Raw genomic sequence first — 60,948 nt, 5'->3', positions numbered from 1 at the left:
TTACGTGTTTTTGGAGTTTTTACGTGTTTTGGAGTTTGTACGTGTTTTTACGTGTTTTGGAGTTTGTACATGCTTCAGAGTTCGTACGTGATTTGAAGTTTGTATGTGCTTTGTCTCTAGGGGCCACCGTAAATATACTTTTATTTATTCACTCCACATAAAATGTAATAAATAAATCATATAATACAAAAATCAACTATTCACATTTCAAGTTTTAACTATTTAAAATTTCAACTTTTTCCTTTCACAAATTTAAAGTGAAAAGAACACAAAACACTGCAAACCACAACACAATTAAATATAAATTATAATATGAAAACTAAAAGAACATGCATATTCTCTGTCATATGGACCTGCATGAATAAACTTTCTCAATCCTTTATCATCTGCAACCGAAAATAGTTGTGGATGATTACTATACCTTTCTAATGTTGTTGTCCCTGCCTCTCTTTCTCTCTCTCTGGCTCTGTTCCTGTGCTACTGAGTGTAACTACCGCCCCTCCCCCCTCTGCCCAGCGTAAAGCACAAGGCTCGCGTGCAGAGTGAAGCGGAAAAAAAGTGCGAGAGAGAGGCTGAGAGAAAGAAAAAAAAAAACAACCCACGTGACGGCTCGCGACGTTCACGTCAAAGAGCCGGCTCTAAGAGCCATTTCGTTCGCGAACGACCCATCACTATTGGTCACATGCTGCGATGGTTTGAAGTGGCGGCTTCATGTCACACATGCGTACCGACAAAGTGAATGGCACACGGGCGCAGAAGTGACACCGAGGCGACCAAAGAGAGGGGGAGGCTGCCAGAGCTGATCCGCGGTAGTTGGGCAGAGCTCACTTTGGCGGAGAGGAGAAAGAAGAAGAGCAAGAAGAAGGAGCAGCAGCGGCGCGTGGAGGGGATGAAGATGAACCCCGCGGGAGGTTATAGGATCCCACCAGCAGCAGCAACGACTCCGAGACCCGGGCTCTAGGAGTGCAGGGTGAATTTGGCTCAGTTGAGAAAGTTCGGCGACTGTAGCTGTACAATGGTTATGAATGGGTCTCACCTGAACAGCTCCTTACCAGACCCCGCTGACACCGTCCTGAACCGCCCGCCGTGGGTTGCCACAACTTTGGGGTGTTTCCTCATCTTCACTACGGTCGTTGACATCCTGGGCAACCTCCTGGTCATCTTCTCCGTTTATCGGAACAAAAAGCTCAGGAACGCAGGTGAGCCCGGGGAAAGTATGCGCGCGAGGCGCCAGAGCGGCGCGCGCCTGATTACTCAGCTAGGTTTGGGGAGAAAATAAAATAAAGCGAAACAAAAACTCTGGTTGACTCTAATTTGCAAAGTGACAACGATAACAGTTTTAGCTGAAAATACGTGCTTATTAATTACAGCTCGTTTCCAAGTGTGTTATTGTTTTGTTTATAGCCACTAAATTATTTTAAGTGACAGAAACGTGTCGTTTTGTTTTGCGATTTTAACGGTTGTCATTTTCTTTTTTTGGTTTTGTTTGTTTTACCAGCGAGCTGATAATTAGAAATCCGAGCAAGCGTAAAGATGCTTCCGCTCGCGACAAGCTTGTCGCACAGTAGGCTAAAGACACAATCCATGTTTTTCTTCTTTACCCCCACTTGTATTACTGACATCAGTATTTTTGCTTTGATATTTATTCATTACAGAGGCCAGTTGTACCAAATAGTCACACACATCAACTCGCCATAGCCTACTTTTGGAGCTGATATGATTTATGATTTATGATTTACTGTCAAGTACGCGTCAGCTAAGCAGCCTCTGAGGAGAGCGAAGCGGAGAGAAACATTATAGCGATTATTGACAGTGTGAAGCGACGGGGAATGCCCATCACCCAGAACTGCTCGCACTAATGCTTCCCAGGCTTCTCCTTTATCGCCGTTATTCCAGCCATATTTAACTCAGTTTAATAAACGATACTATCAGCCAAAATGTTATGATATTACCAGTCCGATGATGGAACTTTTGTCATATATGCGTGGGCTTTTTATATACACGATCGACCAGTAATACAATTATGATTTCGGCTGAGGATTAAATTGTGCGCCCCCGAGTTTGAAGGAGATTGACACAGCGGTGTTTGCCTTGCTCAGCGGAGGTGGTAAAACGCTCATAATTTAATAGTCGGAGGACAGAGCGCTGCTGAGAAAACCCAAGAGGCTCCTGTCATGCTCAGGTCTGCGCGCATTAGCTGGCAGCTACGCGTACCAAGGTTGTCATCATTTGGAGGCTGTAGTTGGGTGATTTGCTAAACACACCCCTGACATTACAATTCCGCGTACTGCAGAAATGTTAGGGTCAGAATAGATTTCCATCATGTGGATCGAGACCGCCGGGAAGACCCTATGGGATGTACAAGGATATACAGGCTCTCCTTACTTTGAGAAAGCGCACAGAACCCTCTGCTACAGCTGGATTAGAGCTGCTCACAACACAGTCGTTCTGAGGTGGATTTAGTCTCTCAGGCTGAAAATACATCTGTGCGATTTTGTAAGCCTCTCTGCTGCATGATATGTGGGACAAAGTGCGAGACAAGAGAGGAGATAAATTTAGGAAACAGCATCTTTTGAAGTTGCTCCATTAATTACAGCTAATTGCATGTAAGGAGGTCATAATGAACTTGCAGGAATTCGACCAAGCATGCGGCTGATTTATGTCGCTTCAAAGCTTTAATGTTGCACACCAGCTTGAATGATCCATATGTTTCAGCTATGTTTTCCGTTTTCCATCCGTCGTCCCTCCTCTAAGAAAAGTCTGACACGTGAATCTCCAGAGGAAGTTAGAGGAAGGATCATCAGCTTAATTGCGCTTCGCAAATCCTTCCCATGAATGCAAACAAGGCCTCTGGAAGCTAGTGACGTGGTTCCCCAAAGTTCATGCCTCCGAAGCCCCTTTGCTACTTTTCCATTCAACTTTCAAAGACGTGCATGACTAACTTAAGCTGCTTTCAATTTTATGTTCAAAGCCCATTGGCAAATTGTGTGCAAATTGGCAGACATATTGATTCAGACAAAAGCTTTTGCAGTCATACTTTAATCAGCATTTTTGTTATCGGACCTTATCTGTGGGAATTTGAATCAGAAATGATTGTATGACCACATATTCTACTGACCATCCCCTCTTAGGAAAGTGCTTTAATATCTCTCTCTCTCTCTCTCTCTCTCTCTCTCTCTATATATATATATATATATATATATATATATATATATATATATATATATATAGATAGATAGATAGATAGATAGATAGATAGATAAGTGGGAATTATTTTTTCTATGGCACAAACTAAATGTTGTTAGAAACTGCGCATCAGGGGGATAAATTAAATAACAAGTAATGAAATATACTCAGTGGAGAACCTGGCAGGCAATGCTGTCACATATTGCAGGCAGCAGCAGGACTGCTGCCTCTGCATGGCCAAACCCTCTGTCAGCGCATGAAATGGCCAGAGCGTGAGCGAACGTGAAGCCAGCAACACATGGTGAGCGCTTTGAGCTGCGTGGCTGGATGCAGAATCAATGCTGTGAGCTCTACTCAATGCCAATAAATCATCTTAACTGTACCTGTTTTCCAGTAGATGAAGGAAATTCTGAACAGGAAAATAAATAATGGCAACAAGGAAGGGTCTCAAATGACATTTTTGGCAGATTCTCACAAAAGTGGAACATTAGCTCATGGAATATAATCTGTGATGGTTTTTATGTTGCTTTTTCTTTATAAGAACAAAAACAAAAACTTGACGCTGTGCCATGCAGTTCCTTTCCTTCCTAAATAATGTGGCACAAGACTCAGGGCTTCTCCTCAGTTTTTGAAGACGAGCCATGTACATTTTTTTATTTTTACAAAAGACAATGAGCTGGTTTGGCATTCTGTGAAAATGGGTTCATACCCAAAGTTTTAAGCATAATGGAACAGTGGAAATAGAGCAGACCTCGTTGCCTCAGAGCGGCATCATGTGTTTTTAGTAAGCAGCTTCTTGAGTTTGTGAATGAAATAAAAGATAAGTGTAGGGTTAGTTCTCAAAGGTGTCATTTATGTCCCAGTGTTTTCATACTGATCTCAAGACAACAACAAGCTCAGCAAAACAGGCAAGTTAAGACGGTGATTTACTACTGTACCGTTCACAGTCTGAAGTGAGAAGTGTACAGATATCTTGGTGTGCTGGGATGTGCTGCTGCATAATAAACCAAAGAGCTCCACATTGGAGCAGGGCTGTCTGTGTTGGAGTGTGACGTAGTGTTTATCCTTTTTCAGCGTTGCGTGACTTGGCCGCGTGCCCGCAGAATGTTATTTCTGATCGTTTATTACCCCTTGAGTATCTGTTACAGTGTTATTGGTCTCAGTGTAATGAATATTTCCAGGAATTATGCAGAATTAGGGGTATTTGCAATTTCCTCAAATGAAAATGAATGTTTTAGGTTTCTAAATATCCGTGGGCTTTGTCGGGAGATTCTAAATTGGCTCATCACTGTGGAGCTTAATAAAGAGATCATCCCCTTCTGTAGATGGTATACAGTAGATGTTGATTTTGCAGCTTCCTGTTTTGCTTTCATCAGAGCTAAAGCCATTTGAAACACTTGTTTTATGAGAAGCTGAAGTCTTTTATGCCTAGCTTTACTGGGGCTGCACAAATCTCTGTACGATTACACTGAGGAATAACAACTGTCTTCTGTTTAACTTGATATTTAAGAAGAAAGTTAATGAAATCATTTGCACATTCCTTTTGTATATTGTTGGTCCGAAAAGTCCAAAAAGTTGTTTCATATTTAATATCTCTTTTTCTGATACACAGTAAGGATGTCAGATAACCTGGCATCATTTTCGACAGTATCTCTCGTAAAAACCACGTAAACAATCTATAAAAAGTTTGAAAATTCTTATCTCAAACTGAAAAATTGGTCTATGCCTTCAAGGGTGATTAGACTACTGCAACACTCTATTTGTTGGATTGTCCACCTCATCAGTGGGACAACTTCGGCTTTGAAGATATTCCACTTGAACATACTTTCTTAGTACTGAAGTCAGTTTGGCTCACACTGGCTCTCCCCCCCCCCCAACACATCTCTGACTTGCTCTGTGTCTATAATCCAACTAGACTTCTCAGGTCATCAGGTGCAGCTCTTTTAACAGTTCTCAGAATTAAATCTAAGTGTGCTGAGGGGGCTTTCACTCACTATGGTCCTGTTCCTTGGAACAAACTGCCTGCTGACTTAAGGTTAGTTACATCCGTGCATACATTTATAAACAGGCTCAAAAGGTTTCTGTTCACACAGGTGTACACTCAACAGCTGATTATGTATGTGTGTGTGTGTTAACTTATATTTTAATTCTTTGTAAAGTTTTAATTTCCTATCTTAAGATTTTCTTTCCATAAAGTTCAGACATCCTCAGCATGACTCATCTTCTCATTTCATGCTGTGCTTTGGAACCATCTGCACCACCTCCTGCTTGAATAGCTGTGGTTATTATTTACTGTACATTCTGTAGCTACTAGAGGTGGGAATCACCAAACATGCCATGATACGATATTATCACAATACTTAACGCACGATACGATATTATTGCAATTTTTTAAAAATATTTTGCGATATTCAGATTCTGTACATAAAGGTAAACTTTATCAATATTCATTTTATCTAATATCAAAGTCTCACACTCAGTCTTTCTCTCATTTCAGTCAGTTTTATTGTTGACAAACTTGAACGGTTTGTATTACAGTCTAGTCCAACTTAACTGAATTCAACCATCTGGTACAATTATAGCTATTCTGAACTAAGCAATTTATGAAAACTATGCAGCCCCTTCAGCAACTGAAGAATTTGAAAGTAAATTAAAACAAAATATAATTTTACATTAAATATAAAAGTTTTAAACTTAATTAAAATAAAACATGTCTTAAATTAAAATAAGTAAACTGTCATGTTTATTGCTGCCAAAAAAAAGTTAAACACATTTGGACAGTGAAGGAATGTCAGGATTCTTGCTCAGAAAAAGGATCAGCATGCTCTGAAGTCAGAGCACAAAAACCTTTTTTGTAACAAAATATCGATTTCTGCTGTCCCTGTATCGATACATTATTAGCAAACAAAATATCACGATACTACACAGTATCGATTTTTTCCCCCACCCCTAGTAGCTAGCTACACATTCTCTGCATGACCAAACACAGCCAGGCTAAAAAAAACCTTGATGTGTAAAAATCTAGATGTTGAGTTCAAAAAACTGAAAAGATGTGCCTGCAAAGAGTCCAGGCATTGTACAGCCACACTGCATAATGCATCCACTCCCAGCAGCAGTAGACTATCGATATCGGTTGCTTGTATCATGTGTTCCCACCTCTGATGACAAGGCTGCCTCTTTGCAAACCCTGCTCAGCCCCTTTTGGCTTACACAGTTTCAGTTTCACCCACAGTCACTGAGGGACAGAATCTAGGAAAACGTTCAACTGTGGCTAGGAAGTTAAGCCGTTCATATGCTGCTGGGTCCACACATTGTTTTGCTCCCTACTAACTCATCATCTAATGTTTTATCATAGAAACTGTATGTTCAAATAGGAAACATTTTCAAGCAAAGTACTGTGAACTCCTTGTTTCAGTAATAAAAGTTTTTAGTTCACATTACTAAAAGACTAAAGATTATCTCACCAGAAAGTTGGTTTATGAAAGCTTTTAATGTGAAGTAGTTGCCTTAGGATATTGTGCTTGTAATAGCATTAGTGTAACGTATTACTGCTCTGTAAGAACACTAAACAGGGTGGCTGATCATCAAGATAAAATTAAAAAGCATTGCTGCTGGATAGATGGAAAAACAAACTAAACCACACAAGCAGTAAACCACCACATCGCTTCTTGTTTAGTGACTACTTACCTACAGGGTAGTGATTACTTACCTGAACAGTAAGGTAAACACAATTATTGAACATTCAGTATGCTTACCATTAAAAGTGTCTGATTTTTGTGAAAATGTACTTTAAATCCCAAACATGTATGGAGGGAATCTCTGAAGTTTAACTTTTATCTGTCAGAGATTTCATGGTCTTTGAAGAGCAAAGCAGATGTCAAGTGGGCTTCTTAGTTTTAGTTATTAAAAGAGCCATAATAACTTGAAAGATCAGAGACTACGTGTGCTCCCAAGTCCTTGACGTAAGAGGTATTTTATATCTTTTGCCAAGATGTAATCAGATTATATCTTATGAAAATAAACATGTTAGTCATTCACATCCTCCATGCTGCTCATATTAAATTAAATATTTGTCGTGAATTTAATACCTTCTCGCATGTTCATTTCACAGATCGTTATCATTTGAAGAAAACCATGAACTAATGCAAATACTGCCTGTTTAGTTAAGGCCCATATTTGGCTGATAATCGGCTGATGGTGTAGAAGCCAGAGCTGCTTGCTGGGTTTGTTAGTTTCTGTGGTGATGGCTGTGATAAGCATCGGCACGGCACGCTACGGCGGAAAGTTTCAGCAGGTAAAAAACGCAGATAAACTAGAGACACGTAACAGAGGGCAGGCTGCGACTTTGCAGTTAATTTATAGTTTTCCCAAGCTGAATAAGTGAACATTGAGTGGGAGAGGATAAAGATCTGCTCCTTTTACTCACCAGGCACTTAACTTGCAGGTATAGATTAGTTAATGTCCCTCCTGTCGGCCAAGACACAGAAATAAAGGAGCGCCTGCCAGCGCGCCCTGGGGCTGCTTTACACTTGATGACTTCAGAACTGACTGCTCCTTTTAATCCTCCCGCGTGTCCTGAAACATGTAAAATACTTTATATGTTTTTTACTAATTAAGCAGATCTACTTCGTACAGATTTCACACCAGAGAGCTTTTGCGCCTCTCATAAGGATTTAAACTCAAACATTAGATCACACGCAGATCTAATTAGGCAGCAGATATGTGCATGGGCTCTGGTTCCAGTGCTGGGATTGTGGGGATGATGCTATCATTGTTTGTGTTGCCAACCTTGTCTGGCTTGTTTGCTGCAGCTTTTTGTTGTTAGTGAGTGAGAGAGGAGTTCAACAGTGCATGATGGTAGAGTTAATGATGAGGAGTAAGGGCTGGTGCGAGGCTTTTGCGCAAACTGGACGTGCGGTGAAAGAGAAGGAGGTAGATGTTAGTTTGCTGCTGGTGTGGGTTGGTTAATGCTCTCGTAACATTATTAGCAACAATCATGGGAAAATTGCTCTGTGACTCCTTTTTTTCTGTTTCAGTGTGACTGGATTATTTCAGTCTTAGTAGGTGCCACATTGTCCTGCTGGGCTTAAGCCTCCTTCCAGGCTCTGAGAAAGAAAACTTGACCCAGCAAGAACTCATATGACTTAGTCTGCTTTTTACGGGGGCCAGCATCTGCATGATTTAATCATTTTCTAATATGTCCTGGATTGCCTGACTGCACAAGCCCTGCCAGGAGAAATCCATTCGGAACATACAAGAAATGCATTTGCTGCGTGATCAGGACATCAGCTTTTGTCCCCCCGCCCCCTTATTTTTCTTTAAGAAAGCTGTGGGGGTTTTTTTTCTCTCTTTACTGGTTTACATTCTGCACAGCATTTCACATTCTCCTCACCAGGTTTTTGTGCCTGAGTCTCATCTGAGTCTCCCATCACTGTCTTTGTACTCCACCGCCACGTCCTCCTCCTCCCATGCGTACTCACCCTCAAACACGCACAGTACACTCATTTTTTTTCTTTTCACTTAAATTTCACCTTCCAGGCTTCATATTCCATGACACCCTGTCTGTTTGCATCACTTTGATCCAACACCCCCACCGTTCTCTAAGGACGCTATGTTGTCAGACCCCGTACCTGTAGAGGAATTCTGCCAATAGCGCTTTGCATCAAGCCAGTCAGGCAACAAGACGGTTATCACACAAACCCTGCAGATACCAGATTATGTAATGGCCAATGTTGTTATTGACGCGGTCGAATTTAACAAAAAATGGGCGTGTGATCTCCTCTGTCGCACTCTGTATGCATATACTCACAGGGGAAAGCACGTTTAGCTTCAAAAGCAACAAATAATGAGTCTATAAATACATATAGAAGAGAGCTTATTCTCAGTCATCCACTCCACCCACCATTCACTGTTCCAGCTCTCCCTCTCTCCCTCTTTCCATGCTTCCCTGTGCTATTTTTAATCATTTACAATATTATACAGTGAAAAACGTCTCTCTGCTTGATAGAAGCCCAGCATGACACACATGGGAAGCTCGGGGCAGTGAGAAAGAAGTAAAATCTAATGCTCATCCAACGGGAACTCTGCATAACACATGCCATACTGTAGAGTGCCTACAGTAGAGCCTTAACTGTTTGATTACACACACACATTTGAGGTCCAGCAGGTTAGAAATGCAAGCTGGTATCAGGAAGGGTGCCAGTTTGAATCCCAGCTGAGAGAATCAGCAGAGGCGGAACAGGGAAACGAGAGGCACTCTTATCTGTGCTCAAGGTGCCCTTGAATGAAGCACTTGGTCGAACGTTACTAGTCAGTGGACAACAGTGGAGGACTGTGGTTGAACTCAGCAGCTTCCAGCTGTGAATGCGTCAGACTGTATGACCATTAAAATAGAAAAAAAAGGAAATCTGCAAGCTCAGCTTTTCTCGCATAAAATGTTTTTTAAAAAAAGGACAAATGCAGAAACTGACCCCATTATCAACGCCACGCTCTCGTCTTGCTCCCTTTTATCATTAAGGGCGCAGTTTACCCACTGGAGTAACAAGCAAAACAGCTCAATCAAAACGCCTCATCAGTCTCTGTGAGCCAACAGAGTGATTCACTTGAATGACATGTTATGATGATTATTATGGCAGACACATGAATGCCATTTGATGCAGCCCTGTGAACACTGTCCCATTCAGATGTAGCAGAACAGTGTCTCGGTTCAGCAGCCTGGTTTATCACTCAGATGATAGCATCTTCTTGCATGCACACTGCAGATAAAGAGTTCAACAGTGCACACACACCTACACACACACACACACACACACACACACCTACACATATAATTTTAGTAACATCAAAACAAAGAAGTGACAGAGTTAATTCTAAAAATAATCCTGAGGTTAGCGGGTAGATGCTGTCAGATTAAATTAGTAACACCGTTCAAACAAAGCCTCGTCTAAAATAGAAAAAAAACCCAAAAAACAGGTTTGATATTTTCACTTAATTTTAAAGTAGAAGTGCCACCATTTACAGAGCACGTAGAAACTGGCGGAAAGTGTGTGCTACTTGGAAGACAGTTCAAGAAGATTTTCTTGTAAGCCACACAGAAACAGAGTCGCTTTTATGACCACTGGAATCTGTGTTTTCTAAGACATTCATGAAGACGGCCGTTTGTTCCTTTTTATTCTGAAGCAGTGGAGATTCATCCTGACTGTTCTCACAAGCACTCTGAGAACATTTGCTTTTGCCTGACAGACACAAACATAGTGGAAGTATTAATGTTTCCAAGAAAGGGACTCTTTCGCAATCCTAAAAAAACAAAACAAAGAATGAGATGTGACTGATATAGATGTAGGTCACTGTAAAGTCCCTTGAAGCTCACAGCCCATCAGATACTGGATGCTATGAACTTACAGGAATCTCATAAATGAAGTTATTAAAGCTGTAGCAATGCACCAGTGTATCGATGGCCCTGCTCATGTGTCATATTAGTTTTTGACAACATAAATATTTAGAGATACCGGCATAAAGAGCTTAATGATTGTAATCACTGCGCTTTTCAACATGAGTATTGGTATTTAGACTGAGAAACCATAATTTTTGACTACCTGCTGATCATTATCTTAATAATGGGTCAAATGACTGTGTGTAAAAAGTGAAAAACTAGCCACAGAGATTCATAACCCAAATCAGCAGATCACCCCAGCTGTACTGAGCAGCTGAAACCACTTTGTTCTGTTTTAAACCAGTTTGTTTGGTTTAGTTCACTCTTTTTTTTTTTGGTTTTTTTACACATTAACATACATAGAGCTAGAAGACTTTGAAAATGCCAAGTTCTTTCACATTTGGATTTCTTTGCTGCAGTTTGTCATGACCTGTCAGCCATCATGTAGCGCATGGTCAAACAGCTCCATAGGTTTTTGCACAGTGACATAATCTTTGTACTTTTGCTTCTGTACACCACCACAGTGGATTTGAAATCAAACAGTCAAGATGTGATTGGGTTTCTGACTTTCAGTTTTAAATGAAGTGGTTTAACAAAAGTTGTGCATCAACTCTTCAGCAATTACAGCCATTTTATACATCGTTGCCCATTTTCAGAGGCTCAGGAGGAATTAGGCAACTGAATGACAAGCCGTTTAATTGCAGAGTGAGTCCTGTTACCTTGTTATTTCATGACAAATGAAGCTTATAAAAGGCTGGGAGTTGATTCTGAGTGTTGAAGCTTGTCACCGGAACTCTCAATATAAGGTCCGGAAAACACGAAGGAAGGAAAAATTGAAGGAGGCCATCATTTGGCTGAAAAACCAACATTAACCTACCAGAGACACAGCAAAAATAATTAGGAATGGCCAAACAACAATCTGGTCCAGTCTTTAAAAAATAAATACACTGACCAGGTCAGCAACACCAAAACGCATGAAAGACCATAGAAGTGGTCTCTGCTCAGATTCAGCCAAATGCTGCAAAACCGATCAGACAGTGCAAAAGGATAATGGCCCAAAGCAAACTGCAAAAGCAACCCATGAGTTTTTTAAGGCAAAGAAAAGAGATATTCTGCAATGAGGAAGTCAGTCACCTGATTTCAACTCAACAGATCATGCTTTTCAGTTTCTGAACAATAAACTGAAGGCAGAAAGACTCAAAAACAAGCAGGAAATTGGCTGCAAGTAATGGCCTTGCAAAAATATCTCAAGGCAGGAAACAATATTTGGTAGTTAAATATATGTCCTCTTCCAAAGTCTTATGGAGCTAACTATATATGAGCATAAGCTAAGACTGTCTGTTCATATATCCATTAAGGTTACCAGAAACACATGCTCTGTTAGCTCAATGATCCACTTATTTAATACTTGAGGTTGCGTAATCATATTTTGCTATCCAAATACCACTGCTGTCATTGTCTGAGTAAGCACCCACTCAAGGGATTTAATTAATTATATTCACCAATGAATATTACTGTTTTTAGATCTCTAGCACTATAATGGATCTTTGTAATGAAACCAGAGTTGAACTTAGTTTCTCTTTTCTCTTTATATAACTGACACGAGGACTTGAATCCATCTCAGTGACACCTATACCTTGTTTTGCCTACAGAATTACGAGTGATTTTGGAATGGCCCTGTTCCCATAATTATAGCAGTGCAGAGGTGGACGCTAATTCTCAAGAGACAGATTATGACACATTCTTTGTGGCCCGTCACGTTCACAGAGTAATTAGTTGAGTCGTCCGCTTCCCTCTAATGAGCAGGAGCTTAGTGTGTGAGATTTCTTGGTCACAGTATGCTTTCCTTTAATGACCCATAAACATGCTCTCTGTGATTATTATCTAAATTAGTGTATTTTGTCACACGTTCACACATTGCTTGGGTTCATTCCAGCGTACTTTGGGCGTTGTCCAAAAGCAATAGGGAATTACGCAGTAGGAAGTTGGATGTTCACACTGCTAGTGCACGCTGACCCAATCTAAGCCTCACTTTCTCTGGGAATATGAGAATGAACTCATATGGCCTGTTGAGGTATGAAGAAATGATCTAATACATTTTATGGAAAAACGTTGTGCAGCAATGAAATTGAGAATGCAAATAGATGTGTGCGATATAATAGCGGGTTATGTTTATTAAGGGAGCATTTGCTGGCTTTGCAGTCAACATAATATCTTATGAGTTGTAATTTCATGTAGAAGCAATTCAGTGCCAGATTAGAAAGTTTACTTTTGCTGTGGAAGCTGTTCACCAATTATGGCTGAATGAGATGGGGAAGGTAGAACGGAGACGCAAAAATGGCACGTAGGAAGTGTATTACAGATTTGATTTTCTCTGTTTGTGTGTAGGTGTTAATAACGAATGACATTCGGACAGTTATAGAGATTAACCTGTGGTCCTCCCATTATCCTGTGCAGCCAGGATCACCCTGTTTATCTGGACTAAGTGCTAATGAGGGGATGGTGTTTTTGCAGCTACTATAGCTGTGCACAGCGAGAGCATGTTAATGATGAGGTCAGTAAGGTTGTGATTTGAGAATTTGGTTCCATTTAGAGCTAGTGCCAAGTTGCCTTGTTCATGAGAATCGTTTAGCATTGAGTGTTATCGGCTCCTCTGTCAAGGCCTGTGCGAAATGAGGGATTTTGGTTCACTTGTGGGGGAGACTTCAAAACAGGAGAAGCATAAACACGGTCCCAAAGATAAGTGTGTTGGAAAACAATGTCTCACTTAAGCATGCAGCAGGCAAAAAGCAATATCCAATCCAAAATCCTATTTCCGGACACCCAGTGAATTGAGATTCAAAGATCACTTGTCTGTTAGGTTGTTAGTTTCTTGACTTTATACCAGCGGTCCCCAACCCCCAGGCCACGGACCGGTCCATGAGTCGTTTGGAACCCGGCCGTGAGAGTTGAGGCTCAGGTGTGAAATTTATGGTTTTCAGGGTTTTTATTCGTTAACTTTGTCTTTTCCTGTGATGTATTTGTGTTTTTTTTAAATAAGTATTTACGCATAACCATAGTGACCAGAGAGCATTAAGTGGCAGACAGGAGGATGTTTGTCTCTGTCGTATCATTTTATTTTGTTGTATTTATCCGCGACACCTTAAAGGCCGGTCCGTGAAAGTATTGCCTGATTTAAACCGGTTGAGTACCGCTGCTTTATACAGCAGCCAGTTGATTTGAGTTTTTGTTTGTTTGTTTTTTTGCCATGTGTCACTGGAAGGCAGCCTAGCAACAGACCAGACCCAAAAACCAAAGATGATAAAATTTATCTTACTATTTATCTGACTATGACTCTGTTAAGTCATAGTGGACTTGCAAGAACTAACATCTTTTTTTCACATTACTCAGGAGTAGTTTGTCTCTTGATTATTGTGAGAAATATAAGGTATATATTGGAAGGTAGAGAGCTTGTAAGACAGAGAAAACCCTAACAATTAAGACGACGCCCTATGAGCAATCACTTGTTGACAGTGGGAAGGAAAAACTCTCTTTTAAGAAAGCTCCAGGCTCAGGGAGTGGCAGCCATCTCTTGAGACTGGACTAAAGAAACACTGTGGAACTATAGTCATGTATCACTGTAGCTGGCATAACAGATTCATTCTTTTTAATTGATTGTAGATTAGTCTTATGCACCACACGTGTACTTTGCAGTATTTTCATTAACTATTCAGCACTGAGACAGAGAGCAGAGGAAGAGATACTCTCACACTGAGCTGAAATTAAGAGTTCACAAACTTATAGTAAACAACAAAATTTGCAATCCTTTGTATTTGTTAAGCAACTTTATTTTGCTGTCTTTATATGGCAGCAAATCACAATATGAGTCATCACTTTGTTCCAGTTACTGGAGACCGAAAAATAATTCATACAGTGATACCACACAGAAGGGAAGCAGAGGTAGATTCTTGTCTTACTAACAGATTCATTATTTGAACTGTGGAACATAAAAATAAGTAATGATTCTTTTTGTTTTATATGTTTTATATATACGATATAAAACATCCAATTTAATTAGAGTTTTGTCTCAGCTCAGCTCTCTCGTGTCGAACTAAGTGCATGTGGACGACTTAACAATAGACCATGAAATTATTCCTGATTTTAGGGTCATTTAGGAAATGTTTAAAAAAAAAAACCTGGACTACATTTGATGGAAAAGAGATTTTTGCCATGTAAATTTTGGCACATACTTTTCGTCTCTGATGGGAAAGTTACACAAACTTGAGATGTGTAGTTGGTAAACATCCGTAAAGGGAGGGTGATAATGTTGCCAGAGATGATGAGCTGCTTTTCTGCTGAGGGTGAAAAAAATATGTAGAGTTGTCCATCAAATTGTTGTAAAAGCAGAATATGAGACTCAGTTATCCTCATCTTTTCTTATCAGCTTTCACGTGCAGGAGTCAGTTATCCTGTGCTTAGTGTCGACCCTAAATGAGTAACTGATCATTCATTTATTATCTTTGTTGATTAATTCCACGTATACGTTTGCTGATGTGGTTCAAACCGTAGTCATGAAAGTTGAGGTGAACATTAGGAATTAAACATCTGTGTCTATGCATAGATTTCTCACTTGCTGAGGTCTGATCTGCATGTGTTCATTATTGAGGGGCTGAAATGTTGTGTAGTCAACACACATATTGTCCAGGCTGCCGAGGTGAGCCGTGTGGTGTTGGAGGAAAGGAGGACCCAAAATGCAGGCGATGACTGATGATTCGAGTGATGTTTATTTACAGGGTGGTGTAGTGGCAAGCAGGCAGTGAGGGATGACAGGGAATTAAAGAAACCTAAACTGGAAAAACGAAATAACAAACCTGAGAACATACGAACCGGGGAGAGAGGCAGAGAGACACAGACAAACCAGCAACAGGCAGGAGAACACACAGGGCTTAAATACACACAGCAGTAATCAGGGGATGAGAGACAGGAGGGCAACACACCTGGGAGAAGTCAGAGCTGATGGGACGGGGGAAACGTAACCTGAACACACTCACATGAGACGGGGACCTTCAGAATAAAACAGGAAACTCAGACACAGAGAACCAGACAGGACACTGAACTAAACAGACAGATTCACAAGCAGACAGTGTGACGCCATAGACAGACAGAGGGAACACGGAAGTGGGACCAGGGCAGGCACAGAACCGAAACCTAACAAATGGCAAATCATAACGGAATACATAATCAGAATAAACAAAAGCATAAAGAAACACAAAACACTGAGTCGGCAAACTCAGGACCGTGACACATATATGTACTGCATACATATATATACATGCATTTTTTAAATAAATATTTTAGCCACTTAGGGATGATACACAGTGTTTCAAGCTGATGTAAGAGTGATGTTTACTCTTTTTCAGCTCTCTATAACTGTAAGCTGAATGATGCTACAACAAGGAGGCTCAAGGGAACTGCAGAATCATGTGATGACTCTTTGTGGATTTCTCTTTCCACTCAAATGCTTTTACATTACACATTATCTTAACAGTTGTTACTATGAAAAGACAGTGAATGGTGCAGCTGTTAACACTGTAAAAACCAAATAACATTTTAAAGCTATTTTCTCTCATCATATAGACTAAATAATTATTTCCATTGAGAGATTATATTATTTATTTGCTTATTTATAGTCAAAAGCACTAGGGCCATTTTTCCAAATATTTTAAAGGAATGATGTGTTCTGGTGGTACTAATTGTGTTTTGGTTCTTCTTTCTATCACCAGCTTGTTGTGGCTGAATAATTGTGTGTGTGTGAAACACACAGACTGGATGAGAGAGGGTTTAGATGACAAGCATGGGTGAGTGATTGATGTTTGTCTCCCAGCTGCTCTGTGTGTTTAAACACAATGCTTATTTTTCTTATGTATTTACTGTTGGTTCGCAAAGCATCCTTCCACACACAGATACAGTTTCTGTGTGCATATGTTCCTGAGATTGTATACACACATAGACCCACACACAGACATTGCTAAGTATGATGGGAAAGGTTGAACAGGACAAAAGGTTGTGGGACACTTGAATATGGAAAATAATAATGACTTAAAAAAAATGACAGTGGCTTTTGATACTGGGATTAGTGAGAAGATGACCCTTTGACTGCTCTGTATATGTCTTAACTTTTACATTAAGTAAGTATTAGTAAGGCTATTAAAAGTTATTAACCGTAGCAATAACCTAGTTAATCTTTCCAAAGCCTTAAACTTCGTAGTATGTAAGTCTGCAAACAAGGTCAAAAGATGGGGTTCATAAAATGCAGGAAGAATGGCATAAGGAGATTACGTTACGCAGTTTCAGGTCAATTGGGGTCAGATGGAATGATGGAAATAACTGCTGCACAAACTAATCATATATAATACAGCTCAACAGATGCTGAAGCTCTGGTCTGACCTCGATTTTCCATGGGAACAGGCATGATATATCAAAATATACAAAAGATTTTTTTTGCTGTAGGACAGTTACATAACTCATTACGCTACCATTCCATCACCTAAAGCTGTCATGCAGTCTTGTTTATTGCATATTTTTCTGATGGGAGGCATAACATAAGACAACATACTTTGGATTTTCACTTTTCCCAGTTTTAACTTCTTGCCTTTTATCCAGTGCTGCGTTTAGTTTCAGCAATGGGTTAACAGAAAGCAGTCAGTGTAATCTTTGAATCTCTGAGGCTTCAAATGCTATGTTTTTGGTGCTGCAAACAGGACTTGTTAGAGCTTTTTGCTGACCAGACACACTGGACCCACTACAGTTCGCTTACCGTCCAAATCGTTCCACAGACGATGCCATCTCTCATCTCCTCCACACATCACTCACTCACTTGGACACTAGAAGGGGGAATTATGTTAAAATGCTCTTCATAGACTACAGTTCTGCATTTAACACCATAATTCCCTCCACACTCACCACCAAGCTGGAGCATCTGGGACTCAGCTCATCTATGTGTCAGTGGATCTCCAACTTCCTAACTGGCAGACCACAGGCAGTAAGGATGGGCGGACATGTCTCAGCCTCCACCACTCTCAGCACTGGAGCCCCCCAGGGGTGTGTTCTGAGCCCCCTGCTGTACTCTTTGTACACATATGACTGTGTGGCCACTACCAGCTCCACCACCATCATCAAGTTTGCTGACGACACCGTCGTGGTGGGCCTGATCTCTGATAACAACGAGACGGCCTACCTGAAGGAGATTAGGAATCTGGAGAACTGGTGCCAGAGGAACAACCTCCTTCTAAACGTCAGTAAGACAAAGGAGCTGATAGTGGACTTCAGCACTAAGCAGGAGAGGAACTACCAGACCCCCGTCATCAACGAGTGCCCAGTGGAGAGAGTGGACAGCTTCAAATACCTCGGAGTTCACATCACGCAGGACCTGTCATGGTCCTGTCACATCAACACCGTGGTGAAAAAGGCCCGACAGCGTCTCTACCACCTCAGACGCTTGAGAGACTTCCAACTGCCCTCCAAGGTGCTCAGGAACTTTTACTCGTGCACCATAGAGAGCATCCTGGCGGGAAACATCTTAACCTGGTTCGGGAACAGCACCATGCAGGACAGACGAGCTCTACAGAGGGTTGTGCGATCAGCTGAGCGCACCATCCGCTCCGAGCTCCCTGACCTGCACTCAATCTACAGCAGGCGGTGCTGGACCAAGGCCAGGAAGATCGTGAAGGACCTCAGCCATCCCAACAACAGACTGTTCTCTCTGCTGAGGTCAGGAAAGCGATTCCGCTCCCTGAAGACCAACACAGACAGACTGAGGAGGAGCTTCTTCCCGCAGGCGATACGGTCTCTCAATCACACCACCACACAGTACTGACCCACACATATGGTTCTTACACACACACTGGACTTTCTGGACTTTGGTTTTGCACAACACTGGTCACTATATTCTTCATTTCCGGTTAATACTTGTACAGCTGCTGTTATTGTGTATATATTTATTTATATTTAGATTCCTTCATACATTCTTATATAGTTCTATATTGTGTATTGTGTATTTTGTTGTACAGTTATTTTATTTTCAACTTTAATTTATATATTTTATCTTATTCTTCCCAGTTAAATTTACCCTTCATTCTAATTTGTGTTGTACAGTTATTTCATTTTTAATCTTAATTTATATTTTATTCCTTCCTAGTTAAATTTACCCTTTTTAATTTTTCATATTTATTTCCTATCTTATTCATAGCCTTTCCTTTTTTGTTTTCTTTAGGTCACGAGCAGTTGTCCAAGCATTTCACTACATATCGTACTGTGTATGACTGTGTACGTGACAAATAAAATTTGAATTTGATTTGATTTGATTTGATTTGAAAAGAGCTGCTAGAAAAGTGGACAGATAAAACAGCAATGCATCCTGACAAAACCAAAATAATGAGCTAAGAAGCTAAACTAACTGCAGACTTGTAGTGTTTCTCAGTTTGGACTCTGGTGCCATTAGTGCACTTGCCATGTACTACATCATGTTTGCTATATAAGCATAAAGCCTTAATTTTAATAGGGTATCACTGCCTCAGTTCAAAGACAGTAAGCTGTATACTTATCTGAAGTTTGACCTTGACATTTACAGCTTGTTGAGCATCTGAACAAACATCTTTTTATAACTCCCACAAGCACCAAACAAGCCAGTGTGAGCACTTTCATGCAGTCAAAATACCAAATGTAAGAGCTGAAGTTTTAACACGAGTGATCGTTTTCTGTGCGCTCACGACTGCAAATGACTTGCTTTACTGATATTGATCAGGGAAGCTGAACATGAAAGTCATCAGACACGTCAGTGCTGTTTGGTTGCATCAAGGTTGTGAAAACAGCCTTTGAAGTAATGGTTTAAAAACCCCCACTAGATTCATGGTTTCTAATAGGCTACCAAGAGACGAGATCCTGAAATCGTTCAGCAGCAGCAGCTGTGAGAAAGGGGAGCAAACAGCACATACACGCGGAGACAAACACACACAAATGCAGCCCAGCATCAGCTGTTCAGGATGATAAGCTCTGAACTTCCACCATGTATGACACTGCCTTCACAACAACTGTAAAATGCATTTAATAGGGAGCTAAAATAACTTCATCTCCAGGCATAAATATTCACCACAGACTCGTACTGTACTTTATTAATCACACAGGAAAAAACGATTATAGTGGTTAGAATTAATACAATTATAATATAAAAAATATAAAGTGATTAACTGCAACTGCAGGTCATGCTTCCTACTTTGTATGCAGCTTTCCCAAATTTTACAGTGTTCATACAAATGTGTGTCCTTGGATGTAAGTTTAGGTTTCCTTAATTGTTTCCTTGAAATATAAACTACAACTGAAAAATACTCCCTTTGTTTAAAACTCCTGGTTTATGTATGGCACTTGGCAGTGCACCTATTCAGTTATAAATCTTTTCTGTATTTGTGATTTTGTTTACAGCTCATTTAGAATTTTTATATCCCTGTGAAGCTTTAAAACAATAACTATGTGGATTTACCTGAAGTTGTGCATGACCCCAATAACCTTGAAGCCTGATGAGTGTGCTCATTTCATAATGAGTGGCAGTAACTCCTCATTAAATACTTGCTTTCTAGGGACCTAAATGACATAAATGGGATCAATCCAATCTTCTGACAGGATCAAGCTGCTCGAAAATTGCAAATGGGAATCCAAGGCACCTTGTAATTGCTTGTGTGCATGTGTATGTGGGTGGGTGTGAATAGGTAAGAATTTTCAAAGGAGATTTTGTGCAGACTTCTGACACTTACATTTTTCAGTTCTTATGGTTGCACTATATAGTTTTTGGAGTATACGCTGCTTCACAAAGTGGCATGTTTGCAGATACTTATGAGACAGGAGTTCAAAGGCATAGGCAAAGGGTGAAGTCATCTTAACTGATGTTAGCCATTTCTTAAAGCTTTTTTTCCTGCTTGTAGGGTTAAATGAACTCCACTATGTATATGAGAGCCTGTTCAGTCATAACGTCATTTCTCCAAAACTGACTATAAAATTATGTCAAGTAGCCCTCTATAAAAGGGACTGACTAGTACTAAACTCTTAAAAGGATGTTACCCCTGCCTCAAAACAAGAAAGCCCAACTTATAACCACTCTAATAATAATGATTATATGTGCCATATTCCAAACTAAAAATAATAACATCCTAACTTTTCTTACAAGTAAGATTATTTTTTTAGGCTTGTACTAATGTACAAAATATGAATTGGTTAATTAAAGCTTCCCAATTGATTGTGACAGGACACTGTCATTGCTATATTAGAGGAGTGCCAGGGTTGCACTTCACAGAACCAGTAAACACAGCTAACATCCATCTTCAGCCCAGTTTCCCCACATAACAAGAAAGATGCTTACCATGAAAGTGTTTTACTTCCTCAGAGGGAGAATATACACTTGTTTGTTTACTCATAGTAATTTATATCATCTGCATAATGTTTAGTAGACAAATTAATATCACGTGGTAAGCTGTCACATGTCTGGAAAACCTCTATTTAAGAATTCTCTTCTATAAAAAGCAATTAGCTTGCTATTAGCAAATAGCAATTAGCTTGCTATTAGCATGCTATACAAATAGCAGTTAGCTTGCTATTGTTAGGATTTTTGCAAAAGCCTGAAGTCACGTCAAGACCAAAGCAAGGTCTACCACACAGACAGATTGATTGTGAAGCAAAATTTGCTTAAAATTTCCTTTACATTTTCTGGTAAGACTCCGGCTTCATGCCAAAATCCAAAGATTGGTGTGAATATGAGTATGAATGATTGCCTCTAGGTGCCCTGTGATAGACTGCCTATCTGTCCAGGTTCTTTCCCACTTTTCACCTCTTGCACCTAGAATAGACTCCAGCCTGTTATTGACTAAGATATTAGTGTAACTGCATTAACTTTAGTGTCACACAGTAATATAACACGTCATACTAAATAAAGTAATCACACTAAAGTACCAACTTTGTTGTCACTTACAAAAGCTCGATCTTCATGGGCGGACAGAAAAATGTGCACTTGCACTACAATCAATAGTGGAGCAGTCTTTAACTTTTGAGCAGTTAGGGTATGAACATTATTTTAATTTTAATTAAGCTAAACTGCAAACTGCACCCAGGTGCGCTGGTAACAGATCATCGACACAATGCAAACATTAGCAAAGACAACATTCTAACACAAAGCAAGCAGCAAAGGACACAGAATGATCTTCAAAAGGCAACAAAAGCAGTGATGAGCAGTCGGCTTGTAGCCAAAATTTCTACCCCCACCTGTTTCTGCTTCTCTATGGGGTGGTTTTCAACTTTCTACTTTCCAGCTTTGTGTTTGCACTTAACACAAAGCTAAAATAAACCTTGTGTATGTGTCTATTAAGAATTTGTATTAGTTTGTGGTACTGTATCCTTGTGTTGACATTGTCAGCTAGTATTGTATTTGATAGCATACGTCAGGATGTGTTGTACAGAGAAAGATAATGCATTACTCGTTTTCAGTATTTATGTTTATTCGGAATTATGTTGGTGAATCTATGCAGAGCTTCGGATAAGTTGCCAGCATCTGTACCTGTGCTGGCTGCGTGGATGGTGACATGTGGTCACATTCATAGCCACATGCTCAGAGAAGCACACACACCTGTGTATTTGCATTTTAACATCAATGCATACATTGCTTTATAGCTATTCTCTGCTTCAACATTCTCCATTCACAGTGCCCTTGAAATTAGATGTCAGGTCCCATGAGGATAACAACTGAATCAAATGTAACATACAATAAGAACGTTAGGCTTCAGTTCTTTATTTTAGCTATCAAAACAGGCTCCATCTAATAGTCTAAAGCCCTGAGGCTCTTTTCATCACCTCTTGACTCGGAAGAGTTTTGGAGGAGAGTCGAATGTTTCAGCACCCTCCATGTGACCATCTGCAGACAGTACTTCTGTTCATCTATACAGTAGCCTTCTGTCTGCAGAGCTGGATGTGTACACTCCTTACATAAGTGACAGGACTTCTGTTCTCCTTTTTTTTTAAACAAATGTTCACTTTGAGGAAATAGAGCTTTATCTGGAAAGTGATGGATAGATTACATTCTGTTTCTGCTCCCAGTTGAGTTGCAGGTGATGAGCATATGAAAGACTGCAGATTTTAGGAGAGATGGGCACTTAACTGGTTTTTGGATTTCACTGTGAGTGAGTGTCTGAGAGATTCAGGGTCAGTTAAGCAGTGGCCACTGTTGCACTGTGTTCAAATCTTTTCCATGTGTCCTGGTTGAACTTTATGTCTGTTTCCCTCTATCTGGGTCAACCCATCAGCCCCCTGCCGTGCTCTGGTTTGCCTTTCAGACAGCTACTCTATTAGACTGAAATCACCTGTGAAATACTGAGGTATGACTGAGGGGGGGTTAAAAGGTTTTATGTGGGTGGGATAAGTGAGGACAGTTTGAAAAATCCCTTTTCCGCCAGATAATTTGTCTGCATTGTGTGTTCACAAAGTGTTCTTTGTTCATCTGAATGGAAAGAAAACAGATTCATACAGAACAGCTAGTCTTTATTTTGATGATTGTAATGCTGTGTGCATGTTGGTATATGTGTATCTATGTTAAAGGTCTATTGTGCAAAAAGTTTTTTTTTAAACCTTGACTGTAATATTTTATTTTTCATTTTTAGAAATGGTGCTCTGTGGTGCTCGGTGGCTGCATGCACTTTTACAAAGTCAGCAAACAGCTTTATCTTCATCAGGGTAATTTCCAGCCGTAGCTCTGAATCCAAAAGGACTCCTTGCATTACCTTTCAGATGGATTGATGATGATTATTTTCCTTTTAGTGAACACTCTTCTTTTTGGATTTGTAATGATAACAGTCACCTACCTGACTGTTTGAATGGTAGATTTCATTTAGAAATTGTCCAACCAGTTTAATGAGTTCTTAGAATCAGTTACTCACATTTCTGCTTTTCCACTGACTGCATCAGTGATTTCCATCCACTGTTTGCTCTTCCTGTCGTGTGGAACCAACTAGCGAATGCTCTAGCGATGTTCGGGTGAGTCATTCTTTCACTTTTGGAGTGTTTTCTAGTGTGAAAAAAACAGGTTTCTTAAATAATTTGCAAAGTGTTGCACTTGGTGGAGGTGTGATCTCTTGTAGCCTAACTACTTCCACATTATTTATTTAGCTCCTTTTATAGGTTTTAAGTCATCATCAGAGGCGATTTAGCGATTTTTATCATGCAAAAAGTGTTATTGGTGTTGTTGTGGACAGCATAATATGGCTCAGTTCTCGTCTGCATTTTTGTAGCCTGCAGAAATCTCTATGCACTGGACAAGAGTTTTGGTAGCATTCTAGTTTCTGTTTGTAGTCCATTTGTAATCCACGCTTTATTAACCAGTCATTTATTGTCAGGGTTCAAACAGTATCTTAAGCCATCAAAATAGAACAGTGTTCATTTTGATGGGTTACAGTGAGGCAACCACCAGGCCACCATGATGGCTTCCTAGAGCATCTTAACCCATCAAAAAGAAATGTGCTGTTAAACCTCAGCTGTTAATATTGCTCAGTCCAACTGCCAATTCCTGTTGTGGACAGCATAATTTTGCTCAATTCTTGCTCTTCGACTTTTAGAGTTTGTTCTGGACTCTTTATTTATGAAATTTTATATTCAATTTTCGTACAGTGTCAGTTAGTCTTGAGTTCTCTATTGCATTAGTGTTCTTAGTTGTTATTTTATCTTTGTTTCCCGTCGTGTCCAGTTTATCTGTCTTTTCTCGGTATCCTGCCATTAGTTTCCCCGTGTTTGTTTACCTCCTTCCTCCCCAGTCATGTCCCATGTCTGTCTGGTCTGTCTGTGTTCTGTCTCCATGAGTATGTTTGTTGTCCTGTCCTGTTGTTTTCTCCCTTCCTGTTTCCATGTTCATCTCCTTGAGTTTCATCCCTTTGTTTCCCCAGACTGTCAAGTCTCCATGTCTGTTTAGCCCCAGTCCCAATGCCAAGTTCACGTGTGAGCCTCGGTGTGTGTGTGTGTGTGTGTGTGTGTGTTATTTGCTGTTTTATTTTGATAGTCTTGTGTTTTATGTGTGTAATGTACATTTCTGCTTGCCCATTCACATTAGTAATGATTTAGTTCAGCTGTGTGCCCATGTGTTTCCACTTCTCTTAATCAACTTCTTGTGTACATATTGTCTGCATCTCCCTCTGTTCGGTGTTGCATTTTTTACTTCATTGTGTGTATGACTTCTGTCTATCCAGCTAATTGTCAATCAGTAGTTGGTCAGCTAGTTCCTTCTATGCTCTGTTTTGAAATTTGTTTTCGTTGCATTTTGTGCCAGCAACAAAGCTAAATAGTTTTGAGTTTAATTTCTGTCTATTGAGTCCTGCATTCGAGGTCCACTTCTTTTTTTTCCCTTTTTTTTTCTTTCTTTTTTTCTTCTTTTTCTTTATAGGGGCTCGTGTCAAACTAGCAAGTATTTCAGGCAGAGCTTCTGGTCACAGCTGTCAAAATAAAACACGTACGCAAGCGAGAGAATCTGCCCATTTAAGTCATAACACGGACCTGATGCTGTGAATTTCCATCAAAATTAGGCTCTTGTGATCTGATATCAATGAGACATTTCTCAAGGTCTTTTACACCTACTTTCCAGGTGAAAAATACCACAATGAGCTCATATTTAGATTAAAACGTCACAAACGGTGAGGGGATGCCTGGATCTGTCTATCCATCGGATAGCAGCTGTAAAAGCAATTTTGGCAAATTCAGCTTTGTTTAGCTTAACTCATGTTTGTCATTCTGATTTCCCAAAGTGACATCAGGTCAAGACCTGAAAGTTCGTTGCACACATGCCATTCATTCATCTAAAGTATTAATTATCTAGGTCTTATTCTGACACATCAGTTCCAAAGACTGGTGTCATAAACTTACCCTTAATATCAGTTATTATAGTATATTATCAAAACTAAGTTAAATAACACATTTACTGATGTAATATAACCACTAAACAATGACAGCCAAATACATTTTATCATTAATATTTAACTTAGCTAGCTGCCTTTCCTCTAAAGCTTTTATTATTTCTTTCTGATTCATAACATAGAAAAATTTTCCACATGCTTAAGAATTAGAAGATTGCTTTGGAGGTAGCAGTCTGACAGTCAGTAATGATACCTGATTTAGGTGCTTCTAGTTCCTCAGCTTCTCTGGCCTCTTTTAAACTTTTTAAGCTGTAGTTCTTTCAAGGTCTTTGAACTCTCCACTGCTGGTGTTATATTATTCCATCCTGCTGATGTGTAGGTAGTTGCGCCTCATTCCCTTTTGTCTCTGCATGTGTTCCAGAGTTGTAGAAACTTTGCTTAGCTGCCTCTCATTTCTCTCCTCTCAGATAAAGCTCCCCTAGGATGTATAAAGGCTTGCAGAGGTAAATATTCGTCCTATTGTCAGTTAAGAAGTCAATGCTGACATTGCCTCTGAATTTGACAATGCAGTGTCTTTTGGTCTTTTATTTTAAAACTCAAAACTCTGGATTTCCTGTCGTTTTCCTGGTAAGTTTTTGTGAATTGATCCAGCTTATGGCACAGAGGGCAACAGAGCTGGGAGAGAGAAGGATTGATTACAGGTAGAGAATGCTGCGCATCATTAATCAGCACAATGACAAGAAAATAGATAAGACTCATGTCCCAAACCTGCTGTCTTGCTTTCAGACAGTAATTATACAAATGACTGCAAATACACACATGGAGGAAGAGAATAAAACAACAGTAATAAGTCATATGGATGACTTACATACATGTAATACTCACTGAAGTTTGGCTTTGATGTTTCTTATAACTGTGAAAATACATGACTATTAACTGTTCAGTCTCTTCCTTCACTCTTTCTTTTCAAACCACAGCACGCTCCTTGATGTGAGCATTTTCCACCAGTGGAGAAAGCGATTTCAGCTTCTCCACATGAATAACAAAGTTGTCGTTTTGCTAATTAAAGTCACAGTGTTATGTGTCCCATAAATATCAATTACCGCCGATCAGCAAATACACATTCATTTGAATGGGTCCAGCATGCAGTTGCGAGTGTGCCTCCCACAGCAGGACACAAAGGGTTTAAACTAATACTCTGGCTAATGCTCATTGCACCTGAGGCCATACCTGGATGTTAAGGACTTTAAAAGGCACGCAGTGGGGCTTATATCTTCATCGCGGCATCATTTTTGAGAACAATAACAGGAATGAATTCTTGTCATTTTTCTGTCTGTGCCTTAAGCAGAAGTTGTGGGTCTGTTCGTGCAGTTATTCTGTCATGGTCCTGGGCCATGTTGGCCCAGTGTTCTTAGTTTTCTTGTATGTTTGTATTTTGTTCCTTATTTAGGCCATGTTTTCTGAGTTGCCCTGTTGTGTTGTTCCCTAAGTGTTTTCCCTTCATGGCTTTTACCCCCTGTGTGCCCCTCTGTGTATCTGTGAGCCCTCGTCTCTCCTTATGTTTTATTCCATGTTTCCCCAGCCCGTTATGTCTGTGTTTTCCCCGTGCTCTCTCTCCTCCTGTCTGAACCTCTGTGCACTTCCTGTTTACTTTGTGACTCTCACGCCCGTACATGTCATGTTCAGTTCACCCCGCCCTGTCTCGTTATGATTATCAGTGTCACCTGTGTTCCCCGTGTGTTCCCACTTTCCTCGTTTACCCTCTGTGTATTTCTGTCTGCGTCTCCCTCTGTTCGGCGTGACGTCGTCCCTCATGCTGTGTGTGGATCTCCCTGTGTCTCCCTGTGAGTTCTTAGTTCATGGTTTCCCAGTTTAGTCTAGTTTGTATGTTTGTTCTCCCAGCAAATAAAGCTGTGTTTTGAGTTCACCTCCCCGAGTCTGTGAGTCCTGCATTTTGGGTCCAACTCCTGCCTGCCGCACAGCGATTCCTGACAGTACGACGTCACCACAACATGGACCCAGCGGATTCATCCCGGGAACATGACCTCTCCCGCATCCACCGCCTGATCGAGCGGGTTTCCCTCACTAAGGACGCTAAGACCATGGCAGTTGGGATTAACGCTATAGAAGCGATCCTGGAGGGGAATCCTCATTTGCGCACACTAAAGGGATTTATGGGCTTCATGGACCAGCTGCATGAAGCCCAGGAGGTGCTACAGGCTCGGGAGCTTGCAGCCTTTGTCCGCGCCCAGTATTCTTCGCCGAAGCCGCCGCATCGGCATCGGCCGCAACACAAGGAGCTCTCCGCGGAGTCGGCCGCCGTACAGCAGCAATTGCAACAGGGGAAAGGCGTTTCTGCACCGCGGCCACAGAGCTCCACTTCTTGCCGCTCAGGGCTTAATTCACCTGCCTCCTGCTTGGCGGCGATGTGGTCGCAGGACGAGGACGTCTTTTCTCCATCGTCACCAGTTTCTCCTGTCGCCTCAGCCCCTGCCGCCAGGAGGAAGCGGCGCCACCGCCGTCATTCCTCACTACAACCGGAGCCCAATCACTCGTCAGAACAGCAGGCAATGGTGAGTGATGTTGACTGTACCCCTATTGCTTGTACCCCTATTGCTTCACCTGCAAATAGTAATGGGAACTGTTTTCTTCTCACGGCTAAGAGTAGTGAGGTGAAGGCGGTTTGTTCCATGGACATTCACCCCGGCCCAGTAGAAAGAAAAGACTCCCTGACTAATTATGTTGATGCTTTTTCCGCTGAAGAATCAGAATGCATGGGCAAAACTCTGATTGTGCACCCTCTGTTGGAGCCTGCTAAGAACTCTTCTGTCGATACAGAGTTAACCCCGGACAGTTTGAATTCAGTTTTGACATGTACTGCTGAATCTATGAATGACGCTGTGGGTTCGCAACCCAAGAATGGGGAGGGGGACTTAACGGGCTGTTTCTGCCCTGTTCTCTTAGAGCAGAGAAGCCTAAGCAGAACTGTTTCTTCTGAACTCGTTCAGCTAGTTAAACCGAGCCCTAGAGGCTCAGGGGAGCCTATACCACCCCCTGCATCACGCTCACTACAAACACCTCCTCAACCGTTAGCCCATTCAGCAGCCCAGCTCGCTGTTCAGCTGCCCTCAGCTCAGTCAGCTGCCCAGTTAGCTACTCCGTTACCTGCAGCTCAATCATCTGCTCCTTCACTAGTTTCATTCTCACCACAACGGTCACTTCAGTCTTTCTCAACCCAGTCTCCTGCTGAGCAGCCAACTTTTCTCACTCGTATTAAGCAGGAAAACATGCTCAACAGGACTGTTTTCGTCCCTCGAAAGCTGGCCCGATTAGAGACATTTACTACCTCCAGGGCCTCCCCAGAGTCCGAGTTTCAACCCGCAGTTGACTCTGGACCCCTGGGGGCTAAGGAGTCAGCCGAGGACTGCACCCAACTGTTGCCTCCTGAGCCTAACCTATGTGTTGCTCAGCCCCAGTCAGCATCAACGCTGCCAGAGGCCCGTGCGCCTGCTGGTCCTGCTCTGTCCCTGCCAGAGGCCCGTGCGCCTGCTAGTCCTGCTCTGCGTTTTCCAGAGGTCCCCGGGCCTGCTGGTTCTGAAACTGTTTTTGCTGGGGGGCCCGAGGAGCCCGTCCAGCCTTCTGCTTCGTCAGCTGGGGGGCCCGAGGAGCCCGTCCAGCACCATGCCTCGTCTGCTGGAGGGCCCGAGGAGCCCGTCCAGCACCATGCCACGTCTGCTGGAGGGCCCGAGGAGCCCGTTCAGCTTCCTTCCACGTCAGCTGTACAGGCTGGGAAGCAGCCTGCTAGGAATGGCGTGAGCTTTCTCTCCGCCTCGGACTGCTTTCTGCTTCAGCCGTCTCTTCCGGCCGGAGGGCCCAAGGAGCCCATCCGGCCTCAAGCCACGTCCGCTGGAGGGTCCGAGGGGCCCGTTCAGCCACCTGTCTCCGCTGGAGGGTCCGAGGGGCCCGTTCAGCCTCCTGTCTCCGCTGGAGGGTCCGAGGGGCCTGTCCAGCCTCACGCCTCGTCAGCTGGAGGGTCCGAGGGGCCCGTTCAGCCTCCTGTCTCCGCTGGAGGGTCCGAGGGGCCCGTTCAGCCTCCTGTCTCCGCTGGAGGGTCCGAGGGGCCCGTTCAGCCTCACGCCGCATCCGCTGGAGGGTCCGAGGGGCCCGTTCAGCCTCACGCCGCATCAGCTGGAGGGCCCGAGGAGCCTGTCCAGCCGCCACCTGCGACCGCCTCGTCGTCGCCTGGTCCGGCTGCATCCGCCTGTGCTTCTGCTACGCCTGGGCCAGCCTCTGCCTGTGCTTATGCTACGCCTGGGCCAGCCTCTGCCTGTGCTTCTGCTACGCCTGGTCCGGTCTCAGCCTCTGCTTCTGCTACGCCTGGTCCGGTCTCAGCCTCTGCTTCTGGTCCAGCTTTGGCTTCTGCTTCTGCTCCGCCTGGCCCAGCTTCGGCTTCAGCCTGTGCTCCGCCTGGTCCAGCCTCAGCCTCTGCAGCTCCGCCTGGTCCAGCCTCAGCCTCTGCAGCTCCGCCTGGTCCTGCCTCAGCCTCTGCAACCTCGTCTGGTCCTGCCTCGTCTGGTCCTGCCTCGACTGGTCCTGCCTCGTCTGGTCCTGCCTCGACTGGTCCTGTGCCCACCAGGCCTTGGCCAGCATGCCTGAGACTGGAGGGCCGCCGCTGCCTTCCGCGCGGTCGGCCCCCTGAACTGCTCCGTCGTCTCCTTCGCCGCCGCCGCTGCCTTCCGTGCGGTCGGCCCCCTGAACTGCTCCGTCGTCGTCCCCCCCTTCGCCATCGCCGCTGCCTTCCGCACGGCCGGCCTCCGGGCCAACTCTGTCACCTGTGCCACCCGCCTGGTCGGCCCCCCGACCGTGTGGCCCGTGAACTCTTGTGCCTGTGGGCTCTGGGTCGGCCCCCTGAACCTTATTTGGACTATAGTCATGTGCTCCTGTGTTTTCTGTTGTTTGTTTTTGTTTCCCGTTCTGGTCCCTCCGTCCTGGTCCCCCGCCTCCCGCCCTGGGTGGGTTGTTTTCTGTTTTTGTTTTTTCGGGTTTGGGCTGTCGGGAGCCAGCCCTTGAGGGGGGGGTACTGTCATGGTCCTGGGCCATGTTGGCCCAGTGTTCTTAGTTTTCTTGTATGTTTGTATTTTGTTCCTTATTTAGGCCATGTTTTCTGAGTTGCCCTGTTGTGTTGTTCCCTAAGTGTTTTCCCTTCATGGCTTTTACCCCCTGTGTGCCCCTCTGTGTATCTGTGAGCCCTCGTCTCTCCTTATGTTTTATTCCATGTTTCCCCAGCCCGTTATGTCTGTGTTTTCCCCGTGCTCTCTCTCCTCCTGTCTGAACCTCTGTGCACTTCCTGTTTACTTTGTGACTCTCACGCCCGTACATGTCATGTTCAGTTCACCCCGCCCTGTCTCGTTATGATTATCAGTGTCACCTGTGTTCCCCGTGTGTTCCCACTTTCCTCGTTTACCCTCTGTGTATTTCTGTCTGCGTCTCCCTCTGTTCGGCGTGACGTCGTCCCTCATGCTGTGTGTGGATCTCCCTGTGTCTCCCTGTGAGTTCTTAGTTTATGGTTTCCCAGTTTAGTCTAGTTTGTATGTTTGTTCTCCCAGCAAATAAAGCTGTGTTTTGAGTTCACCTCCCCGAGTCTGTGAGTCCTGCATTTTGGGTCCAACTCCTGCCTGCCGCACAGCGATTCCTGACATATTGTTTTTGTGTATGGAGTTCCTTGTGAGATCGTAGCAGATGGCTGATGTTAAATATGAGTATGACGTTAGACAAAACCACTCTTTGCCTTACACCGTTGTGAATATTATTTATATTTAACTTGAGCTTTATAGTCTTGTGGGCTATACATTTGCCCCCACAAGCAAAGCACTCCCCTGTGGGGGAGACATGAATCCCTTGAGAGTTGCTTAAAAAAATCTGCCAAATAAAATATGCTCGACTACCTGCTGTTGTGAATAAAGGATCAGCCAAAATGAGCTACATTTTTCTGAATTCTGAATGTCTGATATGAGACAAGAAAAAGTAACAGTTGGATGTAGTCAGGTTTTGACCTCTGACATCTCCCTTGTTTGTTTAAGAGTGTTTTGCACGTCTGTGAATCACACTAAAAGTATGTGCATATGTCCTGCGAGATTATCAGCTCGGTAAGTGACGAAGGCTGGCCATCCTGGGAAGCAGCTGTATTGATAAAACCACTTTTGAAAGTTGCTCTTATAGAGTTTTTAATGAGTAAAAGCAAAGACAGGCACGAGATACAGGCTAAAATAGACTTTTTTCTTTGTATTTTTTTATTTCTTTGTTTCAGCTTTCCTTTCATGTGACATATTTATATTCTTGTGACAAAGATCAACAATAGGTTGGTTTATCTTGTCTAGCCAACAGCACAACAGCGCCAAATGAAGCCATTTTCTTGTAACCTTTGGCAGACACATGCTTTTATTCACTTTTACTATGATCACTGTAAGCACATTGTTTCCATCGCTGCTCGCTTTCATGTTGTTGAGTCTTTAGTCATTCTTCCTCTGACCGATCTCTTTATGCCAATAGCTATACAACATGTATAGTTTGAGAAGGATGAGATTTGGGACGTTTCGAGGTCCACTTCTTGCCTGTCACTCGCCCCTCACTACATGACACTACCTGAATTTATAAGAAATGTAGCAATCGAGATGTCACCGAGCTTAAATTTGTATTACTGCAAGTTCAAAGAGATTTTAGTCACACTGGAAGTGTCTGAAAAATGATCTTCTGTAGGCTACTCTAATCGTGGGATGAAAAGTCAACCAAATGCAGATATGTTGTAGCTAAAGGTCTTGCTCACTAGGGAGCAGCTGGACTACTGTAAATCTTAGCAGCACCAGAAGCTACAAGAGCTGTGGCCACATGGTCCACCCAACCTACAACTCCTAGGGGGTTTTCCAAGTACAGTATCTTGTTCATAGTGACCTGATATTCATCAAGATCATAGTTGTGGAATAATAAATACTAGCACATCTGTGACTAAAGATGACAGCATGTTGGTTCACACAGATACAAGTGTTGCAAATTTAGTTCATTTTCATGCCCAGTCTGGCAAACAGGTTAATTTTTTTATATTCTGGATTTGCCACTAGTTCATGACACATGAAGACTATGTAATCAGATTGACAACATGACATTGGACAACTTGTCTTGGAGGCTTTATCTGGAAGACGTGACTGGACCTGTCAGGCTGTGTCAGGCCACCAGCTGTGGGGCCCTGGCTGACATCCAGTGTGACACCACCCGTGGTGTTTTGTCATCTCTGCTCCCTGAACAGGGAAAGTAAGTGTGGCAGACAGGTATTTTCACAACACATGAGCCTCAAAATTGTAGTGGTCGCTGTGGGAAAGAGGCCCAGCAATTTGAGATTGAGACTGCTTAGTTAGATGTTTGAGGTTTTGAGTTGATTGGGCAGTTCTCCCTAGATCTGAGATGTTGCTAAAGTGTCACTTAAGCCGCATCGCACCACTGAGACCCACCGGACATCCTAATTGTGCCACGGGAGAAAGGGAACTCATCGATCATTCCTTAAAAAAACGCAAAAGACAAAAAACATTGACATGTATTATGTGTTGCTGTCGAGAGAGGAAGAAAGGTCTGCTGTTTTAAATTTTTCCTGGACAAAGGACATTGTCTACTTACTCGAGAATATCGCTGAGGAATTTCCTACCCTGTGGGAAAGCTAAGATAAACATTCTCGAATGCCGTGAGTCAGGAAATAACCTTGAATTAAAAACAGTCTGATAAAACCAAGGAAAAATGTGTTGCCATGGTCATTGAGGAAATTTTTGAACTTGCACTGCCTGTGTGTCAGTGTTAACTGCAGTGATTAACACTTTTATTCTGACATTTAAAAATAATCCTCAGGCTACTGCTTTGTAAAAACAGCGCTGGTGCTGGATGCAAAACAGAAATCAGGTTGGCAGTGCATCACGCTGCTTTCCACTCTGCTCTTTCTGTTTGGTACTCCTTTAGCAGAGAGGGCACTTGAGGTCACTTTGCAAATCCCTTCTTTCCTTTGCCACACCAGGGTAGGAATAAACCTCTTCTACCTAAAAACCTTGTCAAAAGGGCTTCTTTTTTCCTACTTTTCTCACAGCAGCTGAAAGCAAATACTTTATCACAGCAAAGGAGAAGACAACTGATACACTACTGACTGTTTTGTCTTATATATTTTATTATTAATGCGCTTTGCTTTTTTGTTTTTCTGAACCAATCCTAGAGTCTTGAAATAGCATCGTAAAAGATGCGAGGGGATTAAAACGGCTGCGAGTCTCATCATTCACGGCTGTCAGCGGCTTCATTCATAAATACAATATTCACAAATGCAATAGTGACCCTGGGACATAATTACTCTGCTTCTTTAGAGGAGTGCCTCCATCTCTTCTCTGTTTCTACAGTTTTTTTTCAACATCTTTTTCTCTTGCGTTATTTTTAATGCAATTCAAGTAATTTTCCAACATCAAAGTTGTTGTTGTTTTTGTGTGCATTTTGTCACATTTCTGCGAGCAAAACCAGGAGCTGCCACTCTAAATCTGCCAGGACAGAGTACCATGATAATCCATTTCTTTTTTTACCCTGTCATAGTGACAGATGCAAGAAGTTTTAAGCTAACACACACACTAGAACACATGGGATCCTTTCTTTCATCTAGGTATCATCTTTATATAAGAGCTAGCAATCCAGTATTGGGATTGGCTATTTCACTACAGGTTACAGAATGCCTTCTCGTTAATTTGCATTGTACCATATTCCATAGTTGTGCTAAAAGTAAGTAAAGTGTTTGGCATACTTTGAATTGAAGAACATGCAAACTCCACAGACAAGCTGTGAGCCAACAGTGCCACCACCCCACCACTGTGTCACCTTACTTCAACACCCTCACGTGTATTTATTGTACGAATACGTTCTTCACACAGTATTACCTAAAGTAGACTAAAGGATGACGGCACAATTTTTTTCTTTGACCTCTCATTTATATTCTTATAAATGTCGATTGTTTTTGTCAGCTGCATTTCTTTAAAAAATGGCAACCAGCCAATCTAACATCACCCGGACTTCACTTCAGGTTTTTTAATCATCAAGAGATCAGAGAAGCGCTCGAATGCATTGTTCTTCTTTTTTACTGAACTTAATTGCTAGTAACAGAAGAAGGCATTTTTAACAATACAAAGCAAAAAGGGGCAAAAAAGGAGAAAAGAGTAAACAAAGAGAGGACAGAAACTAAGATGCCAGATGAACTAACAAACCTGTTGTTACAGATGTTTGCAAAATACATCAAACTACGTCTTTATCCAGGTAGATCATAGCAGGTGTCCATCCTATTATAAACAGAGGCAGTTTAAGATATGGGATGGCAGTCATGTCCATCTTTTCGACATGTTTAACTTTTGTAACCACTGAGCTATTGTAGGAGAGTTAGGTTTCACCCAGTTAATGGTAATCAGTTTTTCTTGCAATCATAAATAAAACATGTAAAATATAGCACATATATATGGTAAAGTTTGCACTTTTATAATGTTTGCAGTTCCAGGACATGTGGCTATGGTCCCTAACCACACTGCATTTTCTTCAGCAATTGTTATTACCCATATTTTTAACAATGCTTGTCCTTGGAGGAGCCCTGGAGAACCTCATTTTTACTTTCCAGTCAAATTATTTTCATGGCTGGCTCCCAACCCCCCTGTAACAGCCAAAACAAACATCCTAGTGTTGCGATGTCCAAGTGTCATCATCTATAGTTGTAACGCGCTCTAATTTCCCACTGACCTGTAACATGTAAGGTGTTTTCTTGATGTCATTAACAATTTGTAAATATGAGATAATTGATTTGCTTTATTGTTACAAGTCGGGATGCATGTATCATATGAGTCTCAATATGAGTTGGATTCCTTTGGATACTGTCCCTGCCTGTGTGTGTTTTAATGCAGTGTCTGATTTGTAGATATCTAGACAAGCCTTTTTTTTTTCATTTAACATTTTTTTAATAACTCTGAGCTAACCACCTGTAACACCCTGTTGTAATCTACACAGTGCTGCAGTCCACATACTAATCTGACTCTGCAAGTCAAATAGGTATTTGTGCTGTTATACTTTCAGATAACCACGGTACTTATCTCATACCATTTTGGCTGCTGTGTTAGTTATATTGTTGCACAAATGGATAATGGAGCCTTTTTCATTCTTAAAAATCTCAATGTGGCAAGATGTATTTATGTAACACTACAAATAAGCTTTTGTATCGTTGTGGAGATTCTGTGGTCACCGAGTGTGAAGTGAAGAGTTTATTACCCCCTTTGCCACTGTTTCATAATTGCTTTTTATTTCTACTACAGAAGTATTAAGTTTGTCTGCTGGGAGATGCACATTATTAAGAACTAAGTGAGGCTGCACTAAACCGGACTCAGTTTTCAGCCAAATAAAAATACATCATACACTGTGCTGCCCCGTGTTCTCAGGAACTGCCATTCCTGTTTTCGCACTTTTGTGAGATTGAAATCTTTTGTGTGTTTGTTGGTCAGGAAAAACAACTTTGTTATACAAATAAAAAAGCTTTGTGTGAAAATACAGTCATTTATAATTGAAATTCAAAGTGCAAGATGTGTTTATATACACATTTATATGTTGTTTACATAAAATATATTTCTATACTTACATGATACATTAACAAATAAGTTATGATTCTCAGCTCATTTATTCTGACCTCAGTCACAACATCAGTCGACGAAATGCCTGGTTTGGTTGTGCAGTTTGGACAGAGTGACACATAATATACAGCTTGCATATTCAGACCGACTCCCCCTGCTGCTGACCTTCAGCACATACACATTATTTTATAAGGAGGCTCTTATGGGAGTAAAGTCGCTGCACTCTATAGCAAAATCTGTAACTGGGACATGGCTTGTAGTGACCATGGCTGTAGTATCTATGACAAAGAAGCACATAACTATCTATGGCAGTAGTGCATGACATGTTTAAAGTGGAACCTCACCTCCAAATTAAAATTACACATTTTTCTTCTTACGCGGAGTCCTGATTTTGTAGGTCTAAAGCTATTTCTCCATCGAGATTGTTTTAGTGAGTTTTTTATGACAGCTATGTAGCTAACATTACAGCTCAGCTGAAGGTCCTTTACTGCTTAGAAATGAAATACTTACTACACAGAGTTACTCAAAACAAGGTTTGTGGATTTTGTTTTATTTTTATAGTAACTTGATCGTGATTTCTGAATATATGAATGACATTGCTCGTGATTTTCTCGAAAAACTTCTGGATCTGGAAAAAGGCAGACATCTCTGCGACTGATGTCTTCAATGCTGAGCAGCTCCTACCTAAACAATTTAGATAAATAAGACTTCAGGCCAGAGAAAAAAAATCTGGAGAGAAATGTCACTTTAAATAACAAAATGCAGTCTTCTCCCATCATGTTACCATAGAGCTAAAGGTAATTCTTCTTTTGGTCTGTTATTAATTGCTGTCTTTGTTGAATACTAAAATGTTTTTCTTGTAGTTGAAGATAAAAATGGGCAAATTAACAAACTCCAAACAGAGAGAAAAAGAGCTGCTGTTTTTTGTATTATTATTATTAAGACAGCCAAATTTATTGCTTCTTTCATTTGCATAACCCTTTTTAGCTTTCTAGCATAATGGTAAAAGGGTATTCTAATGATCAGTAAGCCTTTTTATATAACAAACATGCCTTAGGTAACACAGTGCTCTATTGGAACAAAGCAGTTTTGATGCTGAAAACAGGCCCCCGCACTCTGAATAACACCCCAATAAAAAAATGTGTATAAAATGTAAATAAAAACACAATTTTCTTAAACAGATATTTAATTGAAAATAAATTGTAGAAAACATCTAGTGTTTAAACTGGGATTTTTACTGTTTCATTAAGACTATTTGCATTTTGAATTAGTTGGCTGCAACAAATCTCAAAAACATTGCAACAGGCTGGTAAAGTAACTGCTACTACAAATAAACAGCTGGAGGAACATTTCACAGCTAATTAGGTTCACTGGCAACAGGTCAGTCACTTCACTGGCTATAAAAACAGCCTCTTGGAGAGGCAAAGTTTCTCAGAAGTAAAGTTTTGAAAACAAAAAAAACCCTACAAATTGTGAAAAAGTTTCAGAACATTTTCCCACAGCGTACAGTTATGAAACTTTGAATTTCTCATCATCTACATACATCTGGATAGTCTGGAGAAATCTCTGTGTGCAACCTACCAGGCCACAAATCAATAGTGAACGACTGTGATGTTCAGGGCCTCAGGCAGCACTGCATTACAAACAGACATAACTCTGTAATGAAAATCACTGCATGAGCTCAGGAACACTTCCAGAAATCGATGTCTGTGAACACAGTTCGCTGAGCCATCCTCAAATGCTGGTTAAAGCTCTTTTATGAACATGATCCAGAAACCCAACCATTTCTTCTGGGCCAAAGCTCATTTCAGAAAGACTGAGGCAAAGACTAAGGCCAGCAGAAGAAGTCTGAAATTACATGACATGAAATTACAATAACATGGCTTCATAGCAGACGGGTCCAGGTGCTGAACTGGCCTGCCTGCAGTCCAGAACTTTCACAAACTGAAAACATTTAGCCCAGTTTAAACAACTGATATGTTTTCGATGTTCTATTCTATAAAACTTTTAATTTGAATTTTACAAAGCGTCTACAAGCATCCAAATATGAAGCCTTATGTTGTGCTGTTCGCTAGCAGACAGTACACAGAGTCAACTCACTCAAGAGAAACGATGCTTATGAAAAAGTCCAGTTGATTAAAAGTTGATGAGTTCTTGGCTTAGACTTAATTCAGTGCTAATGCCCAATTATGGGCAATAACCGTGTAATTGGTCTTCCCTCTGACTTGGCCAGAGTTTATGTTGGTGTCTGCCAGAGAGTTCATCATTGTCTGCTAGGACCCACTGTAATGATCTAGTAGCTGATTAGGGTAAACAATCACATGCTGATTAGTACATGGTTATAATGAGTCTAAGGTTTTAGGCCTGTTTGAATTAATAACGTTAACTAGGATGGATAATTTGAGCTGATAGGAGGGTAGATCTTTCATATCACTGCAATGGCTTCAGGAGAAAAAAGTGACCGCCCTTGTATGACCCAGTAGAATCCAGCTCTTCAATCCCTTTGGAAAATATGTAGAAAGACCTTGGTATAGCTGCTCAGAGACACTTTGCATTCAGCCTGTCTGAACTAAACTAACTGCTCAGAACAACTGGATAAAATCCAAATTCAGATGTTTCAGGGTAAGAGAGTCATTACTACGAAAATTAGCATTGACTTCGATTATTGAAAAAGTAATTTAGATGGTATGCCATGTCTGGGGATCAGTTCAAAAATCACCATATTCGCTTCTGAGATTATGCTGCGACACCGTAACATGTGGGAAAAGTCAAGCTGACATTAAATGAACTGTGTATCTTCTCAGTTTAGCAGACTGTGCCAAAATTCATTGCAAGCTACATTGGCAAAAAAAAAAAATGCTCAGATGGGCTTCACTTCTGCCTAAGTCCTAATAGAAACTGGTTTAAAGTGTGGGATTGCAGAAATGGAAAAGGGACACTGCACCAGGCCATATCTCTCCTCGAGCCAAATGAAAACTCAGAGTGATGCGTCAATCACAGGACTAGTCACAGTGACAGAGTCAGTGAGTGAGAGAGTCCAACAGCCAAAAGAGCCACCTGCCTGTAAGCATTTCACCTTGTCAAGGTCAAGGCTGTTAATACTGAGTGACTTGACTTTAAAACCCTGTAACAGGGTTGTTACAGTAAAGAGTAGCTGTAGAAGAGAGGGGGAGGCAACTAAAGTTGACGGTTAGCACGTTGTCTTTACACTTTCTCTGAACGTGGAAATATGTTTTCATTTGGTAGTACACACAGTTTTACTAACTGCACCCTTTTCCACACACACACACACACACACACACACACACACACACACACACACACACACACACACACACACACACACACACACACAGTGCTAGCTGTGACACACATTCATGTGTTTGTACTTCAAGGCTGTACTCAGTGGAATAAATAGGAACTGATCAAGTGTTTTGTTTTTTGTTCTGTTTTTTAAAAAAGTGAAAGGGGTCACTTTTTAGCCAACCTACAAAATTACAATCTCTCTCTGTTTTTTTTATCTTTCTGTTCTGATTATGTTCAATTTAACACTCTGTGGTATTTGCATGCTATCCTGTCCGGCACTGAGAGGTAGACAGACAAAGTTAGCTGCCAGCTGGTGAGCACTATGAAGCATTAAGCTGCTAAAAAGGCACATATTTCCCTGAGGAGTGGGTGGAGGCTGAAACATGGCTAAAGGGAGGGTGAATATTGGACATTAACATGACTATTGATAATAATAGTGAGTGCTGGATGTGTTAAGTGTAAAGAAGAAACCATTTCTTTCAGATAGGGCCATGAAGGTTTGGATTTTTCCCCCTTAGTAATAAACACTTTCATTTAGAAACTGGGTTTTGTGTTTACTTCTGTTATCTTTGTCTCATATTTTTGTTTGATGATCTGAAACCATTAAGTGTGACAAACATATAAAAAATGCCACTAAAGTGCTGTTTGTTTTGCATAACCTTTTTTTTATTGGTTTAGTGGATGAAGTGAAATGTGAAATGCTGTTGAACCATATGAAAGAGACAAAACAATAGATACACTGGACAATATAACACAATAAAGTTTAATAATAATACAAATCTGGACTCTATAAAACATTACGTGATTAATTCTACATTTCTATAAATCAATTTTTAGGTGAATTAGACTTCAATAATTTTAGCTACTTGTGCCAAAACCCTGGCAATTGCTTGTATTTGTGATAGCTATTTATTTGTACTTTTTTGCAACTTCTCAACAAAAAAAGTTGCTTGTGTTACCATGAAATTGGTTCAAAATACTTCTTTTACTCGTTGAACAGGTCAAAACTCAGGTAATACAAGTCTAAGTAAACAGGGAAGATGTTGTGGGGCCGTTTGTTCACAACTGTGTACGAAGCAAATTAGTTGTCACTGTTAAAAAAAAACAAAAAAAAACAATCAGATGGATTTAATTCCATCACTGTGATCATCTCTCTTTGTCACTCTGTAAAACAGTCTAACCAGACCTTTAGCTAAACCTGGTTCCAATAATGGTAAACACATTTTCTCTTATGGACTGTTTGATTACTTAAATGTACAATGTGGAGGGTTTTAATCATGAACTATTTGTATATTGTTCACCATACTCACCCATGTTGTCGTACAGAAAAATACTACACGAAAGTCTACAGGTGCCTGTGGGGAAAAAAAGGAAAAAAAACTTTGTTTCTCAAGGTCCTCACAAAGATAGATGAACAAAAAGCGCATCACACACGTACATATATAGTAAAGCTCTCTTGCAGCCGTGGGATCTTGTGACAACAGCAGGTGCATTTAATTCCGTATAGAGGGCAGCCCAATGAGACATACAAAAGGACAAACTTAATTAATAGCCACATGCGATTCCTGGCAGTAGAATAGCATGGTTTATCGGAGATAACAGTGCCACTGAGCACCAATGTGCTTCTAATGCTTAGGTGAGACTGACAGGTCTGTCTACAGGTTTACAGGTTTGTGTCTGTAACTGGCTGCACAGAAGTCTGTGCAAACATTTAATTGCTTTGCGCACTGCAGTGATTGCAGAGATACATGTGATGCACCTTAGCTTCTCTGCGACATAGAATCCGTCTTATCATTTGTGACAAGCTGTCAATACATCTGCAAATCCGGGCTTGTCCTATGTTCATAAGCAGAACACATTCCACTGAGACGAGTGAAAGCTAGGGAGAATGCCATGTGGCTTGATCTTAGGGTCCTCCAACATCGTCATCACAGGGGGTTCAAGCCAAAGTCCAGAGCTGTGTGCCTGCACACACAAGTGAGTGTGTTCCTGCAAGGTGTCATCAAATATTTATGCTTTTGTCTCTTTTGCTCATCATTGGAAAGAGGCTGAGAATTACAGTAATTTTCTGTCAGCTGTCATTTTGCAAAAGTGTGTCCCTCTTTAACAGGGTATATCATTTTCTCGTCATTTCTGGGGCAAAGAAAGCATTTGCATCCCATTGATTACTACCCAGTCTGCTGATCAGGGGTTTCAAACTTATTTTAGTTCATGGGCCATATACACCTCCAAATGTTTCCCTTCCTTTTACAGTTTTTTACAGACGCTAGGACACATTTCCCAATACTTAGGTCACGTTTGCAAAACTCCTCACACAGTGAGCACAACAGAAGTCTATGTGGGCTAAACTGAGGACCAGTTATCATTGTCTTGGCTCAAAATGCATTCAATGACCACATCTCTCAAATTTCATGAATCATCTTCTCACTCAGACACAACAACTGCCAAAAAGCTTTGTACGGACAGGACATTTTGCATGTGCTTACATACTGTTTTCAAAACTGTTAAACTCATGGTCAAAACAATAACACAATGCAAAACTTGAAAAGACAGCAAAATCCAACGGCAATATTTTATTGAAACATATTTTAAATCTAACAATGCAGTTTAACCAGCCACAGCTGATTCTCATTGTAGATGAACATCTACACAGGTGTTACTCCTTCAATTTTTCAACTCCTTCAATTCTGGCAGCCAGAAGATTCTTTCCTAGGTGTGTTGCCCTAGATGACATAAGATGTGATGTGGATGAGAACCTGTGGCCAAATGGAGAAGACCGAGTAGATTAGCATTACTATTGTATGTGTATCAGTGGATGGTGTGTATACAAATTCTTGTATTTTGGGATTACTTAGTGCAAAAAAATAAAAATACATAAACATAAATACATGATGTCTGATTCATTCCAGTAACATATATTGAAATTATAAACAGAGATGTGTCCTTGTTTTACACAGGAAAACACTGTGTAATGCTACATGTTGTTAGTGTTTTTTAGGTCATTGTTTTGTGGGTGACAAAGTGTGTTTGTCGGCTGTCAACCTTTGCTAGTGTTCTGGAGGAATGTGTTCATTTGAGACCTGAATGAAGTGTTTTGGTAGTTGTAGTGCATTTTGAATGTGAAATGAACTGCTGAAATGTGTGAAGAGTTTTGCAAAAGTGACTTAAGTATTGAGAAATGTGTCCTAGCGTCTGTAAAAAACTGTAATACTGCTGGGTTTAAAGACTTTACTTTGGTGTGGTATGACAGGCCATCGGTACTGACTTGCCATACAACTTTCCTAATAGGAAATGGGCTGGTAGCACTTTATAGTTAATTTTGAGCACTCAGAGCACTTTGCATTAATTCTCTTTCCCCCAGTCACACATACAGCGATTTTATCTGTATACGTTTTTTTATATATGTCTCTCACACACACACTCTCTTTTTTTTTTTTTTTTTTGCCTGTCCCGTTTGGCTCTTTTGCCATCAGAATTGTTGTCTAAAGGCAAAGAAAGATGCCCAACGGATTTACTTTACCAAATTGACCATCCCAGCCTTGCCATAATGGTCCATTTGATTCAACTTTTATTGTTTATTTTATTTTCACTTGAATACGGGACAGACTTGACTGGGGGAAAGAAGGGGAGAAAGAAAGAGGGAAAGAGAAACAGCTGAGAAGAGGGACGGGGGAGAAGGGCAAAAGACAAAAACCAACAGAACGGGCAGAGAAAAAAAATGCATATATCAATCACCTGGATCACCTGCTGAGAAAGAAAAAAGAAAACAAGCAGAAGAGAACAAGAGTAATAGAATAAACAACATCACAATGATATATGGGAATATGACAGTAAATACTAAATGTTAAACATTATTGTGCAGCACATAAGATCAACAGAACACAGTGTGCTTTGAGGTAGGAGCCAAAAAGGGTGTAGTTTGTGGGTGTGATCACCCGTGTGTACACCTGTGAGCATGGACGCGCTTGTTTTTTTAAAAAGGTTCCTTCATGTAATGATCTGCTAGAGGGTGTGGGGGGGCCACAGCCCCGTCCTCCAGGGCATGAAGCAGGTATGGAGGAGATCAAAACTCCAGACAATCAGAGGCCCCCAGAACACAAGAGACCAAGGAAGACCAACAGAGGGGCAGCCGCGCCACTGTCCCAGAAAGAGCTGAGGAGAGTCCCAGATGAGGGCTCACTCAGCAGCCGCGGAGCAGAAGCCAGGGGGAGTTGCAGTGACGCGCCCGTGAGCTCCGCCGGCAGCCAGCTGTGCCTGAGTGACCGAGCCCCAGGCCGAGAGGCCGGGGTCACCCCACCTCCGAAGTGGCCCGAGCGAGCCCCAGGCTCCAGGCCCCGATAAGCGGCCGCCAAGGAGTGAGCCGGTGTGTACCTGGACGCCCATCCCCGGACACAAAGAACCACCAACGCACCGATACCTGAGGGAGTCCACCACTGGCAGGGGAAGTGGTGGTGGGTGGAGATAGGCCTCCAAACCTTGGAGGGCCTGAGATGTCCCCAGAGAGGTGGCATCTGATACCCAACCTGACATATAGACACAGACATACAGGCACACACAGACACAAACATCCATTCCCACCCTCATGCTCTCATATGCACTTACTCCACACTCAACCAAGGTGGAGACAGACATAAAGAGACGCTGTACACACGATCACACTCCCCAAGCGTACTCTACGAACCGGGCCTAGGTACCCTTGCCCCTGGAGGGGGAACTGCACCCAGACCCAGGTGGACACACACACTCTCTGATGAATGTATCAGGGGCAACTTGGGGTTCAGTATCATGCCCAGCATCCTTCAGCCTCTGGTAATACAATTCTGTGTATGAAGTGGGGATCACATTTCGATTCATAGATGACCCTCTCTACCACTGGAACCACAGATGCTCCGAAACTAAGATATATATGAGGTGGCCCTGAGAGGTCAAATACACTTCACCTTATAAAAGAACCACTAGCAATTAAAAAAATGCTTCAAAAGCACACAAAACACAATAGAAATGATATACAGCTCAACAGAATGAGGAGAAAGATTTCACAAAAGAGGATGGAAGTGTTTTTACGGAGACAATAACGTGATGGAACAGCTGCACAAGTCACAACATAACAGCTGCATAGCTAATAGCAAACATGTATCTACAGTGTTATATGAATCATGTGATTCATATAATTACCTAGTATCTTTCTCTTCCTCACAAAAGCGATGAATGCTCCTTGTTTTAAGTGTGTCTTCCTGTGCAATCCTCTCACAGCTGTTCTGTCACGTTAATGTCTCCCAAAATACACTTCCGTTGTGTTTTGGGAGATGTTATTTTTTTCTCCTTCCGCTGTGTTTTATTCACATTGCTGTTTTTTCACCCCTTAGCTGTAAAAAACTGATATTGTTGTCACCTCACCAGGCGGGCGGCGTGGGCAAGCTCGTGAATGCGGTACTCGAGAAGGTCGTCACCTAGGATTTTAAAATTCATACCATAGGTGTTTTACTGGTGTTTTCTTAAGTTACAGTGCAATCAACTGTTCAGGGCCTACATAGAATGATACAATTTTAAACAACCACTCTCATGGCAACATCGATTCATACCAACTTCCTCAATTCTTCCTGATGCAAAATTATGCCCTATTCTTTGCAATTTTGACATTCTCAAAGTCATCCAGTGGGACAGACTTGGTCCTTTGGTGGCTGGGTGTTTCCTGCAGACTGTATCTTTATAATCCCCACTTTAGATCATGCTTACTTTCCATGCGCACTGTAGAGTCCTTCCTGACAATTAGAAATATGCATTATTTTCATTATTCACTAACATCAAAAGGTAACAGCTGAATGTACGCTGATGTTCACACATGCCAAATCATCGAGGGAAACTACTACTGTGTTTATGCATTCACACAAGCGCACATGTGCATATGCACACATACAATACCAAACTACAGATGGATTCCCTCTCAACATCCAGCCTTGAGGCACTTTTCCTCTGGCTTAAGTTACAAAATTGCAAGAGAAACAAATGGATGTCTCTAAAGTATTGTGTTAGTGGGGGGTCTTCTTTGTTTTAGCACATTTGATTACATCTATTTTAATTAAGGCCAGCTATCATAGCCAACACGCAATGGGCTCAGATTTTCAAAAGGATTGTCATTTCCACTGGGCAGATTTTGCCTTTAATGCTGTAAGAAATGAGGAGCCTTGCATCTTGTGTCAGATGATCACATAGAAGATCTTCTCAGTGATATTTATACAAATTGTAATTCTGTGTTCTTGCTCAATTTAAAAGATTCTGACTCAGGGGAAAGATGGGAATTAGCAGCAGAGCTTTATCCATGTCTTAAATGATCCAATCCAAAGTCCACAGGGGTGACATCAACAATACTTTATCAATGATGCGGTTTTCATGCCGTCATATTTGTTCTGTACTCGTTTCTTTCTTCATAATAAGTCACAAGACTCCCAGAAAGGTGGGGAAAACTAAATATGTTAAAGCGAGGAACATTTGGCAGTCTCTGGATATAATGACTCCATGTCTCCTTTAATTGAATGTTGAGTCTGTTCTCAGTTGGTCATCCATGTCTCTGCTGTTTGTGTTTTCGATAGGGAACATCTTTGTGGTGAGCCTGGCAGTGGCAGACCTTGTGGTGGCCATCTACCCATACCCTCTGGTCCTCACCTCCATCTTCCACAATGGCTGGAACCTGGGTTACGTCCACTGCCAAATCAGCGGCTTCCTCATGGGTGTCAGCGTCATCGGCTCCATCTTCAACATCACCGGCATCGCCATCAACCGATACTGTTATATCTGCCACAGCCTCAAATACGATAAACTGTACAGCGACAAAAACTCTGTCTGCTATGTGTTGTTAATCTGGGCGCTGACTGTTGTTGCCATCGTGCCCAACCTGTTTGTGGGCTCGCTTCAGTACGACCCGCGGGTTTATTCCTGCACATTTGTTCAGTCGGCTAGCTCCGCGTACACCATCGCCGTGGTCTTCTTCCACTTCATTTTACCCATCATGATTGTCACCTACTGCTACCTGCGCATTTGGATATTGGTCATACAGGTAAGGAGACGGGTCAAGCCAGACAATCGACCCAAGTTGACGCCACATGACGTTAGGAACTTTGTTACCATGTTTGTGGTGTTTGTGCTCTTTGCTGTGTGCTGGGCACCGCTAAACTTCATCGGACTGGCTGTAGCGATCAAACCGGAGGTTGTGATTCCCCTCATCCCTGAGTGGTTGTTCGTGGCCAGCTACTTCATGGCCTACTTTAACAGCTGCCTTAATGCCATTGTGTATGGCGTGCTGAACCAGAACTTCCGGCGCGAGTACAAGCGTATTGTAGTGTCAGTGTGCACGGCTCGCATCTTCTTCCAGGACAGCTCGAATGACGCAGGGGAGCGGCTCAAGAGTAAACCGTCACCGCTCATGACCAACAACAACCAGGTCAAAGTGGACTCTGTCTGAAACAGAACTCAGAGACATAAAACCAATATACTGAGAGTATGAGGAAGAAAAGGAAAAAAAGCTGAGTAAGAAAAATACCAAATATAAACCACAAACAGCTTCTGTCGGGAGTCATACGGTGCTATCTGATCTCTGAACAATCACAGCAAGAACAGGGGTGCGTAACATCTTTGTCTCTGATCAAGCACTTTTGTTTGACTCTGCAGTCCCTGTAGTACAAAACAATATATGATGTCTGTTTTGTTTTCATGTTTACAATGATGATATAAATGTATCATTAAATATATAAGTATTTATTTTGTATGAAATGCCATGTAAATACACAATATATCAGGTTCCGGTTTCAAAAGAACAAAAAGAACATTTTATGAGGCCACTAAAATAAGATTTCTACAAATCTCGGTTGAAAAGATACTCGCAAGTTTGTAAATGGAGTTAACCAATTTTAATAACCTCATTCGTGACACTGTAACACTAACTGAGTGCAAGCAGTGTGGCTTGCTGCTGTGTTAGTGTAACCTACAGTACCGTCCATTACATTAGGTGGAATATATTCTTTAGTAAAGACAATATCTCTCGCTCTCTCTCTGTCTCTACCACATTATGTGCTCATTATACTGTATGCATGGATATTGGAAATTATTCATATGCAAAATAAAATCTGATACTGACGGCGTTTTTGCATTAGCCCTGTGTTCAGTGTACTTACCGATGCTCGTTTTACTACAATTCTGGTTTATTGGGGGTGTTTTCTTCTTTCCTTTGGCCATCATGTGTTACAGTTATAAATGGCTTTAAACAGTAACTTTGTTTGCTGCAGTCTTAGCCTCTAACCCTCTCAAATGACCAGTTTGTTTCAGGACACTGCATTGGCCTGTAAATGATGTAGTTTGGTTTGTCCTCTATTCATATTTTTTTTTGCCAGTGTGACAGCTCTGCTACAAATCTGCCTGGGTAACTGGGATTTCACACACGGTGGAACACAGTCATCATTACCTGTAAAAGCATCCAATGGATATGATATGGCAAGGTTATGTAGCAAGTGCTTAGTTTTGTCTGCATTGTCTGAATGATATGAGTGGCGGTTAAACGTATAAGCTCATAAGGTTCTGTCTGCAAACAAATTTTTAGGTGAACTAATGAAAATTGTGCCCTTCACTGTGCCCTTCACAGTGGGAAGAATTCTGCAATGCATAAGAGGCCGGGACAGTTTAGGCTACTATGCATCAGCACTTGCATGCGTGTTGCATAGTGTGCGTGGGCTACCCGGTTAGTGGAGCACAAAGAAATAATGCACCGCAGAGGAGAGTGGCCCAACCATGCATTTGAAATCCACTTGGCTTACATAACAGCAGCTGACCATCATCCTCAAAGCAAGAGCTAAAAGAGCCAGCACCCACAGGACTCCCTGCCCCCTTCTCAATCCGTTTAATCCCAAGAGCTGTGTGCAGTAGGAAGGAATGAATGGGTTGGGGATGAGCAAATGTAAAAATCCCAGGGATTTACACTGCCCCCAAACAGAGTCATACAGTAATCTGAGGCCAGTGATTTTTATAGCAAGGGATGCAACAAAATGGAAAAGGAAAATCAGGTGTTTCATGTCACTGATTTAGGCTTGTCTTTATTTACTGATTCAGTGTCCAAAAAAAGACCATAAAATGTGGTGTTTACTATGGCGAGGCCATGAAAAACTCAAACAGAGCACTCAAAGTTCTGCAGTCTGTCCAAACTTTAGATGGAAAAGAAAGTAAATCACTGCAAATTGATGTTGTCTGGGGAAAAAAATATGAATACATTGAACATGTCTTAAAAAAAAAAAAAAGACAGGAACAAAATAGAATAAGTCAAACTGGACAGAAAACAGTTCATCCAAAAATACACCAACAAAAATACAGCATATGTTCTTAATGTCTGTCTCTGCACATTTGGATTCAAGCCTACCTTGAAAAACCTTTGAAAGTCAAACCAGTTTTGCAAAAATGTTTACTATTGTAAGTGTGATTAAAACAAAATAGTAGTTAAGCCTTATACAGGGAGTGCAGAATTATTAGGCAAGTTGTATTTTTGAGGAATAATTTTATTATTGAACAACAACCTTGTTCTCAATGAACCCAAAAAACTCATTAATATCAAAGCTGAATGTTTTTGGAAGTAGTTTTTAGTTTGTTTTTAGTTTTAGCTATTTTAGGGGGATATCTGTGTGTGCAGGTGACTATTACTGTGCATAATTATTAGGCAACTTAACAAAAAACAAATATATACCCATTTCAATTATTTAATTTTACCAGTGACACCAATATAACATCTCCACATTCACAAATATACATTTCTGACATTCAAAAACAAAACAAAAACAAATCAGCGACCAATATAGCCACCTTTCTTTGCAAGGACACTCAAAAGCCTGCCATCCATGGATTCTGTCAGTGTTTTGATCTGTTCACCATCAACATTGTGTGCAGCAGCAACCACAGCCTCCCAGACACTGTTCAGAGAGGTGTACTGTTTTCCCTCCTTGTAAATCTCACATTTGATGATGGACCACAGGTTCTCAATGGGGTTCAGATCAGGTGAACAAGGTGGCCATGTCATTAGTTTTTCTTCTTTTATACCCTTTCTTGCCAGCCACGCTGTGGAGTACTTGGACGCGTGTGATGGAGCATTGTCCTGCATGAAAATCATGTTTTTCTTGAAGGATGCAGACTTCTTCCTGTACCACTGCTTGAAGAAGGTGTCTTCCAGAAACTGGCAGTAGGACTGGGAGTTGAGCTTGACTCCATCCTCAACCCGAAAAGGCCCCACAAGCTCATCTTTGATGATACCAGCCCAAACCAGTACTCCACCTCCACCTTGCTGGCGTCTGAGTCGGACTGGAGCTCTCTGCCCTTTACCAATCCAGCCACGGGCCCATCCATCTGGCCCATCAAGACTCACTCTCATTTCATCAGTCCATAAAACCTTAGAAAAACCAGTCTCGAGATATTTCTTGGCCCAGTCTTGACGTTTCAGCTTGTGTGTCTTGTTCAGTGGTGGTCGTCTTTCAGCCTTTCTTACCTTGGCCATGTCTCTGAGTATTGCACACCTTGTGTTTTTGGGCACTCCAGTGATGTTGCAGCTCTGAAATATGGCCAAACTGGTGGCAAGTGGCATCTTGGCAGGTGCACGCTTGACTTTTCTCAGTTCATGGCCAGTTATTTGGCGCCTTGGTTTTTCCACACGCTTCTTGCGACCCTGTTGACTATTTTGAATGAAACGCTTGATTGTTCGATGATCACGCTTCAGAAGCTTTGCAATTTTGAGACTGCTGCATCCCTCTGCAAGATATCTCACTATTTTTGACTTTTCTGAGCCTGTCAAGTCCTTCTTTTGACCCATTTTGCCAAAGGAAAGGAAGTTGCCTAATAATTATGCACACCTGATATAGGGTGTTGATGTCATTAGACACCCCTTCTCATTACATAGATGCACATCACCTAATATGCTTAATTGGTAGTAGGCTTTCGAGCCTATAAAGCTTGGAGTAAGACAACATGCATGAAGAGGATGAAGTGGACAAAATACTCATTTGCCTAATAATTCTGCACTCCCTGTAGACTTGAAGTCAATCATGTAAAGAAATATCCCAACATCCCATGTAAACTGTCGACTTGTTTGATATATTTGGATGAGCAAACATTTAAAACAGCCTAAAAATATGTAAGACACTCAAACAAGTAGAATTCAACAACACAAAATGCAACGGGATATTTAATGGAAAAAAGCAAATAAACCTGCATTTATCAGGCTTCAAAATAATATAAGCAATGTGGTGTGACACTTGTTGGCACCAGTTCTTAGGTACAGTTGTTTAAGTGCTCATTAACATATTTACCTAATCAGCTATTCACATGGTAGCAACTCAGTGCATTTAGACATGTTGAGACAACCTGCTGAAGTTCAAAGCTAGCATAAAAATGGAGAAGAAAGTTGATTTAGGTATTCAGAAGAGTACTTCTGAACCCATAAGTTCATGCTGAACCTTAAAGTAAATGAGCTACAGCAGCTGAAGAGCACAATATATGCCATTCCTGTCAGCTAAGAGCAGGAAACTGAGGGAAAAATGGACAACCAACTGAATCAATTAAACACCACATCTTGCATGAGTATTGTTGCGGACCATTTTCATCTTTTTAGGACCAAAGTTTACCCATCTTCTGATAGTGACTGCTTCAAGCAGAATAACAAACCATGTCAAAAAAGCTCAAATCTTCTTTAACTGGTTTCTTGAACATGATAATGAGTTCACTGTGCTCAAATGGCCTCTACAGTCACCAGATCTCAATCCAACAGAGCACCTTTAGGATGCGGTGGAACAAGAGGTTTGCATTGTAGATTTACAACTGACAAATTTTCAGCAACTGTGCCACAAAGAATTTAGGCAGTTTTGAAGGAAAAAGAGGGGCCCAACCCAGTGTTGCCCAACCCAGTGCTACTGGTCAGTAAGTCTCAATCCCAATAATTAAACCCTCCATACAGACTGAAGGGTACAACCTAAAGCCTCTAAAACCCAGAGTCCTGTATTTTCCTTGTTATTGAAAGGTTATTATGTTGAAGAGCTATCCAAATTCTGCAGAAATAAATCACTCCCCGTAAATTTAATCATATACAAGTGGCTTAAATTTCAAACAGCTGTGTATTCTAGTATTATTCACACCAAGAGCAGAAATCGACAACAATCACAGATTTGTTACATCACCAGCAGGAAGCTCTTGCAGCTGTGTGTGCCAAAGTGGCACTACTCTAAAAATCTGTTACAGTCCAAAAAGCAAAATGACAGTTTACAAACATATAAGCAAAGACTTTTAGAAGAACGCGCTCTGGACAGACCTGCTCGGCCACAGAAACAGTTTGTTTCAGACCAAAGACTAGAAAAGAACTTCCCACTGTGAGGCACGGTGGTGGAAATGTTATGGTATGCTGTTGCTTCACGGTCTCAGGGGCAGCCTCAGATGAAGTAAGACATTCATAAAACAATGATCCTTGGCACACTAACACACTAACAAAGTTTACGGACGAGTCACGTCCAAGTGTGGCACCAGTAGGCCCTGTATAAAAAAGGCTTGTCTAAACATTTCAAAGGTTTGTAAGCTATGCAAGGAGACCAGCACATGAGATATTTGATGAAGAGTGGATGCTATATTAGTTGGAGGCTCCAGGAAAGCAGGTAAGGGAAATGAATGTTTTTTCTTTCTTTTCATTGTTTTGTTATTTCAGTGGATTTATTGTTTAAAATGTCTTTTTTTTCCAACAGCAGAATATTTGACTCTTTATCATCTACTGCTTGGCACTTCTAAAAGTGTACAAAGGATTTATGTTTTTAGGAAACATTTGGAGAAATGTGCACACTCAGTCTCCTTCACTCAGTCAAAACTGCAAAGATTGGATTTCATTTTTGTCCATAGGGCAAAGTTGCAATAAGCTAATATGGGTAAGTAAATGTTGTTAGTGTGGCCAAAAACTTGGGCAGTTTTAATCTACTGTGAGCATGTTCATGATGGCACAATGTCGTGTGTCACAGCTGAGGATTTCTTTGCACTCACTTTTTACCTTTACTTCATGATGTTATATTAGAACTCTGCACTGACAGTCTGCCCCTGTATTTAAGGTGCACAACTCTGTAAAGGTTAAAAACAGCTAATAAAAAAAGTATACAAGTATATAAAAAGGAAGCGTGGCGCTGGTCACACTCATAAATAAGCCACAGCTGCCCTGGGGCGCACTGACAGAGGCTCATGACCCGATGCAGCATCCTCAGGCTTAGGTGCTGTCTGTAGTGGAGCCTGCAGGGTCTATTTGGTCACTGGGTTGCAGATGGACACCCAGAACCAGAACTCATCAACAATCATGGTCTTTGACATGAAAGTTTGGTCAGTTTAACTTAAATTGAATTACAGTTTTATGTCATCATATCAAAGTTGCTTTGAGGTGCTTCTTATTTTGAGTTAAAGACCCAATAATACAAAAAATACTGAGAATTTCACTGAAAAAAGCCTCAAAGCAGACAACTCCCTGATCGATGACAGGGGTGTCAATCACAAGGCCCAGGGGTCAGGTGAGATTTCAATACAGCCCACTGGATCGCATTGGAAAATGTGAAGGAAGGCATAAGCTTTTGACTTTACTGTATTTTCATTTATAACTTTATAAGGTTTATAACCTTTCCTTTTGATAAAGATCTCCTCCATGTCTAAGTAAATCAACAATTAGATGACAGGAAGTTGCTTTTCCCCCCACTATGTACAATATAAATTTTTGTAGTTCAACTTTTTTTTTTATTTTTTAGAAAGTTTGGCCTAAGATCAAAGTGGGTTGTGTCTGGTCTTTGATGTAAAATGAGTTTGACATCCCTGCCCTATGATCAACCTATTGGCAGTCAGATTGAAGATTGAGGACTCTTTTCACAGGAGCCCTCCAGCAGAACCAGAGGGTGACTGTTCCTTGAACCCAGACTGGTTGCTGGTTCAGCAAGAGTGGGAGCTGATAGCTGCAGACTCTCCAAAAATAGAATAGGAGTCAAACTTTAGCCCTGCACTCTGCGAGCATTGTTCTCTACTAGGATAAAATGGTGCTATAAGGTGGTTAACATATGTTGGGGCCTGATAATTAAGGACATTGTATCTGACTTTAAATCCAATCCAGGATTAAGCAGGGAGCCAATGAAGAGAACCCAATAACACAGAAGTGGATGTTTGCTCAGTGAAACTGTAGATGCACACATGCAAGTGGTCAGAACAGGACTTCAACACAGCCAAAAATAGCAGCAGCATTGGTAGAGCTCCAGAGGTCCACGAGGAGATGACCTTCAACGGAGCATCAGAACTTATTTTTAATCAGGTATTGTTATTTCTGTTCATCAGAGGAGTAGCAGAATGTTTGGATTGCACTTGTGCATTTAGTTCTTCTGCTTTTGCTTCTTTTTCTCTGTGGCCTGAATATCCTGTGGGGCTGCTGCTGAAGCCTGGTATATAAAACAATCCGCTCTGCATTCTGGTAATTCCACAACTTACCTTACAGCAAGAAGGCAAAAAGACATGCAGTTAGTAGGGTTAGGTTATTTGGATTTGAACCAAGGATCATTATTATTATCATTACTAGCAAAAACTTCCATTAAACTTGATACGGCACAGTTGAGAATTTTAAAGAAAACATTGAATAACTAACAATATGGAATATAGAAATGCAATAGGAATGGGTAACTTGGCAACAGCCCCATCCTGTATGTGGTATGGCTCATATAATAATAATAATAATAATAATAATAATAATAATAATAATAATAATAAATTTTATTTGAAAGTGCCTTTCAAAACACTCAAGGTCACGGTACACAGTAGAATAAAAGCAACATAAAAGCAAGCAGTTTACAGAATCATAAAAGCATAAAACATAAACAGATAAAATAGCAGAGTGGAGAGGTTATGTGGGATAAGCTATTTTGTACAAGTGGGTTTTGAGTTTGGACTTAAAGAGTGAGAAGGAAGAGATATTTCTTAAATCAGCAGGTAGGGAATTCCAGAGTCGTGGAGCAGAGCAGCTGAAAGCTGAAAGCGTTGGAGCTTGTGGATGGATTTTTGAGTAAGACCAAAAAGAAGTGAATTACAATAATCAATCCGGGAAGTAACAGAGCTATAAACTAGAGATGGCACGATACCACTTTTTTATGTCCAATACCGATACCGATATCATAAATTTGGATATCTGCCGATACCGATATGAATCCGATATAGTGTTTTTTAATCAACAAAACTGTTTTTTAAATATCTTGCTGCATTTTGTATAAGTTCATACTTAAGTTTAAAACAACAACTACACTAAAGCTATTCTGTTATACCTGTATGCAAAAAAAAATATTTCATAGTTCAGCAATACTGGTCAATCTAATAAACTTAAACCTACACCATCCTCCCTATTCTGGTATTTTAAAGAGTACTTAGCATAAATATTAAGCAACCTAACTAATAGGGTTCCAACTCCCAGCAACAACAAAAATAAATAAAAAAATAGGGAACCACCCCTCACGCTCCACCTCATGATGCTTAATCGACGTAATCAACCTTAATTTGATGCAGTGTGAAAAAAAATGCACAGAAATCAATTATTTTTCAAGAAATATTAAATAGATTCAACATCTTTCTTCAACAAAATTGCAGACTGCACAGATGGTACCTTCCCAAAGGAAAAAGTACTATAGCTTACTAGGGTATATATATTAGACTTAATAGTCACTATATACAGTAATTGACTTCTATTCATTTTACATCAAATTAAAACTTTGGGTGTAAGATTTGGATAATTATTTATTAAAAGCTAGACATTTTAAATGAGAATAAGAAAGAAAAGTATGTCTTTGTGCCCCCTTTTCCCTGGTAATGCCCTATTGGCCCCCCTGGCTAAACTTTGCTAGATCCGCCCCTGCACAGTTACCAGCCGTCAGCTACGTAGAAAAAGATCCTCGAGTAGAAAGTAATATTAAATAAATTCTAACAACAGCTGATCAAGCTTAAACGTGCTGCTGTTGTTCAGCCGCTGGTTTCCTCTTTCTGGTGCAAAGTGGGCCAAAAGCAAACAAGAGACACGGACTCGTGACAGAAAAGCCGATCAGCTGATCATTAAGCAGTTTCATGATTGAAGTAGCAGCAAGAAGAGGCAATCGCTCCATATATCGCTTGTTAAGCTTAACGCAGGAATGCTTTACAAACATTCAGAGATGGACTTACACACTTGCTTTACTTCTCTCGGGATAACTTTGTCGGAGATGAAATGCCGAGTTGCTAGCGAAGCTCCAAATGCTATCCAGACCACCGACAGGTCCCGCATGCCACAGCCGCTCTATCACGTGATGCATACTGCTCCGACGTGCTAACGTTCTGAGGTGAGTTACGGCGTGTAGCAAGTTTTGTGAGGTGCTTTCGTGATATTTAATGGATCGGATTACATTTTTTATTTTTCTCCGATATCTGATCCAGTAATTTAGGTCAGTATCGGACCGATACCGATACGTAATATCGGATCAGTCCATCTCTACTATAAACATGAATGGCAGTGGCATGTGGGTTGAGAAAAGGACGGAGACGATTAATGTTGCGCAATTGAAACTATGCAGACCGAGTAACATTATTAATGTGTGAATTGAAAGATAAAGTACTGTCGAGGATGACACCCAAACTTTTCACAGAGGAAGAAATGAAGACCGGTGAGTTATCAATAGTAATAGAGAAACTGTTGGTTCTGGATAATGTTGATTTAGTGCCTATCAAGAGGAGTTCGGATTTATTACTATTGAGCTTGAGAAAATTAGAAGAGAACCATGAATTTAGTTCAGCTAAACAGAGGGTAAGGGAGGATGGGGGAAGAGCAGAATCAGGTTTAGTGGACAGATAAAGCTGGGTGTCATTGGCATACAGTGTTGGGAAGGTTACTTTTAAAATGTATTCCATTACAGAATACAGAATACATGCCCCAAAATGTATTCTGTAATGTATTCCGTTACGTTACTCAATGACAGTAACGTATTCTGAATACTTTGGATTACTTAATAGATTATCATGCTTTTTACAACAACGTGAATGTACTATTGCTGTGTGATTTATTACTATTACTGAAGGTCCGCGACTCCGAACTGTAGTAAAGGGACCTCTGACTAATACGGCGGGGTCCCTGTCGGCTCGTAGCCGAAAAATAGCTTTACTTTGTTGTCTGGGTCAACTTTTCTTGCGAGAGACAGAGAGAGGCGTTGAAAGGCTGCTCCAACGGAACTTATTGTTTTCGGAGGAAAACACGAACACAGCGTACAGTCGAGTCCTAATAGCTTACTTACAACTGGGCTCGTCAGGCACTCTTCTTGGCTGAAGTGGTTATTATTATATTTACATGCTTCCAGCTCCCGTTTTTCCTCGATGACAACTCGTACCTTTCCACTCCCCTTTTTCTCCCTCCTCGCGCTCACAGACCCATAACGTGTATGGCAGTCCATTCTCCCTGCAACACGGACTACACTGAACATGATGCTACATTCTTTAGAGCTATGCTTGTAGCATTCTGCCTGTTAGCTTAGCACAACAACAACAACAACGAAAAAGCATCTCAGAGAGAGAGAGAGCGTCGCCCTGTAACCATGGCAACCGTAACGCTGCCGCCTGGAACAACAGAACGTAGCTGTCAAACAAAACCCAAACAGTCCTGACCCGCGACAAAATGAAACAGGAAAGTACCGCAGTGTAATCCATTTATTTCAACAAAGTAACTGTATTCTTAATACCACCTTTTTAAACGGTAACTGTAACGGAATACAGTTACTCATATTTTGTATTTTAAATACGTAACGGCGGTACATGTATTCCGTTACTCCCCAACACTGTTGGCATAACAGTGAAAATGTATATTGTATTTACGGAAAATATGTCCAAGCGGTAGAAGGTAGATAATGAAAAGAAGGGGCCCCAGGACAGATCCCTGGGGCGCGCCAGTGGTCAGAGGGAAGGGCTGAGAAGTAAAGGATTTGAGTTGAATGAACTGAGTGCGATTCTGAGTGCGATCAGACAGGTATGATTTAAACCAGGCTAGTGGAGTATGGGAGAGACTGATAGAGGCTAGCCTACTGAGAAGTATAGAGTGAGAAATAGTGTCGAAAGCAGCACTCAGATCGAGGAGAATAAGAATGGAAAGTAAACCGGAGTCAGCTGCCATAAGAAGATCATTGGTTATTTTTACAAGTGCTGTTTCAGTGCTATGGGAGGGGCGAAAACCAGACTGGAACTGTTCATACAGATTATTATTAGTTAAATGTGAGGAGTTGTGTGGCAACTATTTTCTCAAGAATTTTTGAAAGGAATGGTAGATTGGAAATAAGCCGAAAATTCTCAGAATTATTGGGATATAGACCAGTTTTTTTTTTTCAATATTGGGGTGATGGCGGCAATTTTGAGGGAAGCAGGAACAGTTCCAGTGGTAAGTGAAGAGCAGATGATAGCAGATATGAGGGGAAGCAAAGAAGGTAGACATGTCTTAACCAAAACTGTAGGAATGGGGTCTAGCTGACAAGTAGAAGGTTTTGACTTACAGATGAAATCTGAAATATCAGTAACCGAGGGGAGCTGGAAAGCAGAAAAACAGTGTGATGGGAGATGAATTACACAGGAAGAGCTAAATGGAACCTCGGAAACCAGTTCTTGGTGTATTTTGTGAAGTTTCTCAATGAAAAATAACATTAAAGAATCACAAAAGGAGGACGAGTAAAGATGAGCAGGTCATCAGAATCAGAATCAGAATACTTTATTGATCCCTGGGGGGTCATCATCAGCAATTTAAGGCTATACTTTACCTGAAAGGAATGGGCGTCCACACCTGCTCACAAACTGGCCTCAGTCACATTCAATTCAATTCAATTCAATTTTATTTATATAGCGCCAAATCACAACAAAAGTTGCCTCAAGGCGCTTCATAGATACAGAGAAAAACCCAACAATCATCTGACCCCCTATAAGCAAGCACTTTGGTGACAGTGGGAAGGAAAAACTCCCTTTTAACAGGAAGAAACCTCCGGCAGAACCAGGCTCAGGGAGGGGTGGCCATCTGCTGCGACCGGTTGGGGTGAGAGAAGGAAGACAGGATAAAAGACATGCTGTGGAAGAGAGACAGAGGTTAATAACAGATATGATTCAATGCAGAGAGGTCTATTAATACATAGTGAGTGAGAAAGGTGACTGGAAAGGAAAAACTCAATGCAACATGGGAATCCCCCGGCAGCCTACGTCTATTGCAGCATAACTAAGGGAGGAGTCACATGATTTGTATATACAAATAAACAGAAACGTTTTATACTTTTTATTTGAAATAAATATTTTAATCAGTCACAATATAAATGTTACAAATCTTGGTATCTAAGGTAGTTTCTAGGCTACGGTTTACCAAGATTTGAACCAATTTTCCAGGAGGAGTCTGGGAACAAACTTGCAGGCATATATTCGCTGTGATCATTATAGTATGATGATGACGATGACGACACCTGACTCCTGATTCTGACCTGCATAAACTGCCATGACAATGCCATGTTGTAAGAAAAGACTGTTAAAGGGGCTTGGATGATGCAAAAACTTCATGCAAAAGTGTCACAAAAGTTCTACAAAACATAGCTCTGGGTAAATTTTCATATCAGACTTTGACCACGCATCAGTCCTCCAACATTGGCAAAGAGTTAAGTATGCTGAACAGCATTACAATGACCCACTTAAAAGGCGTTTGTCTTCTTTGAAAAACTATAAGGAAGCCCTTTCACTTCATATTCTACTCTGTTTCTTGCTTCATTCACTCACTTTCTCTCCGTTTTTTCTCAGATCTCCCAGCTTTCATCCACTAATGGAAGTCATTTTCACATACCTTTTACCCCATTTCCCAGAAGGGCATGTCAGCTCTGGTTTCTGCTCGAGCACAAGAATGATATGGACCTCATCAGAGCGAAGAGAGGGGGGAGGAGGATGAACCGAGAATAATAATAGAAAAGTAGAGTTGGGATGCATGCTGGAGAAGATGTCAGAACCTGTAACATAATGTGGACATTAGCTTCTCTTTTTTTCCCTGAAATCCTAGGGGAAACAAACAAGCATTATGCATCTTGGCCAAAATGGTGATGAATATGTTCCTTCTGTTCTTCATCACTTTGTAGTACTAATGTAGTGGAACACTTTCCAGCACAGGCTTTCAGCAGTTTGAGCCAGCCTCTTTCACATGAAGTTTTTTCTTCCATAAAATTAAATTGTGAAGTTGTTGCATATTGTTGCAATGTACATTAAACATTAGATGCAGTTCTTCCCTACCTACTGTACTCTTTATGATTATGAAGGCACTGAGACCAGCTTCAGAAAACACATGCAAACAGACGAAACAGTGCAGGCAAAATTAAGAAAACATACTTTATTCTGTATTTTTTGCCACTTACATGTGTGATTATGTATATGCAGCTTGTTTTGGTAGTGGCCTGTGTTTTGCAGTATTGTTTTTATTTCTTTAGTAAATGTTGTGGCTGTGTTGCTAAATTAATAAAGATGCTTTCCTGATTCATTTCTGATTTGTTTGACTTCATTTGTTTTCTCAGGGTTACCACAAAAGCAAAACATTCTGGATATCTTGTCATTTCTGAACAGCCCTTCAGCAGCATCCTCAGCTTGTTGCTGTTTGTGTTATTCTCAGTGCTAACTGATTATTTGGGCCACTTATCCTGGTTGGAGAAGTGGTTAAGAAAATGGACAGATGGATTGTTTTGTGACTGTACAGATGAAGCCAAAGAGCTTTTCAACAAACAATGCAAGGATTAATCAGACATTCTTGGCATAGTGAAGTACTTCTTTTGCATAAATTTGCATCATAGATATAACTGTTTTTTATTCACAACATTTTTACACCAACTAACCTGATGTGAATGTTTTTGGGCTGTAGGAGGAGGCTGGGAAGAACACAGGGAGAACATGCAAACTCCACACAGAAAGCCTCCAGATGGCCACGCCCAGGCCCTTCTTGCTCTTAGGTGATGGTGCTAACCACCCCACCATCGTGGCTGCGTGGGTTCTCTCACTCTGGCTGCACTCCGGCTTCCTCCCACAGTCCAACAAATTGAACGATAGCTTAACTGGTGCTGAGTGTGAGTGAGAATGGTGGTCTGCCACTCTGTCATGGCCCTGGGATGGGCTGGTGACCTGTCCAGGGTGTGCCTTGCCTCTTGCCATATGACTGCTGGGATAGGCTGAATTGGATAAGCAGAAAAAAATAGATGGACTGAGGGATGGATGATTTTGATGCTGTTCATTTGTAGATGCCCTCCAACAGTGGATGCCTTTCAATGGGTTATTTATGCATTTTATAAAACTAGTGCAACTTTGGGCAATGATTGATGTGATGAGATTCAATGGTTATGACTCCAGGACATCAACTGCTGAGAGGAAGAGAAGGCTTAAAAAC

The 60,948-nt window shown here is 41.3% G+C and overlaps 1 protein-coding gene across 1 annotated transcript; it reads left to right on the top strand.

Moving 5' to 3' along the window:
• The first annotated feature begins 673 nt into the window (after positions 1–673).
• mtnr1aa (melatonin receptor 1A a) lies at positions 674–47,646 on the top strand. The gene is made up of 2 exons (XM_004549252.2): positions 674–1,199; positions 46,091–47,646. The coding sequence occupies exons 1-2, from the start codon at positions 1,016–1,018 to the stop codon at positions 46,957–46,959; spliced, it is 1,053 nt and encodes a 350-aa protein (XP_004549309.1). The 5' UTR covers positions 674–1,015; the 3' UTR covers positions 46,960–47,646.
• The last annotated feature ends 13,302 nt before the right edge of the window (positions 47,647–60,948 follow it).

The sequence above is a fragment of the Maylandia zebra genome, linkage group LG6, assembly GCF_041146795.1.
Source record: "Maylandia zebra isolate NMK-2024a linkage group LG6, Mzebra_GT3a, whole genome shotgun sequence".
Lineage (NCBI taxonomy): Eukaryota > Metazoa > Chordata > Actinopteri > Cichliformes > Cichlidae > Maylandia > Maylandia zebra.
Note: the sequence above shows the minus strand (reverse complement) of the source record. Positions and strands in the feature narration are given on the sequence as shown.

Coding starts and splice junctions, on each gene's coding strand:
- mtnr1aa (XM_004549252.2), top strand. CDS start 1,016: ATGGTTATGAATGGGTCTCACCTGAACAGCTCCTTACCAGACCCCGCT. Junction 1,200..46,090: donor CAAAAAGCTCAGGAACGCAG/GTGAGCCCGGGG, acceptor TGTTTTCGATAG/GGAACATCTTTGTGGTGAGC.